This window comes from Pelobates fuscus, chromosome 6 (genome assembly GCF_036172605.1).
Source record: "Pelobates fuscus isolate aPelFus1 chromosome 6, aPelFus1.pri, whole genome shotgun sequence".
Classification (NCBI taxonomy): Eukaryota; Metazoa; Chordata; class Amphibia; order Anura; family Pelobatidae; genus Pelobates; species Pelobates fuscus.
In genome coordinates, this window is record NC_086322.1 from 43,156,884 (window position 1) to 43,223,035 (window position 66,152).

At 40.3% G+C, this 66,152-nt stretch overlaps 1 protein-coding gene across 2 annotated transcripts; it reads left to right on the forward strand.

The window, feature by feature from the left end:
• Positions 1–19,621: 19,621 nt before the first annotated feature.
• On the forward strand, positions 19,622–52,665 carry EIF2AK3 (eukaryotic translation initiation factor 2 alpha kinase 3). 2 transcript variants are annotated; one of them, XM_063457619.1, is made up of 18 exons: positions 19,622–19,961; positions 28,833–28,962; positions 31,529–31,723; positions 32,317–32,447; positions 33,890–34,124; positions 36,010–36,172; positions 36,897–37,034; positions 38,372–38,494; positions 40,491–40,601; positions 42,308–42,531; positions 42,796–42,905; positions 43,133–43,255; positions 45,769–45,918; positions 46,477–47,251; positions 48,196–48,366; positions 50,869–50,970; positions 51,486–51,548; positions 51,963–52,665. In XM_063457619.1, the coding sequence occupies exons 1-18, from the start codon at positions 19,711–19,713 to the stop codon at positions 52,137–52,139; spliced, it is 3,372 nt and encodes a 1,123-aa protein (XP_063313689.1). In that variant the 5' UTR covers positions 19,622–19,710; the 3' UTR covers positions 52,140–52,665. The 2 variants fall into 2 exon arrangements, with proteins under 2 accessions (XP_063313689.1, XP_063313690.1); XM_063457620.1 differs by lacking the exon at positions 40,491–40,601.
• Positions 52,666–66,152: the final 13,487 nt, after the last annotated feature.

A 66,152-nucleotide genomic window follows, 5' to 3' on the forward strand; every position in this document is an offset into this window, starting at 1 on the left:
GCTATAATTGCTGGCATGAAAGCCGGAGGAAAGAAAGCCATTAACATGTCGAAGACAGTTGAGGTGATTCAGAAAAGCGATGAAGCGCCCAGTGTCTTTTATGACCGATTATTGGAGGCATACCGCTTGTATACCCCCTTTAATCCGGAAGACGCAGACAATTCCCGAATGGTTAACTCCTCCTTTGTCAGCCAAGCATACGGAGATATTAAGCGCAAGCTACAAAAGTTAGAAGGGTTTGCAGGTATGTCCATCACCCAACTAATGGAGGTAGCTAATAAGGTTTATATGAACAGGGATACAGAAAATAAGAAAGAGGAAGAGCGCAAGATGCGTAAAAAGGCTGATATGCTAGCGGTAGCGATCGCAGGCGTAGATAGACGGGGCCCAGATAGAGGCGATAGTAGATGGAATGAGGAACCTCTAAGTAAAAATCAGTGCGCTTACTGTAGGGAAGAAGGGCATTGGAGAAATGAGTGCCCGCGAAGGGAACAGTCTGAGAGAGACAGACCTAGGACAGGTTACGGAAATTTTAGAGGCAGAGCGAGAGGTAGAGGAGGCCCCGGAGGGAGTAATGGTTATAGAGGGAGTAATGGGAACAGAGGAAGTGTTAGGGAAGACAGGTATATTCCAGCAGCGCAAAGGTCCCGCGATAGAGAAGGTAGGGACTTCGTAGGATTGGCTGACACGGTCATGGAGGACTATTGATACCGACCGGGCTCCATCCCCCTTGGTCGAGCGGAGCCTATGGTCGATGTATCAATAGGGGGGAAAAGGAGTGCGTTCATGATCGACACTGGTGCTGAACATTCAGTGGTGACTAATCTAGTTGCTCCTCCATCTGGAAGGACTATTACTGTGATAGGAGCAACTGGAAGAAGTGCTGAAAAACCGGTTCTTAAAAGTCGACTCTGTACATTGGGAGGCCACGTAGTAAAACACCAATTCCTTTATATGCCTGAATGTCCAGTCCAATTGCTGGGACGTGATATGCTATCAAAATTACAAGCGCAGATTACGTTCCTACCAAATGGAACAACATCCTTAAAGTTTAATGGACCCTCAGGTATTATGACTTTATCCGTACCAAAGGAAGAAGAGTGGCGACTTTATACAGTGTTGACAAGCCAAAACCCTAGGAGTGATGAGACATTATTTAACATACCAGGAGTTTGGGCAGAGAACAACCCACCAGGACTGGCCCGCAATATTCCACCTATAAAAATTGAACTGAAACTTGGGGTTTATCCAGTGAGCCTAAGACAATACCACATCCCACAGAAGGCTAAGAAGAACATCCAATCCTATCTGGATAAGTTCATACGGTATGGTATCCTAAAATTCTGTACTTCCCCCTGGAACACCCCATTGCTGCCTGTTCAAAAGCCCGGTACAGATGAGTATCGACCTGTGCAGGACTTAAGAGCAGTCAATGATGCGGTTGTTAGTATACATCCAGTTGTGCCCAATCCATATAACCTGCTTGCTTTAATTCCGGGCGGGGCTACTTACTTCACAGTCTTAGATCTCAAAGATGCCTTCTTTTGCCTCCGAATTGCCGCAGAAAGTCAATGTATTTTCGCTTTCCAATGGGAGAATGCTGTAACGGGCTCAAAACGCCAAATGACTTGGACAAGACTGCCCCAAGGGTTTAAAAATTCACCTACCCTATTTGGTTCAGCCCTAAGTCAAGATCTACTGGATTTCGAGTCCATCCCAGGAGAGTGTGTCTTGTTACAATACGTAGATGACTTGTTGATAGCAGCAGTTACAAAAGAAATCTGTCAGCAAGCAACGCACGATCTACTGCACATTCTCTGGAAGGCAGGATACAAGGTGTCTAGAAAGAAGGCTCAGTTGTGTTTGCCAACTGTCAAGTATCTGGGATTCCATATCTCTGAAGGTCAAAGGATTATGGGGCCAGAGAGAAAAGAAGCTGTCTGCCAAATACCAATACCCAAGAATAGAAGACAAGTGCGAGAATTCTTGGGGGCAGCGGGCTTCTGTAGGATATGGATTCCCAGCTATGCGATACTAGCAAAACCTCTGTACGCAGCCATCAAAGGTACAGAGCACGACCCCTTCTTATGGACCCAAGAACAGCAAACGGCATTTGAAGATGTAAAGAAGGCTTTGATGAGTGCCCCAGCATTAGGTCTACCTGATCACACACGACCATTCTACTTATATGTACACGAGCAGAGAAGAATGGCTGTGGGAGTATTGACACAGTACTTGGGATCATGGCAAAGACCTGTTGCCTACATGTCTAAGCAACTGGATGCAGTGGCCAGCGGACTTCCACCTTGTCTAAGAGCCGTAGCTGCAGCCGCCCTGCTAGTAGCTGAAGCTGATAAACTCACTCTGGGTCAAGAACTTTATGTACGAGTCCCACATGCAGTACAGACGTTGTTGGATTACAAAGGAAATCATTGGTTTAGTAACAGCCGTATGACCAAGTATCAAGCAATGTTGTGTGAAAACCCAAGAGTGCATTTAGAGACTGTAAACACTTTAAATCCGGCTACCCTTTTGCCACAACCTACTGAAAGTCAACATGATTGTTTGGAAGTAATGGATGAAGTATTCTCAAGTAGACCAGATCTTCGTGATTTTCCCATTCAGAACCCCGATGTTCAATATTATACCGACGGCAGTAGTTATGTGAAAGAAGGGATCCGCTATGCAGGATATGCAGTAACAACAATAGACAAGGTGATAGAAGCTCGGCCACTGGCAAAAGGAACATCAGCACAAAAGGCAGAATTAATAGCACTAACACGAGCGTTACAATTGGCTGAAGGTTTAAGAGTAAATATCTATACGGACTCTAAGTATGCGTTCTTAACCACTCATTGTCAGGATCGGGACAGGGATCCAACACACAGAGTACAAAGAGTGGAAAGGTACGTATACCGGGCCTTAGAATGGCCGGACTAACGTACCGAGAGTAATAGAGAATAGTCAGAGACAAGCCGAGGTCGAGGGAACGAGAAGACAGATAAGCGAGAGACAAGCCGGGTCAAGGGATAACAGAGAAGAGCAGGGTAGTACAACAAGCCGAGTCAAAACCAATAGAGCAAACTAGAATACCAGAGCACTGAGAGACTAGACAAGCTAGAACCACGACAGGGCAATGAGCTGAAGTGAGAAGTAAGCTTAAATACCCTGGCTCTGATGGTAATCACGCCTCTGACAAGTACCGATTGGATATCGGACACTTGAGTGACAGGTCGCTCGTGATAGCGTCATGACGTCACGTATTGAGCGTCCCGCTAGAAAAGGATGTGGATTCCTCGCGGTCGGTGTTTAAGTGACTGGATGAACCGCGAGGAACGAAGGAAACAGCTCGTTTGGACGGATAAACTACTAAGTCTCTACCTCTTTTAGAGGTAGAGACCTCAGGTACCCTGACAGTACCCCCCCTCTCAGATACGCCCACCGGGCGGAAGGAACCGGGACGAGATGGGAAGTGGAGGTGAAATGCTCTGCGAAGGCGAGAAGCATGAACGTCCTCCTGAGGTACCCAACTCCTCTCCTCAGGACCATATCCCTTCCAGTTGACCAGATATTGCAATTTTCCCCTTGAAATTCTGGAATCAATGATGGAGCTGACCTCGTACTCCTCCCGACCCTCCACCTGAACAGGACGAGGTGAGGAAACCTTAGAGGAGAATTTGTTGCAAATAAGAGGTTTCAACAAGGAGACATGAAAAGAGTTAGGAATGCGTAAGGCAGGTGGCAGAGCAAGGCGATACGCAACCGGGTTGATACGAGTGAGAACCCTGTAAGGACCTATGTAGCGAGGAGCAAATTTCATAGATGGAACTTTCAGGCGAATATTCTTAGTGCTCAGCCACACCCTATCGCCAGGAACAAAGACCGGAGCCGCTCTTCTATGCTTGTCAGCGTGTCTCTTGAACAACGAGGAATTATGTAACAGAATTTGCCGAGTCTGATCCCATAATTTCTTCAGGTTGGCGACATGATCATCAACCGACGGTATCCCCTGAGAAGAGGAAACCGAAGGAAAAATTGAAGGATGAAAGCCATAGTTCATGAAGAAAGGGCTAGAGCGAGTTGAATCACAAACAAGGTTATTGTGTGCGAACTCCGCCCAAGGAATCAAACCGACCCAATCGTCCTGGTGTTCGGAAACAAAGCAACGTAGATACTGCTCAATCTTTTGATTGGTGCGTTCAGCAGCTCCGTTAGACTGAGGGTGATAGGCAGAGGAGAAGTTCAATTTGATTCCCATTTGAGAACAAAAGGATCTCCAGAAACGTGAGACAAATTGAGAACCTCTATCAGAAACAATCTCCGAAGGAATCCCATGTAGGCGAAAAACTTCTCTCGCAAAAATCTCTGCCAATTCAGGAGAAGTCGGAAGTTTAGGTAATGGCACGAAATGGGCCATCTTTGTAAATCTATCCACCACCGTGAGAATAACAGTCTGTCTCTTGGAAGCAGGCAAATCTACGATAAAGTCTATGGACAGGCAGGACCAAGGTTTCTCAGGAATGTCCAAGGGGTGTAACAGACCACAAGGAGATGTATGAGGTTGTTTAGTCTTAGCACAAGTCTCACAAGCTGCGACGAACTCCTCAATATCTTTTCGTAGTGAAGACCACCAGAAATCCTTGGATATCAGAGAGTATGTCTTGCGAATACCAGGATGGCCAGCTACTTTACTTTCGTGAAAACATTGTAAGAGCTCCAGTTGGAGTTCAGGGGGGACAAAGTTTCTTCCCTCAGGAGTGTTTCCGGGTGCCAGATGTTGTGACTTCAAGATCTGGTCAAGTAGCGGAGAATGGATTTTGAGACTGGTATTAGCAATAATATTGCATTTGGGTACAATGGAGGACAAAAGTGGTTCAACTGAAGCAGAAGGCTCATATTGGCGAGATAGCGCATCGGCTTTAGAATTTTTTGACCCAGGTCTGTAAGTCAGAACGTAATTGAAATGGGTAAGAAATAACGACCAACGAGCCTGCCTGGAGGACAAACGCTTGGCCTCTCCGATATAAGACAAATTTTTGTGGTCCGTTAGAATGGTAACAGGATGTAATGTACCTTCCAATAAATGTCTCCACTCTTTCAAAGCCTTGATAACCGCTAGTAATTCTCTGTCACCAATGTCATATCTGCTCTCTGTACCAGACAATGTTTTAGAGAAAAATCCACATGGATGTAATGGTTTATCAACACCCAACCTTTGAGATAGAACAGCACCTAAACCAGTCTCTGATGCGTCTACCTCAAGTAGAAAAGGCAGAGAAGTGTCGGGGTGAACTAAAATTGGAGCGGAAGCGAAAAGTTCCTTGAGAGTTTTGAACGCAAGAAGAGCTTCAGTAGTCCAATTCTTAGTATCAGCCCCCTGTTTGGTCATATTGGTGATAGGTGCGATAATTGAAGAATAACCCTTAATAAAGCGCCTATAATAATTAGAAAAACCAATAAATCTCTGTACGGCTTTAAGACCTTTGGGTAAAGGCCACTCTAGAATGGACTGGAGCTTATCCGGATCCATCTTAAATCCCTCCCCCGAGATCACATAGCCGAGAAAGGTTACCTGGGTTTGATCAAAGCTACATTTCTCCAACTTGCAGTATAAGCCATGCTGGAGAAGCTTGTGCAAAACCCTCCTGACTTGCTTGTGATGAGTCTCAATCTCACTAGAATGTATGAGTATATCATCTAGGTATACAATGACGCAATCCTGCTGAAATTCCCTAAGAATCTCATTTATCAGATCCTGGAATACAGCTGGTGCATTGCATAACCCAAAAGGCATGACAGTATATTCATAGTGGCCATATCGAGTATTGAATGCCGTCATCCACTCATGTCCCTGCTGGATTCTCACCAAGTTATATGCCCCTCTGAGATCTAACTTGGTGAAAATTGTAGAGCCCTTCAAACGATCGAAGAGTTCGGTGATCAAGGGAATCGGGTAGGCATTCTTAATGGTTATCTTATTTAGGCCTCGATAATCAATACAAGGTCTTAAAGAACCATCCTTCTTTTTAACAAAAAAAAATCCAGCCCCGGCAGGAGAGGAGGACCTCCTAATGAATCCCTTGTCTAAATTTTCGTGAATATACTCCTCTAGAACTGAGTTCTCTTTCGTAGATAACGGGTATACATGACCTCTGGGCGGCATGGTACCAGGGAGTAGGTTAATTTTGCAATCAAAGGACCTGTGTGGGGGTAAGGTATCGGCTTTCTTTTTGTCAAACACTGCCTTTAAATCTATATACTGAGACGGAATTTGTGTCTCTGTAGGATTGTCAGAGTTAGTCGCGGTGTTGGTTAAGCAGAGAGGTGAGACCTTCCGCAAGCATTTCTCTTGACAATTCTGTCCCCATGAAACTATCTCCCCTGACTCCCAATTAATAATAGGGTTATGTCTCCTCAACCAGGAGTACCCCAGGACTATGGGAATAGACGGAGACAAAATGAGCAGTAAGGATATGTCCTCTCTATGTAGGATGCCAGCAGTTAAGTTAATCGGTATGGTCTCACGGAAAATGACAGGCTCAAGTAACGGTCTACCATCGATGGCCTCAACAGCCAGTGGTGTCTCTTTTAACTGGGATGGAATAGCATGCTTGGCAGCAAAACCCTGATCTATAAAACTCTCAGCAGCTCCAGAATCGATTAGTGCCATAGTCTTGACTACTCCCTTTTCCCACTTTAAAGAAACGGGTAACAGAAGCCTGAACTCTTTGTAGTTGTGAATAGAGGACAAAGTAGAAACACCCAAGGCCTGTCCTCTAGAGAAACTTAGGTGCGAGCGTTTCCCGAACGATTAGGACAATTTAGGCGTAAATGACCTCTGACTCCACAATACATACATAAACCCTCCCTTCTTCTGTACTGTCTCTCCCTCTCTGTGAGATGAGTACTGCCTATCTGCATAGGTTCAGAAATACGTAAGTCCTCGAACTCAGAATTTTGAAAGGTAGGCGCTAGTTTAAAGGAGGGTCTACGGGTCCTATCTCGAGTGTTCTGCCTCTCTCTTAGGCGTTCATCAATACGAGATATAAAAGAAATTAAATCCTCCAAATTCTCAGGGAGTTCTCTAGTAGCGACCTCGTCAAGAATTACATCTGATAACCCATTCAGAAACACATCTATATAAGCCTGTTCGTTCCACTTAACTTCTGCCGCCAAGGACCTGAACTCTAGTGCATAATCCACAAGTGTTCGATCGTCCTGTCTAAGGCGCAACAGTAATCTAGCTGCATTGACCTTTCTACCAGGAGGGTCAAAAGTTCTTCTAAACGCAGCTACAAAGGCATTATAATTATAGACTAGTGGATTATCATTCTCCCATAAAGGATTGGCCCATCTCAGAGCTTTCTCAATGAGTAAAGTGATAACAAATCCAACCTTCGCTCTATCTGTAGGATAAGAGCGGGGTTGTAATTCGAAATGGATGCTAATCTGGTTCAGAAAGCCACGACACTTCTCCGGTGACCCGCCATAACGTACTGGTGGGGTAATACGGGAAGAAGCACCTACAGTGGCTACCTCTAGACCTGAGACTGCAGGAGAAATAGAAGGAGTACGTGTCTCCTCAGGTGGGTTACTAGCACGAGACAAAAGTGCCTGTAGTGCTAGAGCCATCTGATCCATCCTATGCTCCATGGCGTCAAACCTGGGATCAGAAGAACCAAGCTGACTGTTTGTACCTGCAGGATCCATTGGCCCTGTCGTAATGTCAGGATCGGGACAGGGATCCAACACGCAGAGTACAAAGAGTGGAAAGGTACGTATACCGGGCCTTAGAATGGCCGGACTAACGTACCGAGAGTAATAGAGAATAGTCAGAGACAAGCCGAGGTCGAGGGAACGAGAAGACAGATAAGCGAGAGACAAGCCGGGTCAAGGGATAACAGAGAAGAGCAGGGTAGTACAACAAGCCGAGTCAAAACCAATAGAGCAAACTAGAATACCAGAGCACTGAGAGACTAGACAAGCTAGAACCACGACAGGGCAATGAGCTGAAGTGAGAAGTAAGCTTAAATACCCTGGCTCTGATGGTAATCACGCCTCTGACAAGTACCGATTGGATATCGGACACTTGAGTGACAGGTCGCTCGTGATAGCGTCATGACGTCACGTATTGAGCGTCCCGCTAGAAAAGGATGTGGATTCGGATGAGGAACGAAGGAAACAGCTCGTTTGGACGGATAAACTACTAAGTCTCTACCTCTTTTAGAGGTAGAGACCTCAGGTACCCTGACACTCATGCCCACGGAGCTTTGTATAAAGAAAGAGGACTACTGAATTCAGAAGGCAAAGAAATCAAATACGCAGCCGAAATCCTACAACTATTGGAAGCAGTGTGGGAGCCGAAAGAAGTCGGTATCATACATTGTCGAGCGCATCTGAGAGGAGATGGTGATGTAACCAAGGGAAATCGGATGGCAGATAGTGCAGCTAAGCGTGCTGCTGAATCAGGAAGACAGGAGTATGTGGGGCATATAGCTGCTCTAATACCAACCCCACTGTCTCAATGGACTCCAGTTTATACAACAAGAAGAGGAGTGGTTAAAGACTGAACCGGGAAAGTATTTGGAGAACAAGTGGTATCAGCTAGAAGATGGAAGAATAGTTATACCAGCATCGCTAGCGGTAGAAATTGTCCAAAATTATCACAACGGGACACATTCTGGGAGAGACAGTACTGAAGAATCTCTTAGAAAACATTTCTACATACCAAGATTGTCCAACTTGACTCAGGCCATTGTACGCAGATGTGTAACGTGTGCTAAAAATAATGCAAGACAAGGACCAGTAAAACCACCAGGAGTCCAGTTTATGGGGGGACTCCCCATGTCCGATCTACAAATAGACTTTACAGTGATGCCTAAATCGGGTGGACATCGTTACCTGCTGGTAATTGTGTGCACCTATTCAGGCTGGGTAGAAGCATGTCCTACTCGTACAGAGAAAGCAGGAGAAGTTGTGAGATTCCTGCTACGAGAAATAATACCCCGATATGGACTACCCTGTTCTATAGGATCGGACAATGGTCCAGCTTTTGTTCACCAGTACCTACAACAACTGACTCATATGCTTGGTATAAAGTGGAGGCTTCATACTGCATATAGACCCCAGAGTTCTGGTAAGGTAGAGAGAATGAATAGAACTATAAAGAACCAGTTGGCTAAAATGTGTCAGGAAACCCAACTTAAGTGGAACGTTCTCTTACCTATAGCTCTATTGCGAATCCGCAGTACCCCTACCAGAAGGATGGGCCTCTCTCCTTTTGAAATTATGTATGGGCGACCACCTCCCGTACTTGGTAACTTAAGGGGGGATTTGAGTCAGTTGGGAGAAGGAATTACCCGGCAGCAGGTTGTAGAGTTGGGTAAGACTATGGAGGAGGTACAGAAATGGGTACAAGATAGATTACCTGTGAATATATATCCCCCTGTTCATAGTTATCATCCAGGAGACCAAGTGTGGATTAAAGAGTGGAATAATGTACCGTTAGGGCCCAAGTGGAGAGGTCCTTATGTTGTTCTTTTGTCTACCCCTACAGCGATAAAAGTAGCAGAAGTGACTCCGTGGATACATCACTCCAGGGTTAAACCAGCAGCAGTCGATTCTTGGCAAGTTACAGCAGATCCAGAGAATCCCTGCAAGATCCGGTTGAAACGCACTACTCAGTCGGAGTAACGAGGAATTATTGTGGATTACAAATTTTATTGTTACAGGTGTGAGTGAGAAGGCCATAATAAAGCCTGTCCGCTTACCATCACATAGTGTATAAGCCAGGAAAGTCTCGAAGGGACACCTGTGAAGACGAGCAGAACTCCATTCCCTGCAGCCCTCACATCCTGGAAGCTGAGGTTCCATCGCACGGACGAAGACTGAGGATGACGGCGAAAGATGTGCTTTTGATTGTGTTTATTTATATGTGTTTTTATATTCAGGAAGGTAGAGGTACCGACACTCCTAGCTGTGAGGTATGCATTAAGACTACGAGAACAGGTAACCATATTTCCCAAACCCTAATTTGGCATTCACAATACGAGTGTAAAGGAGAGGTATCAAGATGTAGATACTTAAATATAGATTATAGTGTGTGCCATTTAGGAGTAGGAGAACCTAAGTGCTTCAGTCCGGAGTATCAGCCTCGTACAATTTGGTTGACTCTCAGGAATGGAGATCCTCAGGGGACCCTAATTAATAAGACGGTATTAGAATCCGTACATTCTTCGGGTGTTCTGCTATTTGATGCGTGTAAAGCGATATCGAGTGGTAGAAAGCCGTGGAATGTATGTGGGGATCTTAGATGGGAGAGGACGTATGGGTCTAACGATAAATACATTTTTCCCAGTAGTAAAAATAAATATGTGAGTCCTAGATGCCCAAATAAAGACTATAACTTTTGTCCATATTGGTCTTGTGTGGGGTGGGCGACTTGGGGACAGACAGTAGACAAAGACATGATAGTGACTAAGTTGCCGACTAGCCCTTATTGTAAGTCTATGGAATGCAACCCAGTCCATATACTCATTAATAACCCCGACAAGTTCCTAGATAAGTATGGCAATTTATTTGGGTTTCAGATATACGGGACGGGTTTAGATCCTGGGACATTATTGTTTATAGGGATAGAGACTGATACGGTATCCTCCCAGACTCATCAAGTATACCATTCCTTTTATGAAGAGATGAGCATAGATAATAAGATCCCCCATAATGCTAAAAACCTGTTCATCGATTTAGCTGAAAGTATTGCCGGTAGTCTTAATGTTACCAACTGCTATGTGTGTGGAGGTACTAACATGGGAGACCAATGGCCTTGGGAAGCAAAGGAGGTAATGTCCGGTTCTGAGGCAGTTGACCAACTAATATCTACACAAGCCGATTATCATATGAGTGTTAGAGGTAAATCTGAGTGGAGATTAAAGACCTCCATCATAGGTTATGTTTGCATAGCAAGGAAAGGAATAATGTATAATACTTCTGTAGGAGAATTAACTTGTCTAGGGCAAAAAAGCTTATGATGATGATACAAAGAATACAACTTGGTGGTCGGCTTCAAATGTCTCAGAACCATCTAACCCGTTTGCTAGATACGCCAATTTAAAGGACGTATGGTTTGATCTATCCATCACATCAACCTGGAGAGCCCCAGCAAATTTGTACTGGATCTGTGGTAAGAAAGCCTATTCGGAGCTGCCACAGGACTGGGAAGGGGCATGTGTGTTGGGTATGCTCAAACCATCCTTCTTCTTGTTACCGATTGAAACAGGTGAGACTTTAGGTGTTAAAGTGTATGATGTGAATCATAGGAAGAAAAGGGGACCCCTAGAGATAGGTACCTGGGAAGATAATGAATGGCCTCCCCAGCGTATCATAGATTATTATGGGCCAGCCACGTGGGCTGAGGATGGTACTTTTGGTTACAGAACCCCTATTTATATGCTCAACCGTATTATAAGATTACAGGCGGTGGTTGAGATTATCACAAATGAGACATCACAAGCGCTCAATCTTCTAGCGAAGCATAACACCAGGATGAGGACAGCAGTCTACCAAAATAGATTAGCCTTGGATTACCTTTTGGCAGTAGAGGGAGGTGTATGTGGGAAGTTTAACCTAAGCAATTGCTGTCTTCAAATAGACGACGAAGGGCAAGCAATAGCTGAGCTTACTAGCCATATGGTTAAACTAGCGCATGTGCCTACTCAGGTATGGAAAGGGTACAATCCAAGTAGTTGGTTTGGTAGCTGGTATGAATGGTTTGGAGGGCTTAAGGCAGTGGTAGGTGGAGTCCTACTGATTTTACTGTTGTGTCTACTCTTGCCGTGTCTTATACCCCTAGTAGTTAGGTCTGTGCAAAGCCTGATAGGAAGTATAGCAGAGAGGAAGGCTGCTGCACAGATAATGGCGATTTATAAGTATAAGGCTTTAGATCAAGGAGAACAAATGCAGGAAGATGAATGTTGAAGATTCACATCATAAGATAAGTCTGGTCTGGTTCAAGGTAATTTGCGGTGTAAGCAAAACTAAGGTTATGTGATGCCTCAAGTAATTGTAAAATATCAAGAGGCATCAAAGGGGGGAATGTGGTGGAATCTCGGTAAAAATAAATTTAGTAGGCCGAGATTACCACGTGGCATGTGTACGTGCATATGCTGACGTATCGATCAGTTGGTTGCACGTGGCAAGATACGATCAGTAGTGTACGGAGCATGTGCAAGAATACAGGATATAGTATTCCCCCTCCTCCATTGTGCTGGACAAGCCATGCGGTCAAACAGGAAGTTAATTCTTATTTGGGTTGATTGGTTAAGAGAATGTGCGGGTGGAGCTTAATATGGGAGGAGTTATATGCCTATATAAGGAGCCTGCACTATTGTCCGGGGCTCAGACTTTGCTGTATTTTGGTGACGCTAGTCCCTCTGAGTCCCGATCGGTGATCCAATAAAGAATCTCTTCCTTCCTGAAGAAACCTGTGTCCATCTCTCTGTGCTTGGCTTCCGTCAGTTTCTCCGGTATCACAAATTTAAAAAAAAAATTAAAATTTCTCAGTTTTTTTTATTTTATTCATAATAAATTATGTTTCATATATAAATATTTTATATGAAATGAAAGCCCTGTTTCTCCTGAACAAAATGATATATAATAAGTGTGGGTGCATTTAATGTGACAGCGGTGAATTAAGGGTGAACAGACATATAGCGCAAATTCCAGTTTTTGTTTACGTTTTCTTTTGATCAGAACGTGTACTATTGACTCCGTCCTGAAGGGGTTAACTATGTCTCTAAAACTGTGTAATCTATTTTCAAAATGTCTTTGAGGGGAAGGCTTAATAATGAGTAATCAAGCAAACATTTGGAAGGTCACCAATGAGTCACATTTCACAGCGCATGTTACATAAATGTTTTAGAATAAACCTTCAGTTACAGTCCTATCCGCAGAAATGATATAATTATGAAATAAATATCACCATGCACATGTTTCCAACTGCTAATCTGTCTGTGTTAGGGACTGATCCCTCATGGTAACTTGCATCCCATGACAATGATATCCAATAATAAATTGGTGTGTGTATGTATATAGAAATACATTATAATACGTATACTATTTGGAGTACCTATACTAATGCCTATACGAACTGGGAATCTTTTACCACATTCATTTACTATATAATTTTTATATGTATACAACTTTTACATACCTCACAAGTGTTCCTATTTTGGGCACAAATCCATCTATCCCTCTTTTCTGTAATAATGTTAACTTTTTCTAGGAACTCCAAATTATTGTTGTGTCTGCGTGCAGGGATGTATTTACCACAAGGCAAACAAGGCATTTGCCTAAGGCGGCAATTTCAGGGGGGGCGCCAAAAAAATGCCACCCCAAGTTCCCAGACAAATGCCTTGTTTGCCTCGTGTTCTGGGGCTGTCCACCCTGTGAGTAAGTGAGTGAGTGTAGCTGTCAGTGTGTGTCTGTGAGTGAGAATGGGTGTGCCTGTGAGTGTGTGTCAGTGTGTGTATGTCATTTTATGTGTATCTGAGAGTGTGTGCCTGTCAGTGAGTGGGGGTGTCAGTGTGTGTCTGTCAGTGAAAGTGTGTGTTGGTTAAACAGTGTGTGCCAATGACTGTGTATCTGTCAGTGAGTGTATATCAGTGCATGTATCAATGAGGGCATGTGTCTGTCAGTCAAAAAAATGGCCTTGACATGAATTGGGGGGGCAAATTTAGATTTTGGGGGTGCCCGAATTTAGTCGTGGCTAGGGCAGCACAAATCCAAATTACACCACTGTCTGCGTGTATATCAGAGCTCCACAACAATAATACTCATAGTAATGTGTCTTTAAACTACAATGTGATTAGAAATCAGTCTTTGTAAAAAGGATACATTACTTTTTAGTTGCATATATTGTTATTAGTAAATCAAATAAAAAAAACCTCAAAATAACCTTGCCACTGGCCACACCCCACTCACACCCTTAAAGCGGCACTGTTATGCCGAACTTACCTTTCCCCAATCGATTCCTCTTCTCTCCCTCTGTCAGAATCTGTTCTTCATTTCTTCTTGTCTGCTCTAGTTTTCTTTAAAATCATAAGACAAAGTAGGGACTATTTGTCTTATGGAGGTTTCCTACGCCTGACCATCTCTGACCAGCGGAGGAGCAAAGTGTGCTTCAATTCCGGTGGTCAGAGCAATTTTCCCACAATTCTCACAATTCCTCCGTGTTCCCGCGAAGCCTCCTTTCACTTTTCCCAAAGGTCCCGTCATTTTAGACAGAACGCCGGCGAAACTACGGAATTGCGTCCTAACAGAATGAGAACAGTTTCTCCATTCGTGTTAGGACGCAATTCGGGACTTTGTTCTGTTTAAGTTAAATTTTCTTATTTCCTGCTCTGTTAATAACATTCTAGACTATGCAGGAGCCTCCTGTGTGTGTGATTAACGTTTAATTTACAGAGCAGAAGATAAAAACCTCTAAATAATCTGATTGAAAAGGAAATCAGTGTCAGTCATAGCCTGGGGAGGTGTGACTAGAGCTGTATTAACAGAAATAAAAGTATTTAAACTCCTAAATGGCAGAGAATTGAGCAGTGAGACTTCAGAGTCATGATCTATACACTAAAACTGCTTAATTAAGCTAAAGTTGTTTTGATGCCTATAGTATCCCTTTAATTCATTGGATGTGGGCATCAACTGAGGAACTTAAGCCAAACACGGCAAGAATTGACACCACTAATGTGGAAGGGGAACTTCTACTTTAGCAGTATCAGAGATCAGGGATGGACAGTTGGTGCCCAGAGAAATTAGGAAAGTATCAAACCATTTGAAAACGGTTTGACTCCTTACTGTGGGATTATGCCAAATTCCCCTAACACTGGTTGTTCTGGTGACTATAATGTCCATTTAATATTCCTTTAAAAGGCTCCAGTGCTCCTTCATCAGAGAAGCTCAGCTGAAGTTTTCATTTTGCTTCAGCAATATCAATTTTGTTCAATATTGAGCAACATTAATTGTCTGAGAGCAGTATGTAGTGGTTATGGTACTAATAATGTCCATTCAATCAGCAGAGAAAGACTATGGGAGTATTTCAGTGATCCCACTTCCCTATACCATTTAAACATGTGACCATATAAATTGGATCCAGGATTTGCAATATTACTGACTACATTATTTGGCAATGGCATTAACTGATATTTTTCAATAATAACCATATTGACAGATCTGTATGTCTTCTTTTATGACCACTTCATGGATCCAAACCAATATGCTTACCAGCTCTCCTGTTCCATTTACCATTTCTGGATACACAACATATCCAGAAGCCACCAAGATTTTCTCACTGTTGCAAAAAAAACAAAAAAAAAACAAAACAAAAAAAAATAATCTATGCTCATGTCATAACAAAACTTGAATCCTGCCTCAGGGAACCTACAAGCCTTGAGTCTGCCTATCTATGAGTCATCTTCAGCTAAAAGGTTATTGTGTAATTTGGCCCCGCTAACTGAACCATTTCCTGTAGTAATGATTGTTTTTCCAATAGCTGGTATGCTGTTACATAAGTCCATTGTATCTATACAGTATTTTACACACCTATTCTCAAACCTGCAATCCTAGACTATTTCCATACCAGCTCTCTGATATCGTACCTTGGCCAATAATCACTTATAACAAATTTGAAATAGAAAGATCATAGAAAATAGCTATTTGGGGGTTCTTTATACAGTGGAATGGTGGTATGGTCATTGTCCTGATGAACACTCATGGATTCCAGCTCCTGTCCAATTCAAGTCTTCTACCAAGAACATCCAGACCGACCAGCTATATGTCACATAGTTGCTATGTATATATATATGTAGTAGAAGGAAAAGAGATGCACTCTGTGGTCTTTGAAGAAAATCACTGGTATTTAATATCCAATGTAATTACATAAATATGATCGTATTTATGTAATTGCATTGGATATTAAATACCAGTGATTTTCTTCAAAGACCACAGAGTGCATCTCTTTTCCTTCTTCTATCTATACCCAGCGTGGGATTGCACCAGGGCATATTTTTTTACATTTATATTCCTTGAAAGGGTGAGTGCCACTATACCTGTGTGTGTATATATATATATATATGTATTTTTTTTGTGTGTGAGAAATCTGGAGAAAGTTTGCAGAAGAAATCACAGTTGCACATTAAACACAATAATAACTTTGTATGATTGAAAGGATTACTAATCTCATTGCCTTCATTTACCTTCCTTCATTAGTTCAGCCAATTTCCCTTTACAGGTAAACCAAGAGAGCATCTGGAATGTCCAGCAACACATGGTAGTTTTAGAAACCCTTATCACAACCCATATATTGATATAAAAAGCTGTATCGGACAATGCCTAACATTGTAAATCATGCAAGCAGGACAGCGAGTGAAAGGAGACAGTATGTCATTGAAGCATTAATGGGTCACTCAAAGCGCCATAAAGTCAAACTATAAAAACAATGTACCATGCATAGAGTACCCTTTCCCAGGGTGGTTTGAGGTGTTCACTATGCTACTGCATCAGCTCTACCAAACGTTAAAAGCATTTGTTTTTGCTTTTTTTTTTTACATATTTTTAATACATTATCTGTTTAATCGGTTACACAAATGGGGTTTAGATCTTGCATGTGTATTCCTGACACTATACAAATAACACTTTTTATGCATCCTGCCTCCTCTACTGCCTTTAAAAGGTGATTTCACTCTCCTTTTTTCTAAGCGCGGTGCTGGTCGAATCGCAGCTTGCACGACCTCCATGCCTGAGATCATCAAACTCCCATAATGAAGCATTGGCGAGCGTGGCAAAATACCTCGCTAATCAGTGCTGCCTCATAGAGATGCATTGAATCAATGCAACTCTATTAGGAACATCCAGTACCTTCAGGCAGAGTGTGGGGATGCTGACAGTCAGTGCTGCACACTGGAATAGGAATTGCCTCTCGTGGCCGTCTGAGTGACTGTCATTAGAGGTGTTCCTAGGCTGCAACAATTTAAAATCTTCCCTAAGCCTAAAGTCCTTTAAGAGATCCCTCTCTACATATCTCAAAACAGAATGCACGTGTCATGGTTGATTAAATATTTCCTACCTGTTCTATGACCCCCTTCAATCTGGCTTCCGCCCTCTCCACTCTACAGAGACTGCACTTATCAAAGTTACTAACGACCTAATCGCAGCTAAATCCACTGCTCCATACTAATTCTTCTTGACCTCTCAGCGGCCTTTGACACCGTTGATCATGCTCTGCTTCTTCAAACTCTTCAATCGCTTGGTCTCTGTGACTCTGTCCTCTCGTGGTTTTCCTCTTATCTCTCCCAACGCTCATTCAGTGTCTCTTTTTCTAATGATACCTCCTCCCCTTGTCCTGTCTCGGTTGGAGTCCCCCAAGGCTCTGTCCTTGGTCCCCTTCTATTTTCTCTTTATACTGCCTCTCTTGGCAAACTTATCACCTCCACTGCCACCTGTACGCTGATGACACCCAGTTATATCTCTCCTCCCCGGACTTCTCCCCTGCCGTCCTGCAACGTGTCACTGCTTGCCTTTCTTCCATCTCTGACTAGATGTCCTCCCGCTTTCTGAAACTCAATCTCTCTAAAACTGAACTCCTTGTCTTTCCTCCTCCTAATACTGATCCTCCTCTTTCGCTCTCCCTTCAAGTTTGTGCTACCCCCGTCAGTCCATCCTTGCAAGTGCGCTGTCTTGGCGTCATACTTGACTCTGGTCTCACCTTTGAGCCTCACACCCAGCATGTTGCCAAATCCTGTAGATTCCACCTTAAAACATAGCCCGCATCCGCCCCTTTCTTGCACCAGATACTACCAAGGAGCTTGCCCATGCTCTAGTATTTTCCTGCATGGATTATTGTAACCCTCTCCTGATTGGTCTTCCCAAAAGCCGTACTGCACCCCTCCAGTCCATAATGAACACTGCTGCTAGACTGATTTTCCTCTCTAGTCGTTTCTCTCACACCTCATCCCTCTGCCAGTCCTTATATTGGCTTCCTGTATGCTATAGGAGTCAATTCAAGGTACTAACTCACACCTATAAAGCACTGAACAACTCTAGCCCCTCTTATATCTCCTCACAGATCCATAGGTATGTCCCTTCTCGGTCTCTCTGCTCTGCCCGTGACCACCTCCTGTCCGTACCCGTACGGCCAACTCACGCTTGCAGGACTTCTCGCGAGTGGCTCCCTTTCTATGGAAAAGCCTGCCTACCGCCATCAGACTCTCCCCTAGTCTTGCATCTTTTAAGAAGTGCCTTAAAACCCATCTCTTTAGGAAAGCTTATGGCCTCCGAGACTAACATACCTGTCTCTTGCCCTCTCCTAAAGGGCAGCCCACCTTATTTGACTGCAAATTCCTGTCCTAATGTGTTTTACACCCCACCTCCTATAGAATGTAAGCTCAATTGAGCAGGTTTCTCTTCAACCTATTGTTCCTGTAAGTTTATTTGTAATTGTCCTATTTATAGTTAAATCCCCTCTCATAATATTGTAAAGCGCTACGGAATCTGTTGGCGCTATATAAATGGCAATAATAATAATATTAATAATGTTACATTTTGTATATATTGTGTATTAATATTGTTTTTGTATTTTATTGTACCCTATTGTATCAATGCAATGTTTTGTGGACTCAGGACATACTTGAAAACAAGAGAAATCTCTCTATGTATCCTTCCTGGTAAAATATTTTTATAAATAAATAAAATACATTAAAAAACATTCATGGACAGGCTATAGACACCATAACAACTTCATATAGTGTATCTGTTGACTTTAAGCGTCACTAGTAATGCGGCAAGCCCTGCGCAAAAGGCGGTGTGCGCGCAAAAGGCGGTGTGCGTGCACGGAGTATACGTGTGAAGCCGGTCTGCCTGGGGATTTGTTGGTGCACAATAATCAATTTCAGAAATATATATTTTTAATTATTTTATTTATATAGCGCCATCAGATTCCGTAGCGTTGTACAATATATAAACTGAATAAAGTAAGCAGTGTGTATGTGTGAACGTACAGCCAGTTGGTTTATTGTGATATTTATTAAGCTGTGTTACTTATATTACTGACCCCACTAATATAAAGTGAGACACCCTCTGCCCCTGCCCCCACCCCCTGGGTACACAGACACATCAATGGCGGCGGCTGGGACACTCAAAACCGGCCACGTATCTATTGCAAGCATCGACCAATCACCGCCCACTAGTGATTTCATTAGCCCCGCCCCTTAGCAGCGCTGACGTTATCACCAGCCAACAGCAAGCGGCCGCCTCTGGTCACCAGGAAGTCCTCTCACCCCATTGGGCGAGCGGCTTCGAAAAAAAAGAAGCAGTTGTAAACAGAAAAACACAGGGCTCGGGCTCTGATTGGCTGAGGAGGAGGTACACGGCCTCCCGAGGACAGACACGCACGCCGCATCCCGTGGGGCCTTGCGTCTGCCACTGACAGCGCTCCTGGCTCATTCACCAATAGGAGCGCGAGGAGTTTGTTAGTGGGCGGCTCCGTCGCGGGCTGACGGACGGCAGTGTGGACCAATCGGACATCGATACGTCACGGCAGCCTTGCTGTGATTGGCGGGCTGGCTGCAGCGGGACCTGCGGACTGTACTCAGTGAGGAAGATGGCGGTATGAGGTGGTGACGGCCAGCGGCGCTGTGTTGGTCCGATGTTGGCTGGCTCATGGAGCGCTCGTGGCGGCTCTCCCTGTCTGCGGTGCTGGTGCTGGCGGCCGCGGTGTGCGGCCTGGTGGAGCAGGGGGCCCCCGGGGCGGCGGCTGGATACCCCTGGGAGGAGCAGGAGCAGAGCAGCCTGAGCTCCGTGTCCGCCGGGGCTGCCGCCTTCCCGGCCGGGGATGTGATCGTGGAGGACGACGAGTCGGCGGCCGACCAGGACTACCAGGATGGGGGCAGCCGGGAGGAGCTCAGACCCAGGTGGGTGAGACTGCCAGCAACAACACACACTGCTTTACCTCTCCATGGGGATACAGTATGGCTGAGGGTGATGGGAGGCGCACTGCTTTACCTCTCCATGGGGATACAGTATGGCTGAGGGTGATGGGAGGCGCACTGCTTTACCTCTCCATGGGGATACAGTATGGCTGAGGGTGACGGGAGGTGCACTGCTTTACCTCTCCATGGGGATACAGTATGGCTGAGAGTGATGGGAGGTGCGCTGCTTTACCTCTCCATGGGGATACAGTATGGCGGAGGGTGATGGGAGGCGCACTGCTTTACCTCTCCATGGGGGATACAGTATGGCTGAGGGTGATGGGAGGCGCACTGCTTTACCTCTCCATGGGGGATACAGTATGGCTGAGGGTGATGGGAGGCGCACTGCTTTACTTCTCCATGGGGATACAGTATGGCTGAGAGTGATGGGAGGTGCACTGCTTTACCTCTCCGTGGGGGATACAGTATGGCTGAGGGTGATGGGAGGTGCACTGCTTTACCTCTCCATGGGGATACTGTATGGCTGAGGGTGATGGGAGGTGCACTGCTTTACCTCTCCATGGGGATACAGTATGGCTGAGGGTGATGGGAGGTGCACTGCTTTACCTCTCCATGGGGGATACAGTATGGCTGAGAGTGATGGGAGGTGCACTGCTTTACCTCTCCGTGGGGGATACAGTATGGCTGAGGGTGATGGGAGGTGCACTGCTTTACCTCTCCGTGGGGGATACAGGATGGCTGAGGGTGATGGGAGGTGCACTGCTTTACCTCTCCGTGGGGGATACAGGATGGCTGAGGGTGATGGGAGGTGCACTGCAGCACCTCTCCGTGGGGGATACAGTATGGCTGAGGGTGATGGGAGGTGCACTGCAGCAGCTCTCCGTGGGGGATACAGTATGGCTGAGGGTGATGGGAGGTGCACTGCAGCAGCTCTCCGTGGGGGATACAGTATGGCTGAGGGTGATTGGAGGTGCACTGCAGCAGCTCTCCGTGGGGGATACAGTATGGCTGAGGGTGATGGGAGGTGCACTGCAGCAGCTCTCCGTGGGGGATACAGTATGGCTGAGGGTGATGGGAGGTGCACTGCAGCAGCTCTCCGTGGGGGATACAGTATGGCTGAGGGTGATGGGAGGTGCACTGCAGCAGCTCTCCGTGGGGGATACAGTATGGCTGAGGGTGATGGGAGGTGCTCTCCACGGGGAACACAGCCGATATGGCTGAGGGTAATGGAAGGTGCACTGCAGCAGCTCTCCGTGGGGGATACAGTATGGCTGAGGGTGATGGGAGGTGCACTGCAGCAGCTCTCCACGGGGAACACAGCCGATATGGCTGAGGGTAATGGAAGGTGCACTGCAGCAGCTCTCCACGGGGAACACAGCCGATATGGCTGAGGGTAATGGAAGGTGCACCGCAGCTGCTCTCCACGGGTACTCCAAGGAGTGTGAGCTTTCACCATGGAGTGGCCAACAGGGATAATGGGAGCTGGTGGTCTGCCTTCGTGTAAATATCTACAGTTTATAAATGGAATAGGAGCACTGGTCAATTTAAAAGGATTAGTAAAAGGACATTATAGTCATTAAAGTAACTTTAGCTTTATGAAGTAGTTTTGGTGTATATATTATACCCCAGCAGTCTCACTGCTCAATTATTTGCCACTTTTGTTTTTGTTTATTCAGCCCTATCCACACCTCCCCTGGCTGTGAATGAGTTGGCCTGCATGACATTTTTTTTTTGTTAAATTTCAGAAGTTAACTTGCTTTAGACGTTTTTACCTCCTGCTCTGTAAATAGCAGAAAATAACTTTATTCACACACAGAGGCCTCTTGCGGAATCCATAAGGCTATTAACAGAGCAGGATATAAGACATTTGAATCTAAACAAACTGCAATAAAACAGTGTAAACATTAGATGACTCTTTACAGGAAGGCTGTGTAAGTCACTGGAGAAAGTTGTGACTAGGGGTGTATATAGAAAGTGATTTAATGTCAGAATTGAGAAGTGACATTGCAGAGGCATGATCTATACACCAAACCTGCTTCATTAAGCTAAAGTTTTTTTCGGTGCCTGTAGTGCACCTTTTAAGTTATTTTACAATTCGTTACTTGTATTTTGTATTTTCATTCTATATCTGTGAAAACAAATGTTGATGTGACAAACTGAGAAATGAAGTTTTTCTTGCACCCTTTACTTAGCATATATTTTTAATCTGTCTTATCACCGCATGTAAAGGTGTTGTGAGCGTTGGCTTTTCTTTTTTCAGATCTATTTTGTGACTGAGCCACCTTTTTAGGGTCGCTGAGAACTTTGAGGCTTTAGTGTTCATTTTATAAAGATTACTTCTGCATCAAAGTTCACAATAATAGATCATTCACAATTCAAATCAACTGAGTGTGTCTGCCCAATGTGCATCATTTATATTCATGCACCTTTTTTCTGTTTAGGAACACTTGCCTCATGAGTTACAAATCCCCCATCAACTCTGCTATTGTCATGGCTTGTTTGTTATAAGCTTACCATTCTTATTTCAGTTTGCCACACTTCACAATTTAGAGAAGAAACTCTGCAGTGCTCCAGACAGATTCTAGGGATATTCCCTTATACTTTATCCCACAGAGGAGAAAAGGTAGATTTAATCAGTTAGTCTTGATTACCATAGCGATAAAGAATCGTATTAGAAGCTTTGTTTTGGCTTGGGTATATAGTAGTTAAATTCTAACCATTTTGCGTTTCATCCTTCATTTAAAAGACCACTCCAGACACCTAAAATACTCCAGCCTTCTAAGGTGCCTTGTGGGTTAAAAGCATCAGTGAGGTGTGCAGCAGAGTAAACTATTAAACACTCCTTCTCCTGCAGCATGACAAGGCTACTGGTGCTGCTATTTACCCTGATCCATTTGTGTTCTGGCAGTCTCATAATTTACTACTGGAGCAGATATAGTCATAGGTTGTGTGCAGGAAATCATGGTTTATATGGAATACAGTGTGTATGTTTTTATTTAGCCAAAGGTAGAACTAATAACATTTAATTAGATATTGGAATGTTCTTATCAAAGCATTCCTCTTTAAAAGGGCAGTCTAGGCAGCATAGTAGTAGTTATGGTGTTTGGAGTGTCCAGGAGCTACCCCACTGTAACTGGCAAACTCTTTTTTCTAACAGTTTGACACTAACCTAAGCCTCCATTTCAGATTTATATAAAATGTCTCCACAATAGATCTTAATTTGATTCTGATTTAGGTAAAATTCATTAGCAATCAGTGAATTTCTTGCAACTACAACCTGAATCAACTAAAGCAGTACTGGGGGACTTCTGTAATGGAATCTGAGAAGGCCTTGCTGACGGTGCCTTTGTCAAATCATTCAAAAAGGATTGACTGTTTAACATGGGACAGCGTCTAGGAACTCTAGCTACCATAACCAGTTCAATGGACTGTACTGGTTCTAGTGCCTCCTCTGCTCTCTAAATAAGTCACATGCATGATATGGAAACTTTTCACTTTTTTAAATAAGAAAAGCTTTGGAAATTCATGCTTTAAAGTTGTTGAATTGTATATCCTTGAAGACTAGAAACTGACGATAAGACACCATCTAATTTTTTCCATTTATGTAAACACAAAAAGTGTTACTTGCTCAGCTGAAATTTGTCAATAATTCGCCATGGAATTCAAAATATTAAGCCAGAATTTGGGGGCATTTCTCTCAGTCTTTATGTTTTTCAGTTTGCTTTGTTTTTGGTCTTAAATTTGCTATTCTTGGTTAATACGTGATAATTCTTTTAGTGCATATAACTCAGAAGTTTAATTTCCTTGCAATAAGCATTGTGTGATGGTGCATTAACAGACAGATTGCAATACTTGGACCAAAAGAGCACATTGACCCATAGAAAGGACTTGACGGCTGCTGCAACCAGTGGCCTCTGGGTTATTTTCTGGTAGTTCAGTTATATTCAATTTTTGTCCTGTGTGATTTCTTTAACATTTTTTTTTCTTTGATGCAATTAGGAGCTTTGACAGACATTCATATATATATATATATATATATTTTCCCTACAGACAGTTACTGCTGCAATGCGAATATTTATTAAAGCGGTTTATCCTCGCTTAATTATGTTTAAATTATTTATAGAAGGGAGCAAGACTTCACCACTTGGTTACTGCACTGAGAAAATCTTTGAGCCCGTCTATATAGCATTGTAAAACATTGTAAATTTGTGAACCACTAGAGCAGAGCATTTGTGAAAATGCATGTTTCTGCCCCTGTCGGACTGTAACTTGTATGCTCCATGGTCTATTTGATAGGATAGAGGTGTCATGCAATTTTTTGAAGTATTGCAGCTGGAGGGACATGGTGGCACAGCCATGTTTTATACAGAACCGCATACACATTTTGCTCTTTACAAAAACAAAAAACTTTTAAACCGTGTGGTGATGCATAATACATTTCAAAGGAGCATAATTTCTTATGGTATTTGGTGTTCCTTTAAGTTTTTTTTGTTTTTTGTGTGTAGCTTTTTCACGTGGGGGAAAAACCCAAATATTGTTCTTTCTGATCTGAGCGGATCATTGCATCTACCCAGTTAGGGGAAACAAACATGGCTGTATGAAGTGGGACCTTGTGCACAGACATGCCTGTAAATTACATTTGGTGGTTTGTTTTTCTCAGATTTACCACGGTAAACAAAAGCAAGGCTGAATTCAGTTTTACTAGTTTTTAAAGGACCACAAATTGCATCCAGACCACTTAAGCAACTGGAACTAGAGGCACTTTTGTATTTATTTATTTTTTCCTCACGATGTTATGTGAAGTTGCAGCTCACAGAATTCAGTGCTTTCCATCAGTCCCCAGTGCTATTCTATGAGGAGAATTGGATTGGTTATCTAAAAACAGAGGATGTCATAGGTGAAGGGCAATGACGAGGGATTATTGGCACTGGCGAAAGGCTTTATTTATTTTTTTGTAATTAAAAAGTTATACACTAGGACTCTGTAGTATTGGGCATACAGGTTTGTATTTCAAAAACAGTAGTGTTCATTTAGTCATTGTTTGCCGTTTTCTATGATGGTATCAAAAGTATTAATATCTGAACAACTACAGATAAAAAATGTTTTGTCTTATAATATTATAATTTTCTTCCTCTTTATTTCTAGTGCATGATGTACCGGTATTACCGATCCGTGTTGGCCTGTCTAATGTAATTAAACGATAATGCTATCAAGTAAAATCTCAGATTTTTCTGAATCCTTCGTTAAGCAGCCTGTATGACAGCTTTTGGAAGCAGTGTATATGCAATGCTGGCTATTTCTGCTTTCATCTAGTACCCTGGGAGCAATTACAGCTGTGTCTCACTCAGGATGCCTGAGCTGGGAATTGTCGGTGCTCCTTTTTTTTTTTTTTTTTCTTTCTTTCACACTAGCAACAGCGTCCGTTGAATATATTTCAGAATAAGTATCTTTGTGTTGGTTGTCAAGCTAATGCAGAAACCTATTTCTATATTTATCAAATGAACACACACACAATATCCTTTTTAAAGTGTGTGTGTGGTGGGGCACTGAACAATACAGCTTGTATTTAATTTTGAAATGGCAGATATTGCCACGGTTTTATAGCTAATTGTGTTTGTTTTTTTTTTTTCATCTTTATGGGGGAAAAAACACTGAAAGTAAAGTACAATAATAATTTAGCAAGTTACTACCATCTTTGTTGACATTGTGCTTTTTGCGTTACATGCACTGTGCTTAGATGTAAACAGCCTGTGTGCACATGGACTCATTAACAATACCTTTTTCCACTTTGATTGTAATAAAAGTCCCTATACAACCACTAACTTCCTCAATTATTGTTTATATGCAATGTTTTTTTTTTTTTTTTACTTTGTTTTGATCATCGTTATTACAAACCAATTCCTAAATTATATTTTCGTTTTAATTCTTATTTAAATCATATTTACTCATTTTCCCTCTTAACCCACACTGCCTCCATGAAAGTTTCATTTAAAACCAGTTTTACAACCGTGTTTTTTGCTGTTTGTTTTTAACACCGGCTCTGTTAATAAAACTTTAATCACACGCAAGAGGATGCTGTTGGCAGGAGAAAAGCTTTTTTTAAATTAAAGCAGATCTGTCACATCATATCTTGTGTCGGCCCTGTGGCCGCTGAGTGCAGGAGAAGGTAGTCTTTACCTACCTCAATTGAAACAATAAAATGATGCAAACAACCGATATCCGTAACACTCTCTTGAAGCCACCAGCAAATTATAATAGACTTTTTCAACAAGGTGATTTATTGCTCGCATGGCAGTGCCCAGACCACATTCATGTAAGTGATACGTCTTACAAAATTAAAAAGAGAAACCTCTTCATATACTGCAAATTGGATGGCGGGAGGGGGCTAAGTTTAGTACTTCATCTGGGTTGTTTTTTGAGTTCTGGTCTTTGTCTATCTTGTTGTTGAAAGGGTTAATATCTGCTTTAAAAATGTACGGTGTCCAAAGATAATTTGAGCATAGCTCCCCGCATTTTAGAATAGAATAGTTGAGAATTTCAGTTTTTGAATTGGACTTCTAATGGGTTAACTCGATTGTGCTTTTCTTTTTAAGGTTCACTTGTCTCTGCTTTTTGAGGAACCGTAAATTAAACTATTTGGGATCTGTTTTCTTGATTTCTTGTAGTATATTTTTTAGAAGTAGTCATTTTTCTCTTGATAGTTCTTGTTTTAACCAGATGTCCAAATTCACGGTTGTTGGTTGGTAAAATAAACAAAACACTTCTCTAACCTTAAAAAAAAAAAATAAAAAAAAAAATGCGAATTCCCTACCTGGCTGCAATGGATGCTGTTTCTTGCAAAGCTCTTACAAAGAACTTAATTTAATGGGTTTTTATTCCGTCTTGAGGCAAAAAGGTTAGCACCCTTTTAAACAGATCTCACTATCTGACTGAAAAGGATGTTTTGTAAAGCACTTAGAACTTAACCATAAGCAGGATCTTGAGTCGGTCATGGAGTGTAAAAAACACTTTAGTACAGATTTAACTACCAGACTGCAAAGTATGCTGTTTTAACAGCTCTGAGAGAAATTCAAATATATTTAATTTTTAATTTTTTTGGCTATAGTGCTGATTTCACAGTTACAGTTAGTAAGCAGAAACAAGTATATCACTAGGATGTAATGTAAACACTGCATTTTCTCTGAAAATACAGTGTTTACAGCAAAAAGCCTGAAGGTATAATTCTACTGCCCAGAACAAATTCAATAAGCTGTAGTTATGGTGACTATAGTGTCTCTTTAAGCGTTTGGCTAGTTTTGTCAACTTCAGACTTGTCCATAGGACAATGTAGTCCCGATTTCAACCCAGCAGCATAATGACAGCCTTTCATAAAGATTTTATCTTTATTAAATGCTCAAGTGACATCTGCTTCAGTGCAAAATATCTCATATTCTTGGGTGTTTTAGTTAAGTCATGTGTTGTGGGTGATTTAATCCATTTCAAATACCTGCGGGTGGGTGAGAAGAAATCACGTCATCAGCAGCTTGTGTCTGTCTGTCTAAACAAACTCCGTTTACCCACTGCCAGAAGTGAGGTTCACATTTTCATTGTAGTTTTCTTAATAGGAACGTGAGATGTTTAACCCCTTTACCACCATATGGCTTTGAAAAATCACCAGCATATAAATCTTTTTTTTTTTTTTTCTCCTTTTGAAAGTAATGCATATATTTTAGTGTGTTTAGATACCACATTACAGTACTAACAAAACAGACTTTGTTACTGTTTGAGTAGACACTCTCAAATAAAAAATGGCTATAGGTGTCTAATTTAGACAGTCCACTCTAAAAACATGTTGAGGCATACTACTGCGTACTACAACGTATAGCCCATTTTCATACACTTTTGAGTTCTTTCTTCCTGCAAATAATATAAGTTTTCTGTTGAGTGTTGTTTGAGGAGTGCTTGCCAGCACCTTGGGGATTTCCAGTGATGTCATTTAGTCCTCTGTATCCATGGCACTGACTTTCTCACATGATCTGTGGTCTGGAAATTAGCAGTGTTAGTGTAGCTAAATCACTATATTCATATAAACCATGAATGTGACATACTAAAAAATAAGGTTATATTTTTTTTTTGTTATAACAAAAGGAACTTTATTGTAATTTTTTTTTTCTTCTCATTTTTGCAAAAGTATACTGTTAACATGAAGCCTTTTTATTTTATATTTCTTCTGTTTTACAAGTGTTACTCAGCTTCTCCAGCACAGGAAGTGTTGTGACTGCATCCTTATTAAACGATTACCTTGACTGGAGATTAGCTTAATCTGTTTACACAGTGGCTAATAATGACATGCACATTGAAATGAGAGCATTCCTACATGACAATGCCAAACACTTCTCCCTTTTGCTGTATATTTTGTAGTGGAACATTGCAGCCTTGTGCAGACTTTGCTCCCTTTGCAGTCCCCAGTAGCCATGTGAAATGCACAGAGTAATCTAGAATTGAGATGCTGTGTAATATCTTTAAGGCCTCTGGATTTACCAAAAACAGTATTTTCACATTTCACCTAAAAGGATGGAGCTGCACTCAAGCACTAAGCAAATGCTTCTTCCACAGAATCATTACAGCCCTATTTCTTGGTTTGACAATTCTTCATTTGTCCCTAAAGATCAATTTAATATAGGAGCAAGAAGGTAAGATAGTGATGGTGCAATATTTGTTGGTAAATGGCTTGCTTTGTTTTCCGGAACTTTAAGTTGCATCCAAGAATCTACTTCAATTTTATTTTAAACTGTACCTAAATGGTAAATAAAATTTGGCAAGTAATTTGACTATTAGATTTTAACTGTACTCTTTTCGATTTGTATTCGCCAGATCTTTAGTCATTATCAGCACACTGGATGGCAGAATTGCGGCTCTGGATGCAGATAACCACGGCAGAAAGCAGTGGGACCTGGACATTGGCTCAGGGTCGCTTGTATCTTCAAGCCTCAGTAAACCAGAGGTAAGTTGTCGTGGTTTTTTTTTTTTTTTTATAGTTACATTGTGTAATACCTCTCTCAAGTGTTTTATTTATGTATTTTTTATTTTTTTTGTTGTGGAAACCTGAGCAGATGTTGTTGTATCTGTCTATAATTTTTTTTTTTTTTTTTTTATTTCTAAATACATTGTAACCCTTCATGTACAAATGTACATTAGATTTGGTAGCAGTTTTACACCCTCCCCCCACAGTTCATCTATGGCATTTCTTGCTGGTACTCGTAGCACAGGCTGATGGATGGTTATAACCATCTATTGTGTCCTTTCTACATCAGCATACTCTGCTTGAGCATGCATTGTGATGAAGCAAAAATGCCACATTTTGGCATGTGACATGATTTCAGACTGGCTATAATCATTCCTCAGTGCTTGCTTTGTATGTTGTGGCTTTGTATAAAAAATAAAACATTTGTCTTGTGCGCTTCTTTTTTATACAAAGCCACAACATACAAAGCAAGCACTGAGGAATGATTATAGCCAGTCTGAAATCATTATAGCCTGTGATTAAAAAATTCAATTGCTGTTAATATATCTGAACCGAACGGCACGTAACGTAAATCCCGGACGGATCTATTCGTTGTGATCGATAGACTTATAGAAATTTGATGGGATCAATAGGATTCGTTGGTTGCAGGTGGAAAAGTTGTAATGGCTTCTGAGAAATGCTATAATCGGATGCCCGCACTGTTTACCAGGTTACACTCTGTGTCCTTCACAATCCAGTCTGTCTGGTGACTCATACAGTCCCGTGATTGATCGTATAGGATTAGCAATGGTTCTATCCCCCCTGACACCGATTGTTTATCCATTGAAGATACACATGCTGGCTCTTTTAATCCATGTCTGTCATGCATCTTAATTAATTCTGTATTGGTTTTCTGTGAGCAGTGAAGCAGATCTGATAACAGTTTACACTCCAGCCGCTGATCTGTTAATACCCTATCTAACCCACATTTGGAGCTTTGTGACTCATTTGGATTAGAGGATGAGGTAATGCTGCTTTAGTAAGCTGATGTCACCCTTTTACCTGCAGTTCCTTCACACTCCACTTCCTTCCTCTGGAAAGGGCTTTCACCTCTAGCAATCTCCTGGGCTTGTAGATGAATGATGCTGCAATGATCTGATTCATAAATATTGATTGCCTATTCTGGCTCAGAATAGCTGGCAGATGGCGTTTAACCCGAGGAATACATTTTTCTCCTGAAATTGTGTAGAAATATGTTCGTTGGTAATATTATAGGCTGACATGTCAATAGGCTGTAGACTGTGTACATTCCTGGGTTGGTAGAGCCTTACAGAGTTAGGAAGGAAAGTCTGTGTATATGTAGGTAACAAACTAAAATTCCAAACCTTACACCATTCAATTTAGAGATTTATTAAGCATAATTTACAACAATTTGCAGACCTACAGAATGTAATGAAATATACATATTTAGATTTATATTTTCAATATGAATTCCTGCTAAATATCACATAAGATTTTTATTTTGAGATCTGTTTAGCCATGTCCTTGATAAATACCACATTTAGTTCCTAAATTATAAGATTGTCAGACTCTGTAGGGCTTAATATTTCATGTCCTTTACTACTAGCCAGACTTTAAAAGTTACTCGCCACTACCTGCAGGGTCCGTAGCGCGCATGCCAGGGATGAACGTTCCTTGGCTAATTTTTCCCTTGCCAATGACAAATGCCAAGTTTGAGTCCTGAGAGCTTGTCAAGGAAATAGTTTTTATTTTTATGGGTGAAATGGGTTCAGTATTTCATGTTTCAGACTTCATGTGCTCTGCAGCTGACAAGCTGATGTCTACAGACATGGATTATTTTAAGTAAACTGTTAGTATTAACAGGGAAAAAAAATCCAACTCCACTATTTGGACTAAAACAAGTGCAAATCAATTATGAATGTTTCATAAACCTTGGTTTAGTGAATACACCACTTACACTGTCAATTCTACTGGATAAGCAATATTTAAAGATAAAGTTTATTGGTCATTTTAATTCCTGTAGGATCAGAACATTGGATGTTGTAGTGACTAATTTTGATAAGTTTCCGTCCTTCGATTGAGACATATACCATTTTTCACGTAAGATTATATGCTGACACAGTATTTACAACCTTTTGTGGAAAATAAATGCAATACTATATAGCAGAGTGGTCTCTGCTGGACCCTAGGTAAGCAGACAGACCATTGGCATATAGTGTGACTGCTTACATTTAGTGGACACCAGGGCACCACTCATTTCCACTCTGGAAAGCCAGTCAGCTGAGCTATACATACATAAATATGTACATTGCAATGTTTGTAGTGTACTGTCTTTTTTTTTTTTTTTTTTTTGTCAATTGGAAACTGAGCTGCAAAGTCTACCCACAAATATGTTGTGTTGAATTTTTCTTACACAGCTCTATTTTGCATTTCACTTTTTAAATGTACTGTTTAACGTATAAACTAGTGTGGTTTTTATTTTTTGTTGTGTGTTAAAAAACGTCTTACAATTTTCGTTGTCTGTATCCCATAATTGTATATTTAGGTTTTCGGCAATAAAATGATTATCCCCTCTCTGGATGGAGACCTTTTTCAGTGGGATCGTGACAGAGAAAGCATGGAAGCTGTTCCATTTACAGTGGAGTCTCTTTTGGAGTCTTCTTACAAGTTTGGTGATGATGTGGTATTAGTTGGAGGAAAGTCCCTCACAACCTATGGTCTCAGTGCCCATAGTGGCAAGGTGAGTGCTAGTCTTTTTGTAAATCCGCCTTCTTTTCACATTTCTATTATTATTATTATTATTATTATTATTATTATTATTATTATTATTATTATTATTATTATTATTATTATTATTATTATTATTATTATTATTATTATTATTATTATTCTGTTTTAATTCTATATTCGATGCTCTCTATATTTATATAATGGTGTGTTTATTGTGCTTCACATAACTTTACACAATTTAGAAATCTTCAAGTTGGTGTGGTAACCTTTTACACAAACTGTAGTGTTAAGAGCAGCCAAAAAGTAAGATTTGTGTTAATACACTCTATAGGAGATTTGCTAATGCTAACTTTACACAATAAAATCGGTCACAGCTCCCTAGAGTTGTCCGCTTGCCCACCTAACCTGGACCTTACCAGTCTTTGGGGTCACTAAGCAGCTGGTTTTATAATGGCCACACAAGATGATAGGTGCACCCTGTAAGGTGCAGCTTACCAAACAAGCAGTTGCAGTACTTTAAAGAGCCCTCACACCTGCTCAACCAACTTGCAAAGTTTGAGATCGCAGCCTTTTTTTAAGTATCTACTTCTTATCTCTCACTAGGTTAAGTACATCTGCTCTGCCATGGGTTGCCGGAGGTGGAATGAAGAAGACACTGAACAAGATGATATACTTTTACTGCACAGGAAGCAGAAAACTGTGCGTGCTGTGGGCCCTCGCAGTGGTAGTGAGAAGTAAGGGTTGCACTGGTTTTAAAGCGGTTTGCTCAGTTACTGTTATGTGAAATCTCATAACTCTGTGGATTTTATTTATATATGTTATGTTATATATGTTTTTTCCTTTTTGCTGGTGATCACACAATGTCTAGAATAGTTCAGTAGTTTTGTGTGAGAATCTTGCAGCATTGCTTATATTATATTTGCTTCATTTATTTGACTCATGGTCCTATTCATCAATAAAGAGTAACTACTGCATGGTCCTATATATCAATAAAAAGGAATAAGGCATGGTCCTATATATCCATAAAGAGGGAATATGGCATGGTCCTATATATCAATAAAGAGGGAAGAGAGTAGGACGTTACCAAAAATGGCCCACGCTCTTCCATAGTAGAGGCATTATAAACCTTACAATCACTGCATCTTAAAGTGTTTTTGTGCATAGTTGCTGTATTATCTCTGGCAGTGTAAACCATTGCCAAATCCTCCTGCTTTTATTGACACTTATTACTACTATGTAAAGCAGGGCACTTTGTAAAAATAAAACACATCTCTAATTGATCTGTGGTTCCAGTTTAGCTTGTTTGGCCTTATATTTAAAATTTAGTTTAAATACCTGATATTTCTTACTTTAATGAATAATCCTGTTAATGGTTTGCTGGTTATTTAAATATTTCTGCCTGCCTCTGTCTTATGCACATCTCAAGGGGTATTACCAGTGTTTGTTTCTGGTTACAGAAGACAATGTGGGTTATGCAAAATTAATTTCAAACTTAAGGGAAAAATAGCCAAACTGGAAAGACTGTCGCCTGTGCTTCCAGCTTGACTTCTTTGGCCTTAAATTTGAAATTTACTTTGAATTAATTTTCAGTTCTCACTTTAGTGAGAAGCCCTGAATGTCCCATCAAAAAATCACCTTAACTGCTCTTTGTAATTAGGATACTGAAGGATATAGTTTAACCTCCACCTGCCCCACTATAGGAAGCCACCAGCAGCAATAGTCTGCTAACCACTTCTTCTGTTAGGATTTCCAGATCCACAATGTTTTCTTGGACATATGTGTTCTTTTAAGGCTGCTGGCAGTATATGTGGAAAAAAATGCCCTCCTAGTGTACTGCTGAATGGAAATCAATCATTTTAAGGCATTTACTTTGACGTCCCCGATAAAATCATTCCCTCCTGTTGCCAAAAGTGAAGTGACATGTCCATGAAAATGTGATTGATCAGCCTACTAAACAAACTAGCCACCTCCTATCTGCCAATATGAAGACAGGAAATAAAGTTTCAGGAATTATGTGATGAGGTGCATTTTTGTAGTCACCATAACACCTGGATGGTGCAGCAAAACAGAACACATCTAATTTTCTGAGTTATAGTTTATTTTCAGGCACATCCCAGTTAAAGTTAATTGTCATTTAAATATATATATATTTTTTTTTCTTCCTATTTATCTATAGGTGGAACTTTAGCGTGGGGCACTTTGAATTGAGATATATCCCAGATATTGAACCTGGGGTAGGATATATTGAGGGGCAGTTGGAGCCCACCTACAACCATGATGATTCTAAAATCATTTCAGACATGGATGAACAGGAAGCTGGAACAAATGATATGGTCATAAAGGTTTCTGTCGCGGACTGGAAGGTTATGGCCTTTAGCAGACAGTTGGGACATCTGGAGTGGGAGCATCAGGTAAGGATATTTATCTGTTATCGTCTGTGTGTGTGTGTGTGTGTATGTCTCTGTACTGTCCTACGTCTTGCACAATGTCATGCTGATCCTAACCAGATTGCATCTGGCAGTGTAGGTAACGCATATACTGGGTATAAAGTGTGTGTAAGTGTCTCGTTTTTTTTATTTTGCCCATGTTACTTGGTTGCAGCTTTAAACAGTTGTACATCTCACTTTAATATCCCTCTTATACAGAATTCAGAACACTTGCTTGTCCAAACAATCACTTTAATGCTCAAAACTGACTTGGTTGAAAATAACTGGGATTTAGTTACAATACATAATCATACATTGCACAGCCTGCCACAACGCCAATGTACCCACTTAATGCCTTCTCTTATATTAACACACTTTTTTTGGAAATCCATCCTCGTGGTCCTATCTGCAGTGCAAGGTTAAATAGGACCTTGGAATTAGGCACCCTTGTCAGGGAGAGGTGCAAAACCAAAGTTGATCAGACTCCCCTATATATTTACATATAAAAACCAGGAAGGCTGCACTCACTTATATTTGTGTTAAATAGAAAAATGATGGTTACTACAAATCCTAGGTTAATGTCAAATTATCACTGGCTGCCTGGTTGAACCTTACTTGTGCTGCAGTAGAGAGAAGGAAGAAGCAAGACCTCTGAATTTTGTTTTATAAGATGGAGCCAAATTTATTTTTTAAATTTATGTCCTTTTTGCTTGGTTGTGTAATAGTTTTCTATCCATATATATAAATAAATGTTTTTAGTCTGAGGTAAATACCGTATTTATCGGCGTATAACAAGCACCTCAGTTTAAGAAGGAGATTCCAGGAAATTTCTCCCCCTCCCATAGTGTTCCCCCCCCTTTCCATAGTATTCCCCTCCCCCCTTTCCATAGTATTCTCCCCCCCTCCCCCTTTCCATAGAATTCTCCCCCTCCCCCCTTTCCATAGAATTCTCCCCCCTCCCCCTTTCCATAGAATTCTCCCCCCTCCCCCTTTCCATAGAATTCTCCCCCCTCCCCCCTTTCCATAGAATTCTCCCCCCTCCCCCTTTCCATAGAATTCTCCCCCCTCCCCCCTTTCCATAGTATTCTCCCCCCTCCCCCCTTTCCATAGTATTCTCCCCCCTCCCCCCTTTCCATAGTATTCTCCCCCCTCCCCCCTTTCCATAGTATTCTCCCCCCTCCCCCCTTTCCATAGTATTCTCCCCCCTCCCCCCTCCCCCCTTTCCATAGTATTCTCCCCCCTCCCCCTTTCCATAGTATTCTCCCCCCTCCCCCTTTCCATAGTATTCTCCCCCTCCCCCTTTCCATAGAATTCTCCCCCCTCCCCCTTTCCATAGAATTCTCCCCACCCCCCTCCCATAGTGCACTTTCCCTTGTCCCATAATTACTTACCTGTCTTGAAGCGTGGGCCGGCTTCACAGCGCGCACCGCGGTACTGGAACTTCAATTTCAGGTTCCGGTTTCCGGCGGGACTGAAAGGAAGTGTGCACAAGTGTGCACACTTCCTTTCAGTCCCACCGGAACCTGAAATTGAAGTTCCAGTACCGCGGTGCGCGCTGAACACCGGCCCACGCTTCAAGACAGGGAAGTAAATATGGGATATCGGCATATAACACGCACCCATCATTTCCCCCCTATTTTCAGGGAGAAAAAGTGCGTGTTATACGCCGATAAATACGGTAAATCAAACCTTTGCAGCAATCACTAATATAGTTTTACAAGGAGTATCTCTTTCCCCCATTGTTACAGATATTCTGCTGATGGCTTTTTATAAAAAATAAAATAATTGCACAGTAGCTACTATGACATCTAAATACTGCATAAAGTACAAGTGACTTATTAATACTCTATCCTTGTGTAACTCTGTTTAGTTCTGTACTCCTATTGCATCTGCATGGTTGGTTAGAAACGGAAAAGTAATTCCAATCAGTCTGTTCGATGACAATAGCTACACATCGGATGATGATGTGTTAGAAGATGAGGAGGATATCGTTGAGGCTGCAAGAGGTGCCACAGAGTCAAGCTTCTATTTGGGTATGTGTTTCTACTACTCTTAGTGGTATATACAAAGATTACACCACTGATTTTAGTTTAAAGGGACACTATAGTCACCTGAACAACTTTAGCTTAATGAAGCAGTTTTGGTGCATAGAACATGCCCCTGCAGCCTCACTGCTCAATCCTCTGCCATTTAGGAGTTAAATCCCTTTGTTTATGAACCCTAGTCACACCTCCCTGCATGTGACTTGCACAGCCTTCCATAAACACTTCCTGTAAAGAGAGCCCTATTTAGGCTTTCTTTATTGCAAGCTCTGTTTAATTAAGATTGTCTTATCCCCTGCTATGTTAATAGCTTGCTAGACCCTGCAAGAGCATCCTGTATGTGATTACAGTTCAATTTAGAGATTGAGATACAATTATTTAAGGTAAATTACATCTGTTTGAAAGGGAAACCAGTTTTTGTTTTTCATGCAGGCTCTGTCAATCATAGCCAGGGGAAGTGTGGCTAGGGCTGCATAAACAGAAACAAAGTGATTTAACTCCTAAATGACAGTGAATTGCGCAGTGAAATTGCAGGGGAATGATCTATACACTAAAACTGCTTTATTTAGCTAAAGTAATTTAGGTGACTATAGTGTTCCTTTAAAGACATAAATAAAATATAAGTGATCTATTTTGCGATCATTTATATGCTCTGTATTAAAGTTCACATTTCTTATTCCTTAGTTTTATTTATCTATATTTTTATATTTACTAGGAATGTACCGTGGCCAGCTTTATTTACAGTCATCTGTTAGAATATCTGAGAAGTTTCCAGTAAGCCCAACAGCCTTGGATACCAGAAATGATAATGGTATCATATCTTTACCCCGAATCAAGTGGAAACCGTTGATCCGTAAGGGTTTTATTTTTGTTGTTTTTTGTGGTTATTACTTTAATAGATTATCTCTTGCTGATCTTTCAATGCAAACTGGAAAACGTTTAGATACTTTGACTTTGTTATAGAACATAAAACAGGGGGGGAGAGGGAGAAAGTAAAACTTGACCGTAAAGTGTTATTTGTGTAACCTAAAGGGGCACTATACTGTCAGGAACACAAATGTGTATTCCTGACGCTATAGTTCTAAAACTACAGCCTAGGTGGTTGCTGCTCGTCCACACTTCTGGTTAAAAAGGTTAATTTACTTGCCTTTTTCCAGCACAGCACGGTGCTAATCGTGACTGGCCCTGCACCGATCAGCCTCCTTGGTTAACCAATCAGATTGGCTGATTTCAGCAAATCCAATGCTTTCCCATAGAACGGTATTGTGCATGCGCAGCAAAACGTTACGCTGTGCCAATCCACATCTCCTCATAGATATGCTTTGATTCATTGCATCTCTATGAGGAATGCTCAGCGCCTCCATGCAGAGCCTGGAGATGATGAACAACAGTGCTGCACATTGTGCAGCAATGTTCCGGGATGTACCTCTTATAGCCATCTGAGCAGTGGCCACTAGAGGTGTTCTAGGCCAGGGGTAGGCAACGTTTGGCACTCCAGATGTTATGGGCTACATGTTCTATAATTCTTTTACAGCCATAATAGAATCAGCAGAGATGTAGTCCACATCTGGAGTGCCAAACGTTGCTTCTCCCTGTTCTAGGCTATAATGAAAACAGGCTTTTCTGAAAAAAGAATGTTTACATTAAAAACACAGCCTGCAGGGACAGTCTACACTCACCAGAACAGCTACCTCGAGCTGCAGTTTTGGGGAATATAGTGTCCCTTTAATCACTAGATTAAATTTAATGAATGTATAGTTTTTGTTTTGGGCTTTGCACAAACTCTGATTTCATAGTCTCTGGAACTTTTTGTGTAGCCTTGTTACCACATTTTATCGACTTCCTTGTGTCCATGATCCTGTTAACCATAGACTACTTTGATTTACTTCACTTTATATCCAACATACCAACTTATTTATTTAGATATCTATTTGAAATTTCTATGCTTATTGCTACTCTTAATGATTCAGGATTGATTATATAAACCTCTCTACCAGTCCTACCCTTTCCATTATTGTCAGTGGACATTGGCATCATATTATCCTTTCTATTAATGATGTTTACCTATTTGTCCTTATTTAATTATTATATTATTCCAGCTTGTAGACATATATTTCTCTACTCTGTAAATGACCGTAATGCTTGATAGTGTGTACTTGCCTAATTCAGTTTGTCCTCTTTCATCTTTAGACTCCCCATCGAGGACTCCTGTTTTAGTCGGTTCCGATGAATTTGATAAATGTCTCAGTAATGACAAATTTTCCCACGAGGAATATAGCAATGGGGCTCTCTCTGTCCTGCAGTATCCTTATGGTAAGAATCCTTTTTCCGTCTCATATTGTTTTATTTACAGTAGGCACTTAATGCATGAGCGGTTTACCCATGAAATGCATTACGGTTTTGTTCCTCATAAATGTAGCGGTCTCCTCATGGATGGGAATTGCTATACTTTTGTTTTGGGTTTTATATTGGATCACTTGGTGTAGCAGTCTGAGTCTCCAATGCTAACCCCCTAACATGCTTTTATGTTGTATGATCTACTCTCAGGTTCTGTTATGTTGGTTTCTTTTGAATGTACACCAAACTCACCAGCTGGTCAGAACTTCAAGGTACCCATCGAGTCAGTGGCTTAGTCTTTTTAACTTGCGTGCATGTACATTCTTGGAGATGACCTCAAACTCTGACCAGTTGAAGGAACACTGTAATCCTTTATCTTTATCTTATTTTCTTTTTATTTTTGGGGGGGACGGTAATAAATTTTTTGTAAACACCGTAAAACTTACATGTAATCCAGCACAAACCACTAATCTGCTGTCTGATCCTCCTACTGTGAAGTCACCAAACATGATGAGGCTTTCTTAGCATCTATGTAAAGCATTGAAAGGAACACTATAGTCAAATAAATGACTTTAGCTAAATAAAGCAGTTTTAGTGTATAGATCATTCCCCTGCAATTTCACTGCTCAATTCACTGTCATTTAGGAGTTAAATCACTTTGTTTCTGTTTATGCAGCCCTAGCCACACCTCCCCTGGCTATGATTGACAGAGCCTGCATGAAAAAAAAACTGGTTTCACTTTCAAACAGATGTAATTTACCTTAAATAATTGTATCTCAATCTCTAAATTGAACTTTAATCACATACAGGAGGCTCTTGCAGGGTCTAGCAAGCTATTAACATAGCAGGGGATAAGAAAATCTTAATTAAACAGAACTCGCAATAAAGAGCCTAAATAGGGCTCTCTTTACAGGAAGTGTTTATGGAAGGCTGTGCAAGTCACATGCAGGGAGGTGTGACTAGGGTTCATAAACAAAGGGATTTAACTCCTAAATGGCAGAGGATTGAGCAGTGAGGCTGCAGGGGCATGTTCTATACACCAAAACTGCTTCATTAAGCTAAAGTTGTTCAGGTGACTATAGTGTCCCTTTAATACAACCTTTCTCTACGAAAAGCAAAGATTTTTCTAACAAAACGTAACCACTTCAATTTATTCAACTGAAGATCAGATCAGGAAGGTTAGTTTAATATCTGTATAGCAAAAAGCAAACAGGATATCAACTAAAAAAAAAAAAAAAAGGCTAAAATGGACCACTCCAGGCAACATGTTGATGTCATGCAATTCTAACACACAAATCTTAATTAGTTTAAAATTTGTGTGTCTGTTGCATAGGACATCAACATGAACTTTGGCTGAACTGATCTAATATACAATGAGAAATACTGGACCTTAGAGAAAATATGAGAGTAAGCCAAGCTTTAGGATTGTCAGAGATAAAAAATAGATCAGCAAGCCAAGATAAAGAGTAGCAGATTGGGATAGTGACAAAGCAAGTCAACAGAAATCTGAATGCTCTAAGCAGGGCTGCCCAACAGGTAGATCCCCATATGTTGTAGAACTACAATTCCAATGATGTTTTGGTGTTAAAGGCATGCAAAGCATAATGAGTTATAGTTTTAAAACATCTGGGGATCTACCTATTAACCCCTTAAGGACACATGACATGTGTGACATGTCATGATTCCCTTTTATTCCAGAAGTTTGGTCCCTAAGGGGTTAAACAGCTCTGCACTAAATCCATACCATGAACTGTTCCATCAGTACAGTTTCTCCATCACATTCAAAGTAATGTGAATTCCCGCCAGCCTCCCAAATTTATTTATTATAATGTCATATGTAGTTTTACATTTCAATGCCTATCAGATTGGCCATGTGAGTCTTAATCTCTCTTGTTGTATATTGGTTGGGAAGCACAATCCTGTTTGCCAGACGAGGCATACACCATATAATCCTGGATCACTTTGTTTCTAGCAATGTTTTGCGGCATCCCCAGGCTTGAACGGCAAAGAACCACAAAGCACATTCTAACATCTGTCAGCTCTGCTGGACATCCAGTCCACCATTCTCCAGCACTAACTACGGGTACAAACGTGTACTGTGTGTCATCCCACACCATGTCCTACACTTTGACCACTGTCCATGTTTGTTCCTTTCACCTTGCATTTAGTTTCTTGGCATGATGTATAGTTATCTTATCCAAAACTCTTGCCATTATTATTATATTTTTTTTTTTTTTTTTTTTTAAATCTATATGGCTTAATCTTAACTGGGGGAAAAAAAAAATTTGTGTTCTAAATATGTCCTAGATAAGTGAAGCTAGTTCCTAGCGTCCACCTCATCTTCTAATCTTGCATAGAACTACATTCTATTTAATTATTCAGAAGTGACATTTTCTACTGCTGAAAGGGACCGTTAAAACATACCTAATACAGTTGGCAGAAATTGCTGGAATAACCCGCCACAGCACTTTGTCAGTTACTGCAAGCCAGTTTGGAATGCAATTGAAGTGTAAACGCCATGTTATCAAAGTGGTTTGACTTCAAACTGGAGGATAGCGACCAGAGATTCTAGGCAAAACAACTTGATTTATAATGGAAATGTTGGCTAGAATGCTCTTAAAACCACCATAATCCTTACACTTCCCGTTTTGTTGAGAGAAGCTTATATTTTTGTATTTGGTATTGTACTTTGACTGCCTTAAATTACCCATGGGAAAGCAGCACTTTTGAAGTAGACATGGCTGCCAATAATTCATGCAATTTGTGGTCAGTAACGGATTTTAATTTATATCTGTATATTCATTAGCTATAACTTAAAAGGTAACTTTACGAACACATTGAAATAGGTGCAATGCAAAAAAAGTCTTGCTTCAGGGGTCAAAAATCAATATCCACTGCTAAAACCATCTTGGTTCTACAGCATTTTGTATCGATTTTAAGGGTTACTCCAAGCATCTAAACCGCTAATGCCTGCTGTAGTGTTTGTTGCCATAAGTACCCCAGGACCTTTTCCCAGTAAAGAGGCATACAGTTTTTCAGTGGTTTGCCCTCTTACGCGGGTCCCGGCAAGGTGCCATGGATTCTCTTGTAGCCAGTGACAACCTCTGAAAATCTGCATAGCACTGACATTATCTAGCTCAGGACACTTGTTCGGGGGTGATTGACACCTCAATGATACTGCTAGAGCTACACCTTCAGCAGCAAAGGGTTAAAGTCCATATGTGCAGTAATTGAAAGCAAAACACTGCACACAGAGACTCCAGTCACCATTACAACTTTAAATCACTGAAGTAATCATGATGCTTGTAGTAGCTAACCCTTTAAGGCATGCTTATGGCATGGGATTTTTTTTATTCCTAGGTCCTTCGCCCACCCCAAAGTCACCCAGAGCACTTCCTCGCTTTTCTTTCCTCCTTCATAATTATATCAGTTTGTCACTTGCAGTTTCTCTTTTAACTTCCCTTTCTTAAAGGCTAAGATTTTTTTCAAGGCAAGTGGAAACCTTAAGCTGTCATTTACAGATATAGTTTGTACATTTTGAGTTCTTTGTAAAATAAGGCTTGTTTGCATTATTCAGTACTCCAATAATGCCATTAACATACATCTCATGTCTACATCACAACAGTTGTTTTTGCATTGAAACACCATAGGTTTAGTACAGACTTCCATTGTTTTCATGTGACATTTTGTTTCTACACCACACTAATATAAATATGAAGACCCTTTAACCCTTGCATGTGCGCTTCTATTGTTACCACATTGTCTCTTTTAACTCTGTGTGCATTTCAGACAATGGATACTATTTGCCTTATTACAAGAGGGAGCGCAGTAAAAGAGGGACTCAGATTACTGTTGGAATACTAGAAAACCCAAACTTCAAGAACATTCGCAAAAAGGACCCCGTTCTCCTCTTGCACTGGTGGAAAGAGATTCTAGGCACAATTCTTCTGTGCATCATGACTACCACCTACATTGTACGCAGATTGTTTCAACCCAATCCAAACAGTGCCAGGGTAAGAAATTCCAATGCTATTCATCATTTGTGACCTAGATCTGCCTACATTAAAGTGTGAGTTATGTATTTTTTTTATTTCTTTTTAATTGCGCACATTCCAAATTAATTGAATAATTCTTGTGAAAGTGTTTTCTGCCATAATATTAACTGTTGGCATGTTCTGTTCAAAGCTGCCTCCTATGAGTGTTATCACATGTTCCCTTTTTTAATCTAAATATAATCCTCTATTTCTTTTTAAATCTTTCCCCTTGGTTTATTTCAGATAAGGAAGGAGTCTGAAACACAGTGTCAGACAGACCATAAATATGATGGGGCTAGTGGAGACGCTAAAGATAACTGGAACGATTACAAGAACTGTGGATACATCTCACGGTAAATACTTTAAAATTCCCTGCTAATATACAATTCTGCATCATTGGTTACACAGAAGTACTTACGAACGTATATGTAAACGTATATAGGATAAAAATCCTTTGCCATTGTATTGCTACATGCTGGCTGTATGTATGTATGTGTGTGTATATATAATATTATACGCGCACACCTTACATTTATGGAAAGTCCACTCCTGATTTGATGTCTGTTTAATCATTCAATAGGTACCTTACAGATTTTGAGCCTATTCAGTGTTTAGGACGTGGAGGTTTTGGAGTGGTGTTTGAAGCCATGAATAAAGTAGATGATTGCAACTATGCTATCAAGAGGATCCGCCTACCGAACAGGTGAGTTGCTTTAAAAGGCTTATAGACTTTGGTGGGGCAAGTTACAATTTCTCTCTAAGCATTGTTCTTTTGTTTAGTGTACTATAAAAAAATTATTTTATGATTTTCTTATTTGGTCTGTGGATAAAAACTAATCCAGATGAGAGGTCTCAAGTTAATACTTCAGCACCGGATAAGAAAAGTTGAAGTGTTTCTTTGGGATCTGAATTATGGGAGAAGGGCTATGATTTTACATTATGGTGATCCTTGTATTCCACATTAATAGGGAAATAGTCTTTTTGAAAACTAGAATGTCTAAAGCTTCTAGGGACTAGCTGCCATTTTTTTTACTTCTGTACAATATAAATTTCTAATCCTTTCCAAACAGTGTTAATACGCATGTTTAATAATTTGACACTCTAGTAATACTGGGCTTTTATCTCCTGCAATGTGTTTTTTGTCTAGATCTTCCATCTCTGAAAGATATGGATTTCTTTTTCTTTGTATTTTATATATTTAATACCCATTTCATTTTGTTACTTTTACACTATGGAGGTTCTATTTTACAAGTGATCAGTGAATGAAGTTTTAAAAACCTTAAAGATTAAGACTCCAGCCCCTTTAGCAGCTATCTTTGTTACCATGGGTTATATAGATCAGGAACTGTATTATGCTATATCCAGTTCTTCTTTTTTCTTGCCTCCCTCTTCATATGTTATGGGGGGGGGATCTTATGTGCCAACAAATGAACTGAAACCATTATACAAAAGTTTCAGACAAAATTTAGCCTTTTTTTTTTTTCTCAACCCTGCATTTAGGTTAGAAGTGAGGAATAAAGATTGCTTAAAATTGACAGTTTGATTTGTGGCCATTATTTGATCATAAGAGGAATAATTGTTTTTCGGTGACCCTGGTATGTGTCACTCATTGAAGCTGTCATAAACTCCTTCATTAGTGAATCAATGGTTGAGTGCAGAAATTAGGACTATTTAGGTTGTCCACAATGTAATTCAAGAATAAAATTGCATCTCTCTCAATAATTTGATTTTACTTCAAAAGGAAATGATTGACACATGGGTTTTATCCCCATTGTACAGCGCTACGGAATTTGCTTGTGCTATATAAATATTAATGAAAGACCATACCAGAGGCAAAAGACTGACAGTGTTATTTATTAAAGTGAGAAATTAAGTCAATTTCCAATTTAAGGACAAAATAGCTGAACACGATTCTCACAAAAAAATAAAAAATATAAGTTGGCCAAGTTAGTCAAGGTAATGACAGTACTTGCTCCATCATATAGGTACACATTCAGAGTAAATCATGGCATATTTCTCAGTTAAACAAATATATCACCAAAGGATACAAATAGTGCAAAGAATAAAATATAACAAACAATAATACTTGGCTTTACATAGCGTATAACAGCCTCCCTAGGTCGTCACCTAAAAAACGACCTATATCATATATAGGAAACCACAACAAAAACAATTCGGGATATGACTGTGAATCTACAAAGAAAACATAAAACAAAATAGTGTGATACTGTTACAAAATAAAATATTCTGTGCATCTATTGCACTCTCTAGATATAGGTAAATATAAGCGCTCTTAGGGTGCCTCCCCTGATATAGTGGGGGGTCAAACAATCCGTCTGTTCACCTCCAAATTCTTATTCCACCAAAGACATCCACAGGTCAGGGTTAAAAAATTTAACCCTGACCTGTGGATGTCTTTTGGTGGAATAAGAATTTGGAGGTGAACAGACGGATTGTTTGACCCCCCCTATGTCACGGGAGGCACCCTCAGAGCGATTTATATTTACCTATATATAGTGAGTGCAATAGATTGTTGCGCACAGAATATTGTATTTTGTAACAGTATCACACTATGTTTTGTTTTCTTTGTAGATTCACATTTCACACAGCCATATCCCGAATTGTTTTTGTTGTGGTTTCCTATATTTCTCAGTTACTATGATGCATTCTGTGAACCGTAGTTTAGAAAAATCTACCTAGAATTGAGGTGCCACTTGTCAAAATTTGTATTAACTGTGCACTGTGATATATTAAATGCCCTCAAAGGGCCACCAGCCCACATAACTTCAAACTGACACATGTAGCCACACATGCATACATTCTTAAATGCCTACCTTCTTTCAAATGTATACCTCCTGCTTGATTTGTGTAGGGGAGCAGAGACTACAAAATGTGAAACTTTTTCCCTGGTGTCTCGTATTGCAACTGGAAATCTATCAGCGATTGCTTATGTAATGTCCGTGTTTTCCTTGCCCAAAATCTTGGGTGGAGTGATGTACCACATCCTCATAGTGCTGTGCACCCTGGCACCTTAGAACAACAGGTCAAAATCTCCTCTGTTGGAGTCACATTCTCTGCACTAGGCCATATTTCTTTTTAGTCATGACAATATGGCACCCTTATCTTCAAAAGACTTGCTCTAAATAAGGCCTTGATCATGCTGAAGCTGTTCTAATTGCGAGATTTGTTGATGTAGTTAATGTCTTTTATTTTCAGGGATCTGGCTCGTGAGAAGGTAATGCGTGAAGTTAAGGCTTTAGCCAAGCTGGAGCATCCTGGCATTGTGCGATATTTCAATGCATGGTTGGAAGCTCCCCCGGAGTTATGGCAGGAAAAGATGGACGAGCTGTGGCTGAAGGAAGGAAGGTACTTTCATGCACACTAGATTAAAAATGAACATGTCTGCTTAGTTGCAGATACTTAAGAATTGCATGCATATCTAGAAAAGGTCTAGATTGTCATTTGTGTGTAAAAAAAAAAAAATAATGAACAAACTCTTCTGAATCTTTAATACTACCAGTTATGTTAAACACTGATGTATTTAACCCCTTAAGGACACATGACATTTGTGACATGTCATGATTCCCTTTTATTCCAGAAGTTTGGTCCTTAAGGGGGTTAAACACTTTCTACGTCAGTGTATCTGGCTCAAAGATGGGTCTGAGACTTAGATTGCCAAAAATCTACAATGTGGTTGACTTGTGTAAATTTGCACTAGTAGAAACTACTTATCCTTTGCAGCTGCTCTGATTTAATGCAGAGTGAAAGCACCAAAAGAGGGCCACTGCAATAAGCTGCTGTTGTGGTGTTGAATGTCAATGTAACGTTTTATGATGTTTTGTATTCATGGGCTAGCTTATTCTGATAGGTACTATATTACTATATTTGCTCTTTTTAAATATTTCTCAATTTGCTCATTTTCAGCACCGACTGGCCTTTCAGTTCTCCAACATCTCCTGATTGTCTGTCTATCAAAGTACGAAGTGCTGACCAATACTCCATGAAGGAACAGGTTGAAGTGCTCACGCCATCATCAGAAAGTTTAAGCTCCCTTTCTGCTGGTTTTGTTGCTCTCCCTTCAAAAGACTATGAGAGACAGCCATCTCTTCCCAAGTTTCCTACATTAGAAAATTTTAACCAATCACAAAGTTCTATTATAAACTTTCCGGATGGCTGCGTTACGGACTGTGATGTGAACCACAGTGACCTTGAAAATGATCTGGACTATAATCATGATCATTGCCCTCGTACCATTGCAGATATAGGGTGGCATGAACGAACTTCTTCATCCATAGTGTTTGAAGACTCTGGCTGTGATAATGCATCAAGCAACGTAGATCACAAAATGGATTTATCAATCCCTGTAACATATAGTGACTTTTCTGAAAGAGAGAGCACAAAGGACTCATGTGAAAGCAAGCCCACATCCCCAAGCACTTTGTCCATCTCCCCTCCTAGACCAAAAACCTTAAGTTTAGATTTAACAAAAAATACAGTTGAAAAAGTTAAAACCACTTCTCCGAAGGTTTACCTCTACATTCAGATGCAATTGTGCCGCAAGGAAAATCTTAAAGATTGGATGAGCGTTCGATGCACACTAGAGGACAGGCCTCGGGCTGAAAGTCTACATATATTTCTGCAGATTACAGATGCAGTACACTTTTTACATAGCAAAGGTCTCATGCACAGGGATCTGAAGGTTTGTACATTCTTTACTATTCTACGTTATTCCTTCATACATCCTTATTATGGTAAAGTTTTTAAATGAGTCAACCGGTACCAGAATGTTCATTAGCAGCATGGGGCAGTGCTGCTAAATTGGTTCACAATATTGCTTGGGGCAGAGGTAGAGGATTAATCTTGTCCAATTCCTGTAATTGTTCCTTAACTAGATTCAGTCTCCACTAAGTCCGCTTCACAAGAGACCTTTTGCTATGACTATAGTTACACCACCTCCTTCCAACTACTGAACAGTGGTTGGCTTTCTTAGGAGGTCAATATCCAAGACACACACACACACACACACACACACTCACTCTCTCACCCTGCTCTCTTTATGATTATACATATATCCCAGGACCATTCATTTTTTGTTTGTGATTTCTAAGGGGTTAACTGATGCCCACAATGCACTGCAGCACACAAATAACCACAACCTGTAAATAATACGAATTACAATTTATGCAAAAGTGTTAGGGTTGGAATTGTATCATTGTTATATAAAATTTCATAATGCACCGAATAGTCAGTGTTTGCATTATTCTTAATACATCTTGTCTAGGAAATATAAAACGTGTGATTTATATAAACCAGCAGTGGTCCAGATGTTGCAGACTAAACTTCCCCTGGTGCTTTGACCGCAATATGGCTTCAAGAGCTTTAGGAGTGATGAAATTCATGACATCTGGAGTGCCTACGGTGGCCTGCCCTGGTCTAAAGTTTGACACTTAAAACATTTCAAGCTGATCTGTACATATTTATAATGAATTGTTTGAAGGACCGTAGTGTTGCAGCTATTGGTCCTTAACAGGTTAACTTTCTAAAAACCTAAACCAACGTCATGTTGTCCACTTACTATCGTCTTATTTGTTGATGGCCATGAACCTCTAATAATTTTTGTTTCATTATTATTTATATTTTTAGCCTTCCAATATATTTTTTACTCTGGACGATGTGGTAAAGGTGGGTGACTTTGGGTTGGTTACCGAGATGGAGCAAGAAGATGACGATGATGAAGCCGTTTTGACACCAATGCCAGCCTATGCCCGTCATACAGGGCAAGTGGGAACAAAGCTCTACATGAGCCCAGAGCAGGTAAGACCTTTATCAGCGTTTTCAGTTCAGTGAATAGGTGGACACTTTGTGCCACTCCTATCAAATTTATAAATATGGAAGACAAATTATTAAAATACACTTTACAAGGAGGAAACTGATGTTTGGAAACTCCATAATAAATCTCTTATGTGGCATATCTATTCCATATGTATTTATTTCATGCTTGTTAAACTGCTTTGTGTCTGGAGTATGTAATTTTGTTGACGGTTTATAAAAGTGCCAATTTATTCTTCCGCTTCAGTTAGCTCCTCATATATATATCCCTTACATATACCTCCTCAAATAAACATGCAGAATGTAATGCATGTTCTCTTTAGGGGTATATCTAAACATGAGTTGGGCACAAATAGTCTGCTTTACCTGTATATGCAATTACAGAAAGGTATTGGTGCTTCTCTTCCTGGACACAATCCATTTTAGCTTATGATCTAATGCCTGCCTTTACTATAAATATGCATCAGCATATACTCATAAGACATGATAAATTATATTTTGCAGCCGGTATTTATATGTGTACTCTGCCTGGTAAAACACTTGCCGTATATACTCGAGTATAAGCAGAGTTTTTCAGCACATTTTTTGTGCTGAAAAACCCCAACTCGGCTTATACTCGAGTCAATAGTCTGTATTATGGCAATTTGCATTGCCATAATACAGACTGGGGCTGCAGAGATGTTACTTACCTCTCCTGCAGCTACTGTCAGCTTCCTCCTCCGCGCCGTCCGTTCAGCACCTCGGTCAGCTCCCACTGTAAATCTCGTGAGACTTACAGTGTGAACTGACAGAAGAGCTGACCGGACGGCGCGGAGGAGGAGAGAGCTGACAGGAGCTGCAGGAGAGGTAAGTAACATCTCTGACAGCCCCCCTCTCCGCCCCACTGAACTGCCAATGCCACTGGACCACCAGGGAAGGAGAGCCCCCTCCCTGCCATGTATCAAGCAGGGAGGGGGGATGAAAAAAAGAATATATTAATAATAAAAAAAAATAATAATTAAATGTAATAATAAGAAATAATTAAAAAAATATTAAAATAATTAAAAATAAAAATAAAATTGCCCATCCCCCACCAAGGCTCTGCACTCATACACTCGCGCTGCGCTCATACACTCGCGCTGCGCTCATACACTCGCGCTGCGCTCATACACTCGCGCTGCGCAGTAAATATTCAATTAATATATTTTTTTTAGGATCTAATTTTATTTAGAAATTTACCAGTAGCTGCTGCATTTCCCACCCTAGTCTTATACTCGAGTCCATAAGTTTTCCCAGTTTTTTGGGGTAAAATTAGATGCTTCGGCTTATATTCGGGTCGGCTTATATTCGGGTCTGCTTATATTCGAGTATATACGGTACTTTGGTGTTAGTGGTTTGTAAATTTTTTGGGGGGTTTTTTTCCCCCCAAAAGGAGGGAATGAGGAATAATTTAATATACATGCATACAGGTGTTGCATCACATATATTAAAGAGACTATGGACAAGTGCAAAGGTTATTTTTTTTTTATTTTATTTACCTGAACCTGTTCCTCACAAGCACCACTGTAGTCCTTCTTGTGCTCCTGGCACTTCACTGCTGGCGCGAAAACAGCATTGAGGTCTATGGAGGATCCCGCAAAACCACTGCATCCTCCATAGATAGAGCTAATTTCCTTGGTTGAAATGAAATGGCTTGAAGGTGGTCACCCCACCTAGTGTCAGGCATAGAAAAAATACTGAGACAAAGTATCTTTCGTCTGGGTTTGGATTTCCGTGATATTTCAACACCGTCCATATGAGTATTTCACATTAATTCCATCTTTATGACCTACTTATTTTGCAGGTGGGAGAAGAGTGATACTGCTGCTTTTAAGGGATACTATAGTCACCAAAACAATTTTAGTTTAGTGAAGCAGTGTATAGATCCTGCTCCTGTTGTCTCACTGCTAAATTCTCTGCCACTTAGGAGTTAAGTCACTTTGTTTATGCACCTCCGTTACATCTCCCTGCATGTAATGTGCACTGCCTTCCTAAATACTTCCTCTAAAGTGAGCTCTAATGTTTACACTTCCTTTTTTGTACAGTCTCTTTAATTTAGAAATTGCATCCTGCACAGTTACTAGCTTGAGCCTCCTGTGTGTGATTTTTAAATTAAATGAAAAGAGCTGGGGACAAAAACTTCTAAAGCAAGTTTACATCTGATTGGAAATTAAACCTTTTTTTTTTTTTTTTTAATGAGTTATAGCAAGGGTAGGTAGAGAGAGTGCTACGTGGAAAGAAACAAAAGTGATTTAACTCCGAAATGACAGAAAATTGAGCAGTAAGACTTCAGAGACATACTTTATGCACAAATATTGCTTCATTAAGCTAGAGTTGTTTTGATGACTATAGTGTTCCTTTATTAAAGAAAGCAAAGAAGTACTAATCGGAGTCAAAGATTAAATGAATGCTGAAATTTGTTCTCTTTATGTTTTGTTGCATATAATGTTTATTTATTTTTTAAACTAGATTTATGGCCAAAGTTACTCTCACAAAGTGGATATATTCTCTCTGGGGTTGATTCTGTTTGAGCTGCTTTATCCATTTAGTACACAAATGGAAAGGGTCAGGGTAAGTCTCTTGTGGTTTTATTTCAATCTCCGTTAGAACAGAGACCTTCTCTTGTGGCATTTGCTCATAGTTAACCAGCGTAACCAATCAAAATATTCGATTCTGTATGAGTGAATTATTATATACTTATTGTCTAGTATAGTCTATCCAGTATAGCATTTATACCTTTTGTCCTAAAAGTATAGGGGTAAAAAAAAATCACTTTCTCACCTCTATGTTGTTGGCTTGATTGTTAACATGTTTGCGAGATTATTTTATTTCTAATAAAAAAAAAATGTATTTGGTTCTAAGAGTGCACTGTTTAATGGTTGCCACTAGAGGACACTATAATTCTATGATGTATTTGTGTTTGTGAAATTTTTAATTCTGGATATTTTTTTTTTTTTTTTAACGTTTTAAGTATTATGCCACAATGGTTATGATGAAGACTGATTGCAAAGTTGTGTATTTAAGAATCCTTTTACAATTTTTCTGCATCATCCATTTGATGTCTAATTTTCTTTTTCTTTACTTAGATATTAACACAATTGCGTGACCTGAAGTTTCCTGCCCTCTTCACACAGAAATATATAGAGGAGGTAAGAGTAGAGCAAATATTTACATAATTAATAGAGAAACAACATATAATGTGACCTCAGATAAGAACCATTCGGCCCATCTAGTCTGCCCAATTTTCTAAATACTTTCATTAGTCTCTGGCCTTATCTTATAGTTAGGATAGCCTTATGCCTATCCCACGCATGCTTAAACTCCCTCACTGTGTTAACCTCTACCACTTCAACTGGAAGGCTATTCCATGCATCCACTACCCTCTCTGTAGTAGAGATTGCGGAATGTAATCACGTGTGCCTTTTGTTTGGTTTTTGTTCTCCCCTCCCCCCATTCTTGGAGAACTCTTATCAGTAGTTTATTATGACTGTTATGCAGACATTACATTGTATGATTTCACTCGAGTATTTAAAAAAAAAAAAAAAGTAATGTTTTATTTTCAGCAACATATGGTTCTGCATATGCTGTCCCATAACCCAAGTGAAAGACCCGAAGCAGAAGAGATCATTGAAAATCCTTTGTTTGAGAGTATTGAGCTTCCTGGCAAACTGACTCTTAGGCAGAGGTCACGAACACTAAGCACCTCTGGCTTAAAGAACTTAAAACAATCCAGCAAGTAACCACAGCACACAAAGACCCTCATTTCTCCCAGTTCATCATTGTGTGTTTTTGTTTTGTTATTCTTGACTGTTTAGTCACATTGTCTCTGACTTGTTTGGAATCTGTATTTGTAGCCTTTTTATATCCGTTTTGAGACAGTGACTGTGGACGTTTCTGCCGTGTAGAGCAGCATAACTTCATACCCAGGGCTACTTTTGTTTTAATGAAGTGGACTGACGAAGTACTTTTTAAAATGAAATCGAAGGACAAAAAAAGCATGCAAAGCAAAAACAGAGTAAGATCCACATCTCAGATCATTGTTTCTCAGTGTGGTGTCCTTAAAATTGTTCTTTTTAAACCTTCTGTTTCCCACAAACTCTACACCACTGTTTAACTTCCGAAATACAATGGATTCTATTATGGTTACTTAGGAATCAAAGGTTGTTAAAATTCTTTGTAATTTTAATATATTACATGATGTAAAAGCACAGTTTTTTGCAGCAAGAAAACGGATTACTTTTTTTTTTTCAAATTCAAATTGAAAGAAACTAGAGAGAGAGGTGCCTAAAAAAAAAAAAAATACACAATAAAAAAATCAATCCTGTTACGAGTCATATCTGATCATAGTTTATAAAAGAAAACATTTGTTGAATTTTGTATTTGTTTAGTAAAGTGTAAATGCTGCTCTTGCCTGATCAGAAGTCATTTGTAAAGTTCTTTAAACTACAAATCATTATTGGCGGGTTTCTATTTCGTTTTATTTTTGTTATTCTTGTTGGCTAAGCACTTTATGCTCTGCTACGGTTTTCTCCCAATTAAAGGGACCAATTATTGACGAACTTCTGTAATCAAGACAGAGCACTTTAAAGAAAAAAAAAATATTGAATTATAATTTGTTTTTATTTGTTGGAATTTTATCTTTCCAGTAGGTAATAGCTGTTCAGGTTTCTTAATATTGCCCATCACTTTTTATATTTTTTTGTAATCATAAAGCATGTTTTGCTTTATTTCATGTTGGTAAATGTGGTCCAGATATTACCTTATTTGCTACCAAAATTAACATGATCTATATTGAATATTGCACAGAGATATATTTTAATACTTTCATCACATTCTCCAAATATAAGTTGATGAATGTTGACATTTGAGGAAGCCCTATTTTTTTTTATTTTTTATTTTTGGGTGGGGAGGAATTGTTTTCTTCTATTTTAAATCCTTTACATTTATACCACATGATTTCATGTCCTGTTTTGTAATATGTCATGCTTTTGTGTCATTTGAGAAGTTAAAACGTTTATTTTGTAAATGTTTGTTTTTATTTATAAGGGAAAAAAATCAATCCATTTGGGTTGCGCTGTACAGAGCACTTAATGCAAAATTAAGATTTAAGTGCATTGAATATTGTGACTTTTTTCAAGTCTAACCGATTTAATAAAACACTTTTTTTATTTATGTGTTTGGTTTTATTTTCGCCTCTTCAAATCGATTATTCAAGGTTGCAAATACATATAGTGATCCTAGGTAATTAAAAAAAAAAAAAAAAAAAAAACACTTGCTTACATATTATGGAAATGTGCTGAACTGTCAAGTATTTATTTATCTTGGAAAATTACTATTTTACAGGTATGGAGTTCACAATGTCACAATGGAATTATAAAATATATGTTTGTTTAATGCCAGATTTGTGCAGAAATTTTGTACATTTAATATTTTTAAAAAGCAACAATATCAGCCCAAGTTATCTGACCAAATGGGCAACATATAATCTGCACTGCTGTCACTTTATGATCTGTCCAAGCTCTCCAATTTAGGCCTGGCGTATTTGTATAGGCTAATCCGCACGTTCAATCAGGCCTCCGAGTTGGACTAAGCTGCTTTCGGCCAGCAACATTGTTCAGATCAGCTGCGTCTGGGACCAGCCGCAGCGATCCCGCTTTCCACGCGAACAAATACTGTAGTATTTGAATTAGTTGAACTAATTTGGCCACTTTAGTAGCTTTTGGCTGATTTGTTTGAAACTCAAGTTTCAGCTGCCTTGTAGCAGGCATTTAGCCAGTCCCTGTCAAGCGTTCGGCCACACTATATTAAATATTTAGCAGTCGTTCGACTCGTCTGTAGCAGGCATTTGGTCCTCTTTCAGCTAATCTGTATAAACCTTTGGCCCTCATCTGGTCGTTTAGTTGAACACATGCTTTTTAAAAATTCATTCTGGTTTTCATTTAGACCACAGTTTCATATGTAAGTTTATGTTATGCAGGCCAACATTTGTCCAGATCATGTTCACACAGTCATCTGCCATGGCCGATCTTTAGTACCACACATTTGTCTGCCTTCTAGTTAATTAAGACCACAAGTGGTGTACATGTTAAAAGTTGTTATAGCCAGTCGGATACAATTCTGTCAGCCCTACACGGGCTGTACAATTTATCATTGATTGTACCTTATATTTGTCACTTATCGGTCTTACCAAGTTTACGGTCTGTCCATTAAGTTAATGTTGGGAAAAAAAAGTCATGTTAGGCAATTTATATATGATAAAGAGGGTACGCAGTTTTAGTTGCATCTCACAAGTTATACATTTTTGTTCGAATGTCAATGTTACTCATTGTCACTGTTCATTTTAAGGGTGCAATCTTGCAGGTTCCGGTCCTATACATTCAAATGTACACTTGCCGGTAACATGAATCTAATAGTATAAATGAAGCTATCAAGGTGAATAAACCTAATAATCAGAAATATATATATATATTTTTTAAATAACTTTTATTATAAGTATATTAATATAAAACAAATGACATACAGGATTATCTGCATCTATACAATTAAAATGTGAGGAAAGTGTTGACTGACATATGTGAGTGGTAAATGGGGGTGGCCGTGGACTAAATTAAAGGAGGCAAAACTTTATAGCAGAAGTTTTAGGACCTACAACATTGGATAACAAGACCAAAGCCTCAATTGGTTTACCAGCCTAACCACTCACTGAACTAAAGGAGAAAAGCGATGTAAAAAGCTATATAAATTTACAGCCAATACGAAGGTAAATTATATTCACCTACGTATACTAATGGGTGAGAAATAATCACACTACTATTGATGGTATACCGTGGAATAGCTACATCCTTAAAGTCCCTGTAACTGCCTTGGTGCACATACAATCCTATATAGCTGCATCTTATCATGAGATGCAAAAGAAAACTATATTAACCTACAACTACCCCTACGTGGAAAATAATACCACTTATCTTGGTTGTATATGATGTAATAGCTATTTCCTCTACTAACTAAAGATGCCTATGGGTGGGAAAATCCCCAAAACCAGAGGACGGGACGAAAAGGGAAGGAAGAGATTGGCTATAACCAAATAAAGTTACTCATATTAAACTTATCCACTGTTCATGTACTAGGCTGATATCCTGAATAGATCCCCTTCACTAAACTAAACTCCTGTGAAGTCAAATATAAATAACAAAAAAAGTGATCCCCATAGTGAGGGAGTGAAGGTTAAACAAACTCCTGATGTGCGTTTTGGTGCTAAGAATGGCACCTTCATCAGAGGGTGGTGGTGGGGAATGGCAGACATTAGTATGTGGCCCCTTGTGATGAATATTACAGGAATTGACATAGGTCCTTTGTATCCTGGTTTCAGTAATTTTAGGATAGGTTGGTATCATTTTTTTTTTCTTTACCGTAAAATAAAATAAACCGGGTTATATTGTTTGTACTCTCCCAATCATTTCCTATACTTTAGGTAACTTTAAATGTATGCTACAATATTAGACTCACCTTCCTGTACTTGGACAAGGATTTTCCACCATATTTATACGCATAAACACAGGAAGGTATGGATTGACTCTGCAATAAATTACAGCGGTTATGGCTCTAGTAAAATTCCTAGATACACTCTACATGATATATGTATTCATTAGGTATTCCTTACCTCTCACAAAAACATCTAACTCCATTCTTCTTCTGCTAAGGTACGTTCTTCCTATCTAGTGCTTTCACGTATCTCAACTCAAATTTGTTCTCTCCCTACATAGGTGGCCTGGCTTAAGTAGGTATCAAAAGCTGCCCAATAGAAACTTTTTCTTAGGCTTCTTTGCCTTAAGTTCAGTGGTCCCGCCAGGCCAACTCCCATCCTACAACAAAGAGGTAACTGCCAGTCGGCCCAATCCATAGTTACTGCCACACATGAAATCTGGTATTTGTCACCGAAAGGCCAACAGCCTGCCACAACGTTCAAAGTCCATAGACTCTTACCACTTGGCACTAGTTAGCCAGCCAGTTTTCACAAATTTCAATACAAAAACTGAGTAATTACTGCTCCCTACATGGATAGAATACAAAGAATGGTTCAGCAATAATCAACATAAAAGGGCAGCAACCCTAAAAGGGGATCCTTTAAGAGAATATACAGAAATAAAAAGAAAAAATGGCTGTGCCAATAGACAATATAAAAAAAAAAAAATAGATTTTTGGAACAAACATAAGTCATTGTGAAAGTCCTCACAAATAGTCTCTTGATAGTAAACATTTTAGTCTTTAGTACAGCAAGGACATTTCTTTGGGTAGGGCAGCTGTCTTTATTTTCTTGTTGGTGTATATAGAAAGACAAAAGCAGAAAGGGTGGAAATACACAATCACACACACAATCAAAGACAGTCACAATCACAGTTACACACAGCACACACTCTCTCACTTACTGTAAGCTTGGGCTGGAGGAGGAGTGGATTCAGTCCCTCTGGCTCCTGTGCTGTAGTTGGGGGAAGCAGGGACTCCTTCCTGCTTCCCCTCTGTGTACAGCAATATGAGGCTGCATTTATCTCCGCCCCCACATCCGTCTTGGTTCCGCCCCCACGGCCATTCTAGCTCCGCCCCAACTCTCCGTGCAGCCAGGTCTCCTGCTTGCTCCCAGCCCCTGCGTGTGAGCTGTGTTGGCTGCCCGGCACCCCTGCTGCTATGGCACCCGGTGCAGCCACACAGCTCACTGAACTACAAGCCTGGCCAGCCCTGGTGGCACCACCCTACCTGATGGCACCCGGTGCGGACCGCCCACCCCCATTAGTACGCCACTGGACGACAGATAGTGCTCTCAATAAAACAAGTGATGTACAGGTAGTTCCCGACTTTACGAACTAATTGGTTCCGAAGCCTAGTTCATAAAGTGAGAGTTCATAAAGTGAGAACTATTTTCCCATAGACACAATGTAATAAACACGGGTTCCGTTCCTGACCGACACATTTTACCATTGCAAACCTAAATAATTAAGTACAAATACAAAATGAAAGCATAACAAATACATGTATTTTGTAAGAATTTTAAAGGCATGCATACCATATTAAAATCTTCTTTATATTATCATCAATATTCGTACTATTTAATGAAGAGACATGCTGCACTTGTTGAATGGGGGCACCTCTCTTAAACCCTCATACTTATTAATTTTCTTCATTATCAGCTTCCCCCTCTCCTTTATCATTTTTCTTTTATTTTTACAGCTCTCAAACTCTCCTCCTTCTCCTCTCTTACTTTCAAGCTTGCATCTCTTTTTTAAGAACTTTTTTGTTACTCCTTTTATTTTTACAGCTCTCAAACTTTCTTCCTTCTCCCCTTTTTAAGGCTTTTCAGCCCTCCTCCTGCTCCTTACTATTGCTGCCTGAAAGAACATGGCAGAATGGCAAACACACATACACACAGGCAGCTATGTCAGACACAGACAAATCAAGTCAATCTATACTCCATAGCACACAGTGCAATAATATTACAGTATCTGTAATGTATGCCCATGAAAGCACAAAAAGAATACAGTACAATCTAAACCTGTTTTTTAGACTTCCCTTTATCTTCAGGAACTGTGTTCCTGATCCTCATCTCTCTTCTTGTCTACTCCTGACCACAAATGATCCTTCTTCTCTTCTTGTTTGTGCTCCAAAGCACTTTTCTCGGCCCTGATCCATGGACCACTGACACAAAATGACGGCGAAACAAAATGGCGGCACATCCAAAAAAAGTTCATAAAGTCGGGAGTTCATAAAGCGGGAGTTCATAAAGTGAGAAATGCCTGTATATGATAAAAATAGTTAAAATATACTCCCAAATATAGAGCAGACTAACTGCTCTATGATGACAGCGTTGCTGGTTTGATCCCCTAGGGTTGCTTTTGGAGTAGAGATAAAAGATGCCAGGAAGTATGAAAACAGTATTAAATAACTAAACTAAAACTAAACTAAATAAAAAAAAGGTAATTGGCACAGCACAGAAGTGTGGTGACCAAAATCCTTTGATAGTTAAAATATAAAGTAGTAACATCCATTAACGTGTTTTCACCAGTATGGCTTTTTCAAATGGAGTAAAAACATACACCAGGCTAGAGAGGGTTTATATAGGCATAAACCCACTTAAAATTGAACCAAAAACACAGTGTACGAAAGTGGGCCAATCAGCTGTCAGCATAATCTAAACATAGATTAAAACTGAATAAAATACATATAACAATATATTTACTGTTTAAAGAACAGTAAATGTACAGCCTGATGCTGACCAAACTGCATCTGGGAGTTTATGCAGGAGGCATACATTATACAATCAATACAATACAAAGTGTCACAAAAAGTACAGTGGGCCACTGAACAAAAGTGTATGTGTGTGTATGTATATATCACTATATGTAAAAACATGCCACGCATACATACAATCAACTGTTACACTTTCCATATTCAGAGAATCTGTTTTCATTATTATATCCCTGACTCTCAGGATCGTTTTTTATTGCACAAGTTATGAACGTGTACTTAGTCCTTTCCAGTGATATACGGTACTCTGTTTTTTATTCTACCTTATGGTGTTAATGAACTTGCTAGAGATGGATCTAAATATCTCCTGCTTTTCTTTGTAAATAGAAATAATTAATACATTACATTCTGTTGATTACACAGCTAAGACAATTGAGGGATGAATTGTCATTAAATCAATCATATTATTAATGTTAATCCAATGAATCACAGTGGTAATTAAGTGTGCAATTTCCTCATGCCACAAAATAGGGATTCAAGGAAATGTGTGTTTTTAATTAATATATATATATATATATATATATATATATAAGGCATTGCCTTGAGCTCTGGGAGGGGCTTGATTCCCTTTTACAGGGACTCTCCTTATTACTCCATACCATTACCTGGTCGGCGTTTTGCTTACCCCTCCACTACCCCTTTTCACATATTTCCTTCTCTTTTCTATTTTCTTTCTCCATCTTTTCCACTTTATTCCTTCATAGGTAGGCCCTCTTTATTTTATTGGCCTGCCGATACATCGGTATCAGCACACCATAACTGACTTTCACATGCTCCTATTTCACGTTTACACATGTCTACTTGCTATCAGCTATGATACAGCCTTGGTGCCACGACCACAAACAAATATATATATATACAAACATAGAATGTGACGGCAGATAAGAACCATTCGGCTCATCTAGTCTGCCCAGTTTTCTAAATACTTTCATTAGTCCCTTATCTTATCTTATAGTTAGGATAGCCTTATGCCTATCCCACGCATGCTTAAACTCCTTTACTGTGTTAACCTCTACCACTTCAGCTGGAAGGCTATTCCATGCATCCACTACCCTCTCAGTAAAGTAATACTTCCTGATATTATTTTTAAACCTTTGTCCCTCTAATTTAAGACTATGTCCTCTTGTTGTGGTAGTTTTTCTTCTTTTATTATAGTCTCCTCCTTTACTATGTTGATTCCCGTTATGTATGTAAATGTTTCTATCATATCCCCCCGTCTCGTCTTTCCTCCAAGCTATACATGTTAAGATCCTTTAACCTTTCCTGGTAAGTTTTATCCTGCAATCCATGAACCAGTTTAGTAGCCCTTCTCTGAACTCTCTCTAAGGTATCAATATCCTTCTGAAGATACGGTCTCCAGTAACTGCGTACAATATTCCAAGTGAGGTCTCACCAGTGTTCTGTACAATGGCATGAGCACTTCCCGCTTTCTACTGCTAATACCTATCCCTGTACAACCAAGCATTCTGCTAGCATTTCCTGTTGCTCTATTATATTATCTGCCTACCTTTAAATCATCTGAAATAATCACCCCTAAATCCCTTTCCTCAGATGTTGAGGTTAGGACTCTATCAAATATTCTGTACTCTGCCCTTGGGTTTTTACGTCCAAGATGCATTATCTTGCACTTATCCACATTAAATGTCAGTTGCCACAACTCTGACCATTTTTCTAGTTTACCTAAATCATTAGCCATTTGGCTTATCCCTCCTGGAACATCAACCCTGTTACATATCTTAGCATCATCAGCAAAAAGACACACCTTACCTTCAAGACCTTCTGCAATATCACTAATAAAAATATTAAAGAGAATGGGTCCAAGTACAGATCCCTGAGGTACCCCACTGGTGACAAGCCCATGCTTCGAATGTACTCCATTGACTACATCCCTCTGTTGCCTGTCACTCAGCCACTGCCTTACCCATTCAACAATATTGGAATCCAAACTTAAAGATTGCAATTTATTGATAAGCCTTCTATGTGCAACTGTGTCAAAAGCCTTACTGAAATCTAGGTAAGCAATGTCTACTGCACCACCCTGATCTATAATTTTAGTTACCCAATCAAAAAAATCAATAAGTTTAGTTTGGCATGATCTCCCTGAAGTAAACCTATGTTGTCTCTGACCTTAACATCCATGTGATTTTAGATGTCCTATCCTTTAACAGGGTTTCCATTACTTTCCTCACTATTGAAGTAAGGCTTACTGGCCTCTAGTTGCCCGACTCCTCCCTACTACCTTTCTTGTGAATGGGCACAACATTCGCTAATTTCCAATCTTCTGGGACTACTCCTGTTAACAATGATTGGTTAAATAAATCCATTAAATAAATGGTTTTGCTAGTACACCACTAAGCTATTTGAATAACTTTGGGTGTATCCCATCAGGGACTTATTTGTCTTTACTTTTGACAGTTGAAAGAGAACCTCTTCCTCTGTAAACTCACATGTAACAAATTACTTATTTGTCCCTTTTACTAACCGAGGTCCCTTTATATGTTTATATATATATATATATATTTATTATTATTATTTTTTTTCCGGCTAGGTCTAGATACAGGTTTGTAGATTACCCTACATTTTCTTACCCATTTAGGAACAAAAAGTGAAGATTTACAAAATGGGGGGGATTTGAGAAAAGTCCTATTACTCCTTATTCTTATCATTGTCCAGTCAGAATCACTTTTGAGAGCTGTGATCGAATATTCACCTGCTTTATCTCAAATCCAACGAACTTCCTGATTTGTCTTTTATCACCTTTCAATTCTAGACTGGATGACTGTGTTTCATCTATTTGAAATATATATAATGTGATGCCCCCTCATCATCAAGCTGAATAGTTCAGTTTTATAGATTATTCAACATGGGTTACTGTCAGGGTACCTGTTGTCTCTACCTCTGTGGAGGTGAGACACTTGGACGTTCTTCCTCGCAAAAGGGTTGAATCACTCGTTCCTCGCGGTTCCCTCGGTCGTTTACACGCCGGCCGCGAGGGATCCACTTCCTTTTATGACGCGGTGTTCAGTAGCCGACGTCATGACGACAACCCAACCCGATCTGTCAATCAAGCCCCAAGCACGAATGAGGATTCGTCGGGGGCGTGATTACCTGTTTGGAACCAGGGTATAAAATAGGGCTTTCTACATTTGTTCATTGCCCTGTCGTGGTTCTAGCTTGTCTAGTCACTCAGTGCTCTTGTATTCTGTTAGTTTCTTTGGTTTTGACCCGGCTTGTCTGTTCTACCTCGTTTACCTCTATTACCCTTTGACTCGGCTTGTCTCTCGCTTACCTGCTCTCTCGTTCCCTCGACCTCGGCTTGTCTCTAGACCATTCTTTACTTACTACTTACGTTAGTCCGGCCATTCTAAGGTCCGGTATACGTACCCTGTACCTGTTTGTACTCTGCGTGTTGGATCCCTGTCCCGATCCTGACATTACGACAGGGCCAATGGATCCTGCAGGTACAAACACTCAGGTTGGTTCTTCCGATTCTAGATTTGATGCCATGGATCACAGAATGGACCAGATGGCTCTAGCGCTGCAAGCTTTATTATCTCGATCTAGTAATCCACCGGAAGAGATGCGAGCCACGTCCATCTCCTCTGTAAGTTCAGGTCTAGAAGTAGCCACTGTAGGTGCTTCTTCCCGTATTACACCTCCTGTACGTTATGGTGGTTCTCCGGAGAAGTGCCATGGTTTCTTAAACCAAATTGGTATTCATTTTGAATTACAACCTCGCTCTTACCCTACAGATAGGGCAAAGGTTGGATTCATTATCACACTCCTCATTGATAAGGCTCTGAGATGGGCCAATCCTCTGTGGGAGAATGATAACCCGTTAGTCTATAATTATAATGCCTTTGTCGCTGCTTTTAGAAGAACTTTTGACCCTCCAGGTAGAAAGGTCAATGCAGCTAGATTACTATTGCGCCTTAGACAAGATAACCAAACCCTTGTGGATTATGCACTAGAGTTCAGGTCTTTGGCGGCAGAAGTTAAGTGGAATGAACAGGCCTATATAGACGTATTTGTAAACGGATTATCTGATGTAATTCTAGACGAGGTGGCTACTAGAGAGCTTCCTGAAAATTTGGAGGATTTAATTTCTTTTATTTCTCGTATTGACGAACGTTTAAGAGAGAGACAGAACACTCGAGATAATATTCGTAGACCTTCCTTTAAACTAGCTCCTTTATTTCAATGTCCTCAAACCACTATCCCAGTTTTTTCTGAACCTATGCAGATAGGCAATACTCGCCTCTCAGAAGAAGAGAGACAGTACAGGAGAAAGGAGGGGTTGTGTATGTATTGTGGAGTAAGAGGGCACCTTCGCCTAAATTGTCCTAATCGTCCGGGAAACGCTCGCACCTAAGTTTCTCTAGAGGACAGGCCTTGGGTGTTTCTATTTTGTCCTCTATACACAATTATAAAGATCACAGGCTTCTGCTACCTGTTTCTTTAGCATGGGAGAAAGGAGTAATAAAGACTCCGGAGCATTGATAGACTCCGGAGCTGCTGAGAGCTTTATTGACCAAGTTTTTGTTTCTAAACACTCTATCCCATCTCAGCTAAGAGACACCCCCTTGGCCGTTGAGGCCATAGATGGTAGACCATTATCTGAACCTGTGATTTCTCATGAGACTATACCTGTTATTTTGACTGTTGGTATCTTACACAAGGAGGGTATATCCCTTATGCTTATCTCGTCCCCTTCTGTTCCTATAGTTCTGGGGTATCCATGGTTAAAGAAACATAACCCTATTATTGATTGGGAGCTAGGGGAGATAACTTCATGGGGTCAGGGTTGCCAGGACGGGTGTTTACAGAAAGTCTCACCACTTTGCGTAGGTAATACACCGGTTAACTCCACCCAGTCTACAGACTTACAAATACCGTCCCGGTATATAGATTTAAAGGCAGTCTTTGACAAGAAGAATGCTGATACTTTACCTCCACACAGGTCCTTTGATTGCAAGATTAATCTCCTACCTGGTACTATGCCTCCGAGGGGCAATGTATATCCTTTATCCACTAAGGAGAACTTAGTCTTAGAGGAGTATATCCGTGAGAATCTAGACAAGGGATTCATTAGGAGATCATCCTCGCCTGCCGGGGCCGTTTTTTTTTTTGTGAATAAGAAGGATGGCACGTTAAGGCCTTGCATTGATTACCGAGGTTGAATAAAATAACTAGCAGAAATGCATACCCAATCCCTTTGATTACTGAGCTCTTTGATCGTTTAAAGGGTTCCAAGATTTTCACCAAGTTAGATCTCAGAGGGGCGTATAACTTGGTGAGAATTCAGCAGGGAGACGAGTGGAAAACAGCGTTCAATACTCGATATGGGCACTATGAGTACACGGTAATGCCTTTTGGGCTCTGTAATGCGCCGGCAGTATTTCAAGATCTGATCAATGAAGTTCTTAGGGAATTTCAACAGGATTGTGTTATTGTATATTTGGATGATATACTAATACACTCTAGAGAAATTGAGACCCACCACAGACAAGTCAGAAGGGTATTGCGCAAACTCCTACAACATGGGTTGTACTGCAAATTGGAGAAATGTAGTTTTGACCAATCTCAGATAAACTTTCTTGGTTACGTGATTTCTGGGGAAGGCTTTAAAATGGATCCGGATAAACTCCAGTCTATTGTAGATTGGCCATTACCCAGTGGTCTCAAGGCCATTCAGAGGTTTATTGGATTCTCCAATTATTATAGGCGCTTCAATAAAGGATACTCTTCCATTATTGCTCCTATTACCAATATGACCAGACAGGGGGCTGACACTAAGACTTGGTCTACTGAAGCTCTCGTTGCCTTCAAGACACTTAAGGAACTTTTTGCTTCTGCACAAATTTTAGTTCACCCTGATACAACTTTACCTTTCCTACTCGAGGTAGACGCCTCAGAGACAGGTATAGGTGCCATCTTGTCTCAAAGGTTAGGCGTGGATAAACCATTACATCCATGTGGTTTTTTTTCCAAGAAACTATCTGGGACTGAAAGCAGATATGATATTGGTGACAGGGAACTACTAGCTGTTATCATGGCCTTAAAGGAGTGGAGACATTTATTGGAGGGGACCTTGCATCCTGTTACTATTCTGACGGATCACAAGAACTTGTCTTATATTGGGGAGGCCAAGCGCTTATCCGCCAGACAAGCTCGTTGGTCCTTGTTCCTCACCCATTTCAATTACGTGCTCACTTATAGACCTGGTTCTAAGAACTCTAAGGCCGATGCTTTGTCTCACCAACATGAACCTTCTACTATATCTGAGACGGTTTTGTCTTCTATAGTTCCCAAGTGCAATATTATCGCCAACACTAGCCTCAGGATTCATTCTCCGTTGCTTGCCGAGATTATGAAGCTACAACATCTGGCTCCTAGACAGAGTCCTGAGTCACGGTATTTTGTTCCTGCTGAACTCCAACTAGAACTGCTACAATGCTTTCACAATAGTAAGGTGGCTGGGCATCCTGGCATTCGTAAGACATGCTCCTTAATAGCCAAAGATTTCTGGTGGCCCTCCTTACGTAAAGATATTAGGGATTTCGTCGAAGCATGTGAGGTCTGTATGAAGACTAAACGACCTCAGACGCTTCCATGTGGGCTTTTGCATCCCTTGGAAATTCCCGAGAAACCATGGACCTGTTTGGCTATGGACTTCATTGTCGATTTACCTGTTTCTAAAAAACAGACTGTGATCCTCACGGTGGTTGACAGGTTTACTAAGATGGCTCATTTCGTGCCCTTACCTAAACTTCCATCTTCTCCTGAATTGGCTGAGATATTCGCTAAAGAGATATTTAGTTTACATGGGATACCTTCCGAAATTGTTTCTGATAGAGGTTCCCAATTTGTTTCCCGTTTTTGGAAGTCATTCTGCTCTCAAATGGGTATCAAATTGAATTTCTCTTCTGCCTATCATCCCCAGTCTAACGGAGCTGCTGAACGCACTAATCAAAAGATCGAACAATATTTGCGTTGTTTCATTTCCGAACACCAGGACGATTGGGTTGGTCTGATTCCTTGGGCAGAGTTCGCACACAACAATCTCGTTTGTGATTCTACTCGTTCTAGCCCCTTTTTCATGAATTATGGCTTTCATCCCTCCATTCTTCCCTCGGTTTCTCCTTCCCAAGGAGTACCGTCGGTTGATGTTCATGTTGCCAATTTGAGGAAGTTGTGGGATCAGACTCGACAAATTCTTCTGCATAATTCCATGTTGTTCAAGAAACACGCTGATAAACATAGAAGGGCGGCTCCAGTCTTTGTTCCAGGGGACAGGGTATGGTTGAGTACCAAAAACATTCGCTTGAAGGTTCCTTCTATGAAATTCGCTCCTCGTTACATTGGACCTTACAAGGTCCTGACTCGAATTAACCCAGTTGCGTATCGTCTGGCTCTTCCATCTGCCTTACGCATTCCTAACTCCTTTCATGTTTCCT

Coding starts and splice junctions, on each gene's coding strand:
- EIF2AK3 (XM_063457619.1), top strand. CDS start 19,711: ATGGAGCGCTCGTGGCGGCTCTCCCTGTCTGCGGTGCTGGTGCTGGCG. Junction 36,173..36,896: donor AGAGTCAAGCTTCTATTTGG/GTATGTGTTTCT, acceptor TATATTTACTAG/GAATGTACCGTGGCCAGCTT. Junction 50,971..51,485: donor CACAAATGGAAAGGGTCAGG/GTAAGTCTCTTG, acceptor TTCTTTACTTAG/ATATTAACACAATTGCGTGA.